Source organism: Macrosteles quadrilineatus, unplaced genomic scaffold (assembly GCF_028750875.1).
Source record: "Macrosteles quadrilineatus isolate MER2022 unplaced genomic scaffold, UCM_ALF_1.0 Scaffold_4__1_contigs__length_99947679, whole genome shotgun sequence".
Lineage (NCBI taxonomy): Eukaryota > Metazoa > Arthropoda > Insecta > Hemiptera > Cicadellidae > Macrosteles > Macrosteles quadrilineatus.
In genome coordinates this window covers 88,874,288-88,946,376 of record NW_026542597.1, presented here as the reverse complement: position 1 = coordinate 88,946,376, position 72,089 = coordinate 88,874,288, and the positions used below count along the sequence as shown (strand labels likewise).

Genomic DNA, 72,089 nt, shown 5'->3' with positions numbered 1-72,089 from the left:
ATTGATACATGTTAGTAGCGCTAGCGTAGTCGTCGAGCGCAGTACGTTGTCGATGTTTAAGCGAAGCGGCTCGCAGACTACTGAACTGAACTAACTTATTCATAAAATTACAGGAATGTTATCTGTATAGAGGTAATTGAATTTCACATTAAAAAGTTACTTGGTATATTTTCTCCATAACATAAAAATCCTCCAATTGAATCGTTCAGCTCTAAAGATTTAGTAATAAGAGGTTTTTTATCAAGAGGTGAGCTGTATTGATACTGAATGTATTTCCTTATATGAAATGATCAAGTTAACGTTGTTTGTCAACAGTTTTGGAAAGTTGCTGGAAATCATATATAAAAATGTATACATAGTTTACGTGATGATCTTCTTGTAGGTTTCTAACACAAACTTTTTATTACAATTTTCTTGACTTGATTATTTTGGAATTTAACTCTTTTACATTTATAAGAATGATTTGATTTTATACCATATTGGCTGCCTAAATATATCTTCATCTTGGCTTCCTTCATTTTGTTTTATCTTCAGTTTCACACCCGTGTTCAAACAGTTCATTGTTGTACAAATTGTTTTGGGTTTTTAGTTTAAAAAAAGTTTACTTTAATGAAACTGCTCCCACTCACGGTATTGCCAATATTAACAATGAAACATTTTTAAATTAGATATTTTATTTAATGAAAATTGATTCAACAACACAATATATGGACATTGTGCTGTAATTTATACTTGAATTAAACAGAAACATTTTTTATTGATTAAACATGAACTTTGGTCGATTTAGTAACTGAATTAAATAGTGATGATTAATAGTGACCTCAAATATGTTTGCTAACACGTAATAGATAGAAAATATTTTAATACAGAACGACAAAAAGGTGAATATTGCTTTAAAATAGACACATAAAACAATTCAGTTCTGATACACATTAGTGTCAAAATCCTTTTACCGCGACAAAGTCTCCACCAGAAACAGGGAACTTCTTTCATCGAGAAGTTCTCAGAGAATTATGTAATACTCTAAAAGATACCATAAGTCCACAACTACATCCACGAGTATAAAGCTGAAAGTTAAATTAACATTGTTATATTTTATTATAACAATTAAAAGTTGTGTTATAATGTTCGTGACATCCGGGATTTTTATGCTTGTGAGGAGGAATTTCTTCGGGAGCTGTGTGGCAACACTGAACATTTAAGTGTAGTTAGTTTAGTAATGTGAAATTGATGGATTATCACAATCTTGTATACAAACTGGATTTAGATACGGTCTAATCACCAAATGCGAGTGCAGGCTGCATATTAACAGAGTTATTTGAGTTGAGTCATTGTGTATACTCATTATTGGTTGAGTTTAAGCATTGACTATATTTACCAATGTTATAAGCCAATCATCGGTCTCAGGTAAGAGACACGACTCTCGGCTTTTCAAACAAAATGTGATTACATCCTAAGCATGGTGTCAGAATATGAACTATAACTAAAGTTCTTTACGAGGTGTAGTCAAATAGCTACTCAAAGATCGCTGCGAGTATCAATAGATACAGAGTATTCATAGTAAACAACCCTGGCTTTAAATCGTGACAATTTCCATATAATTATCATTTATGAATCGTTGTTTCTTTTAGTTTAAACTAAATTGATTTTTTGCACATTTATAATTTGAGTTTATTGATTAATAAATACACTTCTATAGATCTAGGCTCGGCGTCACCAGGTGGTGGCTAGACGAACTGTGGCGCGCTTTAGTTAGGGTGTTACATGTTAGTAGCGCTAGCGTAGTCGTCAAACACAGTACGTTGTCGATGTGAACGCGAACACCGAATGGCCCGTAGTTGACAACAGAACCTAATATGTCAGTAGTTTAAATTTTATAGAGGTAATTAAATTTGAAATAAACATTACGTGGTATATATTCTTCATAAAATAACAACCCTCAGCCCTGAAATTGAATCGCTTAAGTTTTACTGGAATTTCAATGTATTATTATGGAAATTTTAACCTGGCAATCGAAGCATTCGTAAAAGTGGTCCAAATATAAATTAAAAGAAATAATTCCTTACACGAACTAAGAATAGAGTGAGAGTGCATAATTGTCTTTAAAGTGTTCAATATTTTAATTCATAAACATGTATCTGCTGATGTGGAATGACGTTTCACGCCATCCTATGGTCTCTTTCTTCAAGTGTTTCATTGTTTAGTCTTTTCCGTATCAGACCTAAGCGGTGCTCTCTGTCTTCTATTGACTCATTATCTAGCTTTGTCTTATTAGACCAAGGCGATTAGCTCTTTCTTGTGGCGATTCATTTTACAGACTTGCCTAGTTATGCTATTCTTTTTGCTACATTCTTTTTTTTCTATAGGGTGTCATTTTTCTTCTCATACTTTTCTCTGGTTTTAATTTCAAGCAACTTTTTTTCTTCACTCGTTGCTATTTCGCAAATTTCAAATTTAGTACCTAAATTATTTTTTAACCGAATCGTTCTTTCTATCTCTGTTTAATTTTTACGGTAATTTTTTATTTCTACTGATCCTTTTGTATCCCTCTCCATGACTGCTATACTGAATCAATGCATTTTGTTTGAAGTTGGAATGAGGTATAAACTTGGATGAGTTCTCGAACCAGCGTGATCGGGCCTTGGGAACAGGGTTTTATAGGGTAAAATACATTTTTCACATGTTCGACCATCAAAACATAAATATTCCCAATTTATATCTAGACCTCTCTGGAGAGCTTGAAAGAACAAATAATTCAGTATATCAAAGTGGTTTTATACGCTTATTATTTACGAACAAAATTTTAAAAATTGCAATTTTAAAAATCCCATGTAATTTATATTGAAAATGTAAAAGGTTTTCGTTTCCTTATTTATGGATATACTTTGATCAAAATAGGCAAATTTATTTATTTGACACTAAGCTAATAATATTTTACTAATAAACACACTTCATTAGTTTATCTGTAGCAGCAAACCTAGGGACTCGTTGTACTAATGTTATTTAAATATATTTAATTAAAAATCAATTCACGCAAATGGAAATTCGCTTAGGCGACAGGTGTGCTGCGGCGGAGGTATTTTAAATCATGAAACAAACTGTTGTAAATTTTGATACACATGTGAAGAGATAGTTATGTAATACTCTAAGATACGAAAACACCATAACTGCATCCACGAATATTAAAAATATTAAAAGTTATGTTTTAATATTCGTGACATCCAACGTTTTTATCCTTATGAGGAGGGATTCTTTTCGGAGCTGTGTGACAACACTAGTCGGTTCAGTAATGTGTACGTAATAGATCATAATTTTAATATTTTGTTTAATATGATAATCTTGCATATCAACTTATAAACATAAGTTAATCAATTTTAGGCAGGGTGAATCTTATGAAATGACTGGTTAGGTTACGATTTAGATTTAATCAGCGTCAACGAGTGATTAAAAATTAGATGACTATAATTTATAACGAATAAGCCAATCATCGGTCTCAGGTAAGAGGCACGACTTTCGGCTTTTAAAAGAATATTTATATTGTGGAATTAATCCTCTCTCAGTCATAGTTTATCCACTCACCGTGACGAAAAGGGGTGTAGTCATGTACATACTCAAAACTTCCTGCGAGTGTCAACTAATACAGACGACTCATAGGAAACAACCCCGGCTTTAAATCGCGAAACATTCCATTAGTTTATCATTTATAAATGATACTTTCCTTTAATTAAAAGCTGAATTTGATTTTTATTCATTGTTGGTTTGATATTAATGATTAATAAATACACCTCTCTAGATTCAGGAGCAAAGACACCTAGTGGTGACTAGACGAACTGTTGCGCGCCTTAGTTAGAGTGATACATGCTAGTAGCGCTAGTGTAGTCGACGAGCACAGTACGTTGGCAAAACTTGGCAAAAAGGCTCGTAGACTACTGAACTGTTATTAATAAAATTAAAAAAATTAAATTGTAAACAGGTAATTGAATTTGACATTTGAATATTACTTGGTATATTTTCTCCATAACATAAAAATCCTCCAATTGAATAGTTGAGCTTTAAATATTTAGTTATGAAATACAGGTACCATAGTAAAACACAATTAATCAATCGTTTATTAATAACATTTATGTTAAAAAAAACTGTAATATTATTTTATAAGTATTACTAGCAGAGTACCCGTCCTTCGTACGGGGTTGGCATATAAGTATAAAATACTTATTGCAGTTATACTGAAGCCTTGCGTTCGCAATGAGGGTGGACAAAGTTTGATAAAATTTGCTTCTTTAAATTTACAGTATTCTATAGTATTACACATCTACCTTGGCCAAAATGTTCTACCACTTCACCTAAACAATGTATTAAAATAAATTATAAAAAATAGAAAAAAATCCAAATTATTCATAAAATTAACAACAGAAATATAACTGTAAACAATCCTACTTTGAAAGTTAGTTCTCATTGCATATAGCAGTTTTTTTGTTGCTGCTTAGTTCAAATTAGCTGTTTTCATAAATGCATTAAAATATAGTGCTGCACCCTGTTGGTAAATCTTATAACTTTTTAATGCTTTTGCATATCATAGAACCAACTTTTTAAGTTGAAACAGCTGACTAAATGATTTAATTCTCTTTAAAAATATGAATACTCATAAGGTTAACATGGGTAACTACAGAGCCACTGGGGCGGAGCCCGAAAAGATTTTTGTGATAAGAATATGCCTATATGTTAATCGGGAATGTGAGCTATCATCATGCCAAATTTCAGCCCAATCCGTCCAGTAGTAAAGGCGTGATTGAACAAACAAACAAACAAACAAACAAACAAACAAACAAACACACAAACTTTCACATTTATAATATTAGTAAGATTACCATTAATTTTGAACTAAACAAATAATGATATTCTTAATAAAAACTAGCTGTTGTACCCGTGCTTTGCAACGGGGGAAGGACACGAAATACAAACATTTTGATCTGTAGATCTGTTAAAATAGTTACACATCTGCCAACACTTTTGGAACCAAAATTAAATTTTTATGGCCTTTATAGAAATGTGTATGGTTTTTAATCTGGTAATTAGTGGAATCCACCTATTTAAATGTTTTTATCTTGTGTAGGCTGATATGTGAAAATCTAAGCAAATAACATTTGCACATATATGATTTGCCACTAACTCCCTTATTTACATAACTTTTACTTTATTGTTGACATATTTTAAATTTCAATATTGAAGTTGCAAAACTACTAATTATAAAATTTAAATGAACAATTTCTTAGACAATTTTCTTTCTAATAAATCACAAAATACAAATCCTTCAATCTTCACTACAATAAATCATTAGCAAAACTAACATCAGGTGTTATAAACTTCAGAAATATTGCTGTGCCTTATTAATTATAGTTTAAAATATTAAAGAAACATTTTCTATACTATAGAAAGTTTTAAATTATTAATTTAGCATTAAATAAGGCAGGCAAAACTTATATATGATTATCAAAACATCAAGGACTTTAACATGTAATAGTAAATACAGTATATCTATTTCTACTCTACTAAAATATTAGTCTAATCAGCGTCAGCAGTGCTTAAGATTTATTTGATTATAAGCCAATTATCGGTCTCAGGTAAGAGACACGACTCTCGGCTTTTTAAACAATACTTTGAAGAACAAATAATTATCAATCCTATTCGTACCAATTAACGAAAGGTGTGTAGTCACCTTCTAGCTACTCAAAACTCCCTGCGAGTACCAACGGATACAGACGACTCATAGTAAACAACCCTAGCTTTGAATCGCGAAACATTCCATTAGTTTATCATTTATAAAAGATACTATCCTTTAACTAAAGCTAAATTTGATTTTGTACTTTGATAATTTGAGATTATTGATTAATATAAATACACCCTCTAAATTTAGGCTCAGAGACACCTAGTGGTGACTAGCCGAACTGCTGCGTGACTTAGTTAGTGCGATACATGCTAGTAGCGCTAGCGTAGTCGTCAAACACAGTACGTTGTCAATGTTTACGCGAAAACCGAATGGCCTGTAGTATACAACGGATCATCTAGCTTTTACAGTTAATTAAATTTTATAGAGTAACTGAATTTGACATAAACATTACGTGGTATACTGTAATTTCCTCATAACATAACAATCCTCCAATTGAAACGCTGAGCTCAAAATATTAAAAATAAAATAGTAAAACATTATTTTTTATCGTTAACGTCTAATGTTACTAAGAATTTATTTATTTTGTTAATAGTATTATCAATATTTCCTAAGGAACCGAGCCATGGCTCGATATACGTAGTTTATTTCTATTGTATGAGCAATATAAAGGAAACTCACGTTTTATTTAGAACAAACTAATTTTGGCTTTTATTATCTAGATTTTACCGGAATTTTAATTTATTATGATGGAAATTGTAACCTGACAATCTAAAACATTAATTTATTTTACATTACTTGTGATGTAAATAATTAAGGCAAGAATTTAAAAAATAAAAAACAAGTGTTCTTTGGTTTTAGTTCCAGTAGGAAATTAATATACAAACACAGGTCATTTAGTAGCATTAATACAGCATATGTAAGGGGTGTGATTTATTCCTTGGTACAAAAACTTAATCTTTCTTTAAATCAAAGTAAAGCTTTAGAATGAATATTGGGCTTACTCTCTAAACACTCTCGAACGATGGATTAGTTGTACTGGCATTGTTTACTATAAAGATTATCGTAATACACCAACTTTAGCACTAATTCAACTGAATACAACTGTCTCAATAATTTAACTATACAGGGTGAATAAAAAGTCAAGACCCCCCCCCCTCTAATATTTTTCCAAGTAAATATACAGAGATATCCTTTTGGTGGTCGAGCAATCTTAGCAGAAAGTTTCATTTTATCATTTTGAAATTTTTGAGTGTCCCCCCAAAAGGGGGGATTTGGGGGGCAACTCAAATATTTTAAATGTAAACCCCCTTCAAGTGACACCTCATTTTGAAGTGTTTACAAAACCTTAAAGAATAGTGAAAATTAGAGGTCGCTATCTCTTCTCTATCCAAAATGGTAGCCCGTCAAATGTTGTGGAAAATCAATGGTAAAATTATTAATATTGGCTGCCATTTTGGATAGAGAAGAGATAGCGAGTTCTGGTTTTCACCATTCTTTAAGTTTTTTTAAACACTTCAAAATGAGGTATCACTTGATAGGGGTTTCTATTAAAACATTTTTAGTTGTCCCCCGAATCCCCCCTTGGGGACACTCAAAAGTCAAGTAAGTAATCAAAAGTAATCAAAAGACAAGTACTTCTTTCATGGAGAATTATGTAATACTCTAAAGAGACGAAAACCCCATGACTACATCCACGAATATTAAAAAGAAAGTTGGATTCAAATTATTATCTTATTAAAATACTTTTGAAAAAATTATGACTCTATCCTTACCATACTACTTGACTGAATTACACGCGGGTTGTACTAAAAGAAAGGTTATCGGTGCTATATGTGCCGGTTTTATTTCTATTTTGAGAATATTTTTGTTAATTGGTGCATAAATGGAAATTCAACTTTCCCATGGGGATTTGACATAGGGCTAATTCTATGTATTAATAGACAAGCATATCTATTGAAAATCTTTTTTCTCAGCTCGTGTGCAACGCAAGGAAATCTACACAGAAAGACATTTAGGTACCTGTAGATGTGCAGAATCCCTTTATAAATTAAACTAGGCTAAAGAATAAGCACAAAGAATTGATGTTAAATAAAAACAATTACGGGCTTTTCTCAACTCCGCGCAGTGGTCACTTCTGATCCCTCGTGGCTCATAATACAAAAAATACATTGGCCTTATGGTTTAACATGTTGGCGAAAAAATAACAAGAAAATATAAACAAAAATCAAAACAATAAAAAGAAAACCCAATCACATATTTGATTTATTTAGGGTCCATAAATAGAGAAGTTTGCACAATACATATTTTTATTCTAGTTTTCGAACACGGGGCTAAATTAGTATTCTATTAAAACAATTAAAAGTATTTTTTTTTTATTCGTGACATCATCCGTGAATTTTATTTTTATTTGTATGCATTTGAAAAATTTTTTCTTGGGCTGTGTGGCAACATTATAACAATATAAGTCTAGTCGGTTCAGTTATGTGTTATCACAAACTTGTATATAAACAGACACCATTCGATTTTAGGCAGTGTAAACCTATAGAATGACTGGTTACGGTATAATCCTAATCAGCGACAGCCAGCGAGTGTTAATTAGTAGTAATTTGATTTTAAGCCAATTATCGGCCTCAGGTAAGTGACACGACTTTCGGCATTTTAAACAATGTTGTGTTTGAATACGAAAGAGTAGTAGATGTGTAATTTTAAACTGTGACGAGGTGTAGTCATGTAGCTACTCACAACTCCCTGCGAGTATCAACAGATACAGACGACTCTTAGTAAACAACCCCGGCTTTGAATCGCAAAACCTTCCATTATATTATCATTCATAAATTATTATTTCTTTTAACTAAAGCTAAATTTGTTTTTTATTCCTTGATAGTTTGATATTAATGATTAATAAACACACCTCTCTAGATTTAGGAGCAGAGACACCTAGTGGTGACTAGACGAACTGTTGCGAGCCTTAGTTAGGGTGATACATGTTAGTAGCGCTAGTGTAGTTGTGGAGCACAGTACGTTGTCGATGTTTAAGCGAAACGGCTCGAAGACTACTGAACTGACTTATTAATAAAATTAAAGAAATTTGAATTGCATACAGGTAATTGAATTTGACATTTGAAGATTACTTGGTATATTTTCTCCATAACATAAAAATCCTCCAATTGAATCGTTCAGCTCTATCGAAGAGGTTTTTTATTAAGGTGTGAGCTGTATTAATACTGAATGTATTTCCTTATATGAAATGATCAAGTTGACGTTGTTTGTCAACAGTTTTGGAAAGTTGCTGGAAATCATATATATAAAAATGTACACATAGTTCACGTGACGATCTTCTTGCAAGTTTCTAACACAAACATTTTATTATAATTTTCTTGACTTGATTATTTCGGGATTTAACTTTTATACATTAATAAGAATGATTTGATTTTATACCACATTAGCTGCCTAGTGTATCTTCATCTTGGCTTACTCCATTTTGTTTTATCTTCAGTTTCACACCTGTGTTCAAACAGTTCATTGTTGTACAAATTGTTTTGGGTTTTTAGTTTAAAAAAAAGTTTACTTTAATGAAACTGCTCCCACTCACGGTATTGCCAATATTAACAATGAAACGTTTTTAAATTAGACATTTTATTTAATGAAAATTGATTCAACAACACAATATATGGACAATGTGCTGTAATTTATACTTGAATTAAACATAAACATTTTATTGATTAAACATGAATTTTGGTCGATTTAGTAACTGAATTAAATAGTGATGATTAATAGTGACCTAAAATATGTTTGCTAACACGTATAGATAGCAAATATTTTAATACTGAACGACAACAAGGTGTAACATTGCGTTAAGATGGACAAATAAAACAATTGGGTTTTCATTGACATTTTGATTTTAGTCAAAAAGCCCTGTTCCCACAACAATCTCTCCACCAGAAACAGAGAGAGAGAACTTCTTTCATCAAGAAGTAATATGTAACTTCTCGATGAAAGAAGTTCCCTGTTATTTCTGTTATTTTTTTTATAAGCCAATCATCGGTCTCAGGAAAGAGACACAACTCTCGGCTTTTCAAATAATATCACATGGTGTGAATACATAAAACATAAAAATAAATGTACTGCTTATAAGTCTTATAGTCAAGTAGCTTCTCAAAAATCCCTGCGAGTATCAACGAATACAGATGACTCATGGTAAACAACCCCGGCTTTAATCCCAACAATATTCATTAACTTATCATTTATAAATGGTAGTTTCTTTTAGTTTAAGTTGAGTTGATTTTTTGCACCTTTATAATTTGACTTTATTGATTAATAAACACACTTCTATAGATTTAGGCCCAGAGACTCCTAGTGGTGACTAGACGAACTGTTGCGCACTTTAGTTAGGGTGATACATGTTAGTAGAGCTAGCGTAGTTGTCAAACACAGTACGTTGTCGATGTGAACGCAAACACCGAATTACCTGTAGTTGACAACGGAACTGACCTAATATTTCAGTATTTAAATTTTATAGAGGTAATTAAATTTGAAATAAAGATTACGTGGCATATATTCTTTATAACATAACAACCCTCAGCCCTGAAATTGAATCGCTTAAATTTTACTGGAATTTCAATGTATTATTATGGAAATTTTAGCCTGGCAATCGAAGCATTCGTAAAAGGGGTCCAAATATAAATTAAAAGAAATAATTCCTTACACGAACTAAGAATAAAGCGAGAGTGCATAATTGTCTCTTTTTTCAAGTGTTTCATTGTTTAGTCTTTTCCATATCAGACCTAAAGCGGCGTTCTCTGTCTTCTATTGACTCATTATCTAGCCTTTGTCTTATTAGACCAAGGCGATTAGCTCTTTCTTGTGGCGATTCATTTTGCAGACTTGCATAGTTATGCTATTCTTTTTGCTACATTTTTTTTTTCTATAGGGTGTCATTTTTTTCTCATACTTTCTCTGGTTTTAATTTCAAGCAACTTTTTTTCTTCACTCGTTGCTATTTCGCAAATTTCAAATTTACGACCTGAATTATTTTTAACCGAATCGTTCTTTCTATCTCTGTTTAATTTTTACGGTAATTTTTTATTTCTACTGATCCTTTTGTATCCCTCTCCATGACTGCTATACTGAATCAATGCATTTTGTTTGAATTTGGAATGAGGTATAAACTTGGATGAGTTCTCGAACCAGCGTGATCGGGCCTTGGGAACAGGGTTTTATAGGGTAAAATACATTTTTCACATGTTCGACCATCAAAACATAAATATTCCCAATTTATATCTAGACCTCTCTGGAGAGCTTGAAAGAACAAATAATTCAGTATATCAAAGTGGTTTTATAAGCTTATTATTTACGAACGAAATTTTAAAAATTGCAATTTTAAAAATCCCATGTAATTTATATTGAAAATGTAAAAGGTTTTCGTTTCCTTATTTATGGATATATTTTGATCAAAATAGGCAAATTTATTTATTTGACACTAAGCTAATAATATTTTACTAATAAACACGCTTCATTAGTTTCCCTATAGCAGCAAACCTAGGGACTCGTTGTACGTAATGTTATTTAGATATATTTAATTAAAAACCAATTTAGGCAAATGGAAATTCGCTTAGACGACAGGTGTGCTGCGGTGGAGGTATTTTAATTCATGAAGCAAAGTGTTGTAAATTTTGATACACATGTGAAGAGATAATTATGTTATACTCTAAGATACGAAAACACCATAACTGCATCCATGAATATTAAAAATATTAAAAGTTATGTCTTAATATCCGTGACATCCAACGTTTTTATCCTTTTGAGGAGGGATTCTTTCGGAGCTGTGTGACAACACTAGTCGGTTCAGTAATGTGTACGTAAAGAACATAATTTTAATATTTTGTTTAATATCATAATCTTGTATATCAACTTATAAACATACGCTATAAACGCTAATCAATTTTAGGCAGGGTGAATCTTATGAAATGACTGGTTACGATCTAATGCCAGGGCCAGTGCCAGCGAGTGTTTAAGAGTTAATTGATTATAATCTACTTATAAGCCAATCATCGGTCTCTCTCAGGTAAGAGACACGACTCTCGGCTTTTTAAATAATATTTATTCAAATTTCAACAAAACTTTAACTTTTTCATCGTGACGAAATGAGCTGTAGTCCTGTAGCTACCCAAAAATCACTGCGAGTGTCAACGGATACAGACGACTCATAGTAAACAACCCCGCCTTTGAATCGCCAAAACCTTCCATTAGTTTATCATTCATAAATGATACTTTCCTTCAACTTAAGCTAAATTTATTTTTTAATCCTTGATAGTTTGATATTAATGATTAATAAACACACTTCTATAGATTTAGGAGCAGAGACACCTAGTGGTGACTAGACGAACTGTTGCGAGCCTTAGTTAGGGTGATACATGCTAGTAGCGCTAGTGTAGTCGACGAGCACAGTACGTTGTCGATGTTTACGCGAAACGGCTCGTAGATACTAAACTGACTTATTAATAAATTCATTATTTAGATAGAAAATATTTTAATACTGAACGACAACAAGGTGTAATATTGCTTTAAAATGGACGAATAAAACAAATGAGTTCTGATAAATATTAGTCTCAAAGCTATTTTACCGCGACAAAGTCTCCACCAGAAACGGGGAACTTCTTTCTTCGAGAAGTTCTCAGAGAATTATGTAATACCATAGATAAAAGGAGTATAGACACAGATACCCCACGCAATGCTAATATGTGTTAACAATTTTTCGCCCAAAAACCGACTAGATCCTAGGCGGCGCTAGTCTCGAAACCGACTAAGCGCGGTTGCCATGTCGTGCAACTCAGTCGGTCGACCGGCCAACTCAGCCGGCTGGGAGAGATTCCCTGCCCTCGCACCCGTCACAGGCTATACGCTACAGTATACAGTGCACGAACACTTCACTCTGCGTCCTAGAGCTTAAATGAAATGAGTTTTCTCTTCATAGCTAAATAATTTATAAACATTTAGCCATTGTGTGACAATCATGAGATTATGAAGGGAATTATTTTACGCTTACAATAATTAGTTTAACATTGTAGCCTATATGCTTTAGAAAATATGCAGAATAATTACTTTATATAACAAGTTATAGGAAATGTTATATATTTATGAACTGGAATGTCCTGTGGAAATCAAAATTAGCATCTACTCAAATTATGTAAATTTACCGTTAAATTTGCAGTATAGTTAAAGCTATACACCAAATTACATTAAGGGTGGTAATTTGTGTTATAGCTGACATTACTAGTGCACATGCCAAATAGAATTTGGTAAAAATACTGAAAAACAAACATTGCTAACTTCCTAAAAATGTATTGGGATTTTCTTGGTAGAAACGAGTGTTTATCGCCACAGTCTTGCCGACAAGCTCCAACTCTACCCTTAGACAAAAAATGTTTATTGGCACGACCACCGCCGCGCTGCTGTACACTTTCTTCGTCAGTTGTGCCATTCATTCAGTAATTCAGTTAACGTCGACATGGAGAGAACGACTACGACAGTTTGTAGTTACAGAAAGTGCAAGAATTCGTATAAGAAGAAAAAGGACTTGCGAATGTTCAGATTTCCTAAACACCTCTCTCAAGAGTGGGTAAGAAGTTTCGGTAAGTAAATTATTTTAGCCAAATAAATAATTAAGCAAATCATAGTTTGGATATAGTTTACGAACTCAAAGCATAATTATTGGGTATCAATTTTCTTTGTCCTACATGTTCTTTTCTTTTTGATACCTTCTGTATTTGGTTTTATGTTTTAATTATATAGTTTGCAAGGCTATTTCGTAATATCAATAGTTTTGTATTTAAAATACTTCTATTGATATTATCCGTAAACATGTTTGAGTGAATGTAATAAGGGATTTATCTACTTTCAATTAAGATAGTATAGTTTGTATATAGGTTAATAATGTTATTTTCATCACTGCGAAAACACTCACCGCAATAAGTCACTTTCAAGACTAGTAATGAAAACCACTATTGTTATATATCCAACAGCTTAACCTAATATTACATGTTGGGTAATATAATATTGTATGTTTAGTTTAATATATGCATTTTGCTTTCAAACGTAAACTGCTCTGTGTTTGTCATCCATCCCTACCCTCCAAGTAGGGTCATAACACTCCTAACCTGGTGATAGAGCTATTGCAGTTGTTAATTATCTTTGGTATGAATGAAGACGCATGAAGGGACACCCTTATGTAGGTGGGCATGAATGATGAAAGCGAAAGCATAATAGTATAGTGGTGAGGCTAGTGACTCAAGGTCAGGTGAAATGACAGTACAATTAATCTATTTTATTTAGCAAAGTACAGTAGTCGCAGCTAGTCTGGGCGCGCGGCCGCGCTATGGCGGGGGGTGTAGAGGGGTGTTTATTGCTCATTTCCAAAAACATCTGGCCCACACGGCTCTCTGGGGTTGTTCAGCGCCTCAGCGCTGTCTCATGGCTTTGGCGTAAGGGACGGTTTAGTACACAAGGGTCAGCGCGCCCAGACTAACTGCGACAACTGTATATCAGTCCCTGGACACCCGGTCAGTCACCCCCTTCACGCACACTTACCCTTATGAGCTGAGAGGTGCGAGAACGAGACCGCCGTTGGAAAATGTCCAATAGTAGTTCTTCATCGGTTCTTTTATATACCAACTATAATCAAACTATAATTTTCAAATTTGTAATTTTTATCCATACGGTTCATAAATCTAAATTGTACTTAAAATTACATAAAAAAAACTAGACAAAACCACGCACGATTTCTTTAAGCAAGTTTTCAATAAACATTTGTGTACCTTTGGTTGTTAGCATTATTTTTTAAATTATTTTATTGCTACTCTTGTCTATAAATATTAAATATTAACAAATTTATCTTATTACAATACCTATGGTACATTCTATCACTTTTCTATTGTTCCCACGTGAATATTTGTTGTATTTATTGTTTTTTATATCAATGTTGACTCTACTTTAAAAGCGTGACTGTTGTTGTCTATATAAAAATATATGTTGTTGTTCTGATGAAACAATCGAATGTTGGCGAACGGATGAATGGTTTGGCAACACATAAAGGAGAGACTTGCATACATTTATTTATAGGTGTAAAAGGTAAACAAGTTCACAATAACAGGAGAAAGTGTATAAACTAAAATAGTTTTATTATAAAAAAATCGCCAACAAATTTAGATTGCTTATTACAGTGTAACAATAAATATAATCAGTAAATAAACAATAATACAATAATAACTTTCATATTTAATTTACACTCTGGATGTTAGCGCGTCTTAGTGGTCATATATATTGTACAAATATTGTATTTATTTTCAGGAAATATAAATCTTATCGGACTGTCACCTTCTAGATTGTATAAAAACAAAAAAATATGTGAGGAACATTTTCGAAAAGAAGACATTTTGCCTAGTGGTAGATTAGTGAGAAACGCAATTCCATTGCAGTACTCTGCTTCAGAATGCTCAACGCCATCATGTGCAAGCACAAGAGAAAACACTGGTGACAGTGTCCAAGAACCAAATGAATCAGTCAATAGATTAGTGCACAGAGGGAGAATGCAGACGTATGAGAATCGGAGGGCAATCGAGCCACGTGCTTCACCTGATGTTAGCACATCTTCTTCCAAATTTACAGTGCAGCAATCTCCATCCGTAAGAAACTGGATTGATCAGGCGTCGCCAACTAATCGGCCGGATCGCACCAGATTGGTACGGCTAAAGAGAAGTCTATTTTCAAATTTGACTCCGACTCGAAAATTTGAAAGTAAATATAAACAATGTAGACGTAAGTTAGCTTCAAAAACATCAGAACTATCTAGACTTAAAAAAAGATTTATTGATTCAAGAAAAAGAACATGGCTATTGAAAACTAATATGTTCAAAACTAGAGATGCTGCTGTGCTGTGTAATATGCAACTACACAAAAACAGGCAATCGTGGAGCAAAGAAGAAAGAAAACTAAGCACAGCTCTTTATTTAAAGTCCCCGTCCACTTATAAATTCTTAAGACAAAGAATAGTCCTTCCAGGACAATCCACAATTCAACGTTGGCTTGGTAGCAACGAACTATTTCGGCCGGGATTCAACTCGACTGTTCTTGGCCAAATACAGATAAAGGCTTCCACTATGACTAGTATGGAACGAGACGTAGTTTTAATGTTCGATGAGATGTACATCAAAAAGGGCTTAGAGTATTCCCGAAAATATGACTTCATTGAAGGTTTTCAAGACACAGGGCGTTTAAATCGTGGGCCAGAAATCGCAAAACAGGCAGCTGTTTTTATGGTGCGAGGACTGTACTATCACTGGAAATTGCCCGTTGCGTACTTCGTCACCGAACGAGGGCTGGCAGCTGGAGAGATAAAGGGCCTGATTTTACAATCAGTTGACTATTTACAGAAAGCAGATTTAAATGTTAAGGCCGTTGTATGTGACCAATGTTCTTCAAACGTATCCGCCTATCAAAAATTACATATAACAGAAAACAAGCCGTTTTTCCTCAACAGTAAAGGTGAAAAGATTTTTGCACTCTATGACTCTCCTCATTTATTAAAATCACTCCGGAACAACCTCATCACTCATGACTTCATTTTAGATGGCAAGCAGATATCATTTTCAGACATCAGAGAACTATACAAGATCGAGACATCAAGCGGAACTACTAGAGCTGCTCACCAACTATCCGCTGCTCACATTTGGCCAAACAGTTTTCAAAAACTATCAGTTTCCCTGGCAGCACAAGTTTTCAGCCACACGACAAGCGCCGCTCTGAAAACTGCTGTTGCCACCGGAGAAATAAGATCATCAACAGCTTCGAACACTGCAGACTTTATTTCAGATATGAACAATTTGTTTGATGCATTGAACAGCAAAAAACGCAAAACTCCAAATCCCGCTACATGTGCTTTGAACAAAAATGACCCATATATAAGAGACGTCTTAGAAGGAGGGATGAAAATCTTCAAGAGCCTAAAGAAGATTAAATCAACTCATCCTGAACCTCCTTGCTTTCGAGGATTTAGATTAACAATACAAGCTATTTTGCAACTTTTTGAGTACGAGGATTGTCAGTTCCTCCTGACATCAAGACTAAATCAGGATCCTCTGGAGAACTTGTTTTCAAGTATCAGGCAGAGGGGGGGATTCAATAAAAACCCCACCGTTAGAGTTTTCAGAGGGTCAATAAGAATATCGACACTCAAACAACTGATGGAACCACCAAAAAGCACATCTTACGACCCCGATCTTGACGAGCTACTTGAAATTGGCAATGCAGTTGTAAATGAAGGTAAGACCATTTTTAGAAATATTATTATAATTAGAAACCATAAATAGACCCTATATTAAACGTTGTAAAAATTTAGAAAATTGTTTGTAATTTTTAATCTCTGAGGATTAAGTTACTACCTTAAAGCATTTAGACCATTTAACTGCTTTTCGATTATGGGTTTTAAATAAAAAATTAAAATTTAAAAACGTGCGTACTGAATTCACACTAATAATATAATAACATGAGAATTACTTAAAAGGCTCATCTAGCTTCGGGAACTTAACTTTTTTGTATTTCATGTCAATCACTTCCAGTTCTATGTTTGTTATTTAAGATGAATTGCAATGTGTTTGGTCCACTTATTGTAACCTTTATTAAAAAGCAGAAGAGCAGAGAAAATTAAATTAGTTGTGGTGAGCTTTGAACCAAGACCTTGCAAAGCCATGTTGAAACTACACCTTAAATACCACTTTGCTTTCCCACGTTGCGTTATAAGCACGTAAAAAATAGCAACTTTATAAGCTACTTATAGGCAATAGAGAATTTTGTTCAGAATCTTCCATTAAACAATCATAAAACTATTTGTGGACAGTTCTGGAACAACCTGTATTTAAAGTTGATACATAGTAATACAGGTTTTAAAGTTGAAAGCCTAGTGAGTACCAAGGATAATTACACACTATTTTAACGACTGTTTAACGATTATGAAGTAGTATTAACGACTGATTTTAAGCATAAATTTAAAAATGTGTCTATTTCAGGTGAAGCAGTTCAAGGAAACCCCTCCATTATGTCCGAGGAAAGCAACATCGATGCAAGTTCGGCAGATTCATTTGATTCAAGAGATGAGGGTCCAGCATTGATTGAAAACAACATAGTTACTTTGGAAAAGTGCTCTCAAGTATATTTCACCGGTTATCTCGCTCACTGTTACTACAAAAAGTTCAAGTGCAACGATTGTCTTAAGAAAATGTGCGACGTAGATTCGGAATTAAAAAATAAAAGAGAACTGTTGTTGCTGAACCGTTCATTTTCTAATGTGAAAATTGACATTTCCAGCGGCCTCTTTAACATAAACTCTTTGACATAAACTCTTTGAAACTCTTTGACATAAACTCCCCTGGTACTTAAAGTAACAAAGTCATATTTCTCGTATGCAGGTTGAAATATAAATTAAACAATGAACTTAATCGATTTCATATTAATATTCGGAGTGAGTAGTTGTGTTGCTATGGACATAAGTCGTATCAGGTGTAGTGTCAACTGTAGAGAGGGCCGCTGTGGCCGCTACGTACGATGCGCCGCCACATTCATTCTGTCTCTCTCACTCCGTGGGAATCTGGGAGTTTCCGCCGTCCCTGCGCTGCACGAATTGGCAACGCTGCGGGCCTGAAGCGCCGAAACAGCGACTGCACTTGCTCAAATACGGCGTACGCGACTTCCCTATCTCGTGGGGTATCTGTGTCTATACTCCTTTTATCTATGATGCTAGTAGCGCTGTAGTCGTCAAACACAGTACGTTGTCGATCTTTACGCGACAACGGCTTGTAGAAGACGAAACAGTACTGTGATATGAAATACAGGTACAGTAGATATCAGTTAAACACTATTATTCCATCGTTTTTGCATCTTATGTAAAAAAAGACCAAAATACCTTTGTTCCTAGTATTATTACTGTAATTTTTAACCAAACAAACTAGGATTGCTTTCATATCAGTGAAAGTCAGCTGAGCGGAGCAATCATGTTTCATTGTTTTTAATAAATCAATAGAAAAAAAAATTATAGATATAATAGAAAATACAAATATTCCCAAACTCCGCACTGCTAGAGTTTACTACATACTTCCTACGTCGTGGAACATAAAATAAATATCTTAAAACGGAAAGTTTATAGTATGTTATTGGAAACATTATTACAATCCACTAATTTCATATTGCTTATAAGACATACAGTATACAACAAACATTTATTGGATGTTAAACGTTTCGTTCCTGACCATTCCAATTCCACTCCTACTTTACAAAACCATTAAAATGTTCATTTGTATAAACATTGATTATGTAACCAGAACAAAAGATAGATAAAAAATAAAATAAAAGATAAGGAATGTATTTAAGAAATCAAGAAAAAAACATAGCTGGATAACATAAATACAGTATAGGCCTATACGTAATGTTATTTAAATATATTTCATTAAAACTCACTTTACGCAAATGGAAATTCGCTTAGGCGACAGGTGTGCTGCGGCGGAGGTATTTTAAATCATGAAACAAACTGTTGTAAATTTTGATACACATGTGAAGAGATAGTTATGTAATACTCTAAGATACGAAAACACCATAACTGCATCCACGAATATTAAAAATATTAAAAGTTATGTTTTAATATTCGTGACATCCAACGTTTTTATCCTTATGAGGAGGGATTCTTTTCGGAGCTGTGTGACAACACTAGTCGGTTCAGTAATGTGTACGTAATAGATCATAATTTTAATATTTTGTTTAATATCATAATCTTGTATATAAACTTATAAACAGACGCTAATTAATTTTAGGCAGGGTGAATCTTATGAAATGACTGGTTAGGTTACGATTTAATCAGCGTCAACGACTAACGAGTGATTAGAAATTAGATGACTATAATTTATAAGCGGATAAGCCAATCATCGGTCTCAGGTAAGAGACACGACTCTCGGCTTTTCAAACAATAAAATAGATTTTTCGACAATGTCTAATGTCGACCATGGAATAATTTCTACGACATGGAGTCGAGCGGTTAGAGGCTAGTGTTGTTTTTACTTCTCAAAACTCCCTGCGAGTGTCAACTGATACATAGGACTAATAGTAAACAAACTCGGCTTTGAATCGCAAAACCTTCCATTAGTTTATCATTCATAAATTATACTTTCCTTTACCTAAAGTTGAATTTTTTTTATTTTCCTTGATAGTTTAATATTAATGATTAATAAACACACTTCTATAGATTTAGGAGCAGACACACCTAGTGGTGACTAGACGAACTGTTGTGGGCCTTAGTTAGAGTGATACATGTTAGTAGCGCTAGTGTAGTCGTCGAGCACAGTACGTTGTCGATGTTTAAGCGAAACTGCTCGTAGACTACTTAAACTGACTTTTTAATAAATTTATTATTTAGATAGAAAATATTTTAATACTGAACGACAACAAGGTGTAATATTGCTTTAAAATAGACGAATAAAACAAATGAGTTCTGATGCACATTAGTCTCAAAGCCCTTTTACCGCGACAAAATCTCCACCAGAAACAGGGATCTTCTTTCGTCGAGAAGTTCTCAGAGAATTATGCAATACTCTAAGTAAGATACTACATCCACGAATATTAAGCTGAAACCTCCGGACAACAGGGTTGCTATAGGACCAGGTCCTCATCAGCCAGTGAAAATATTTATGTGATGTGTTCGGGTTTGAACCCGTTGTATAGGCGAGCAAGTGACACACAAATAATGTTTACGTTCTTCGTTCTTCGTGACGTTCCAATCCAGAGAGCGGATTCTGTACCTTGATGATTTGATATTATAGTACAGGACAGTTATAAAAAACACCCTAACCTAGAACAAACTAATTTAAGGGTAAACTCCTCTGTGTGTGTTTGGGACATAGGTACTCCTTAAAATTTCCTGAGAATTCCCCAAACATTCCACGTCAGTGAAATCCGCCATCTTGGAAAATGGCGGCAATACAAATCAAACTTGCAAGGTTTTATGGAAAATGTTATAACTACAAATTATTCGACTTAGTCGTGTAGACTAAAGCTTTAAATTTAAAACAATATACAAACGTTTGATTTTTTGTTTGAGATTTTGTTTGTTATCTCCATAGTAATGTTTGCTGTATTATTTTTAAGTAAAGAAAAACAATGTAATTATGTACATTACTTATGGGGGAAAATATTATTTAATTTCATATGACTTATGCAATACCAAGCCGACAATCACGCCAATGATAAGAGTTTGAATGCACCAGTATGCGAGGCTACGAAATGCATAGTACAGTACCGTATCAGTAATGTGTACGTAATAGTGATCACAAACGTGTATATAAACAGACACTATTGGATTTTTATGGTGACCCGTATAGAATGACCCTACTAGGAGGTGGTGTAGTCAAGTAGCTTCATACACTGCCAGTATCAAAGGATACTGAGTATTTTCATCGTAAACAATTACGGCTTTAATTAGCAAGGTTATTTGATTGTAAGCCAATCATCGGTCTCAAGTAAGAGACACGACTCTCGGCTTTTTAAATAATGTTATAAATTTTTATTTTGTGTAAAGTAGATTATTTCTTCTAAGTGTAGTAGTCCTGTAAATACTCAAAAATCACTGCGAGTATCAACAGGTACACAATTTTCATAGTAAACGACCCCTTGCTTTAAACCACAACAATTTACATTAACTTGTCACTTATAAATCGTAGTTTCTTTTAGTTTAAGCAACATTTGTTTTTTGTGTCTTGATAATTTGTTATTATTGTTTAATAAACACACTTCTATAGATTTAAGTTCAGAGACACCTAGTGGTGACTAGACGAACTGTTGCGCGCTTTAGTTACTGGGATACATGCTAGTAGCGCTGTAGTCGTCAAACACAGTACGTTGTCGATCTTTACGCGACAACGGCTTGTAGAAGACGAAACAGTACTGTGATATGAAATACAGGTACAGTAGATATCAGTTAAACACTAGTATTCCATCGTTTTTGCATCTTATGTAAAAAAAGACCAAAATACCTTTGTTCCTAGTATTATTACTGTAATTTTTAACCAAACAAACTAGGATTGCTTTCATATCAGTGAAAGTCAGCTGAGCGGAGCAACTATGTTTCATTGTTTTTAATAAATCAATAGGAAAAATAATATAGATATAATAGAAAATACAAATATTCCCAAACTCCGCACTGCTAGAGTTTACTACATACTTCCTACGTCGTGGAACATAAAATAAATATCTTAAAACGGAAAGTTTATAGTATGTTATTGGAAACATTATTACAATCCACTAATTTCAAATTGCTTATAAGACATACAGTTTTTATACAACAAACATTTATTGAATGTTAAACGTTTCGTTTCTGACCATTCCAATTCCACCCCTACTTTACAAAAACGTTAAAATGCTCATTTTTATAAACATTGATTATGTAACCTGAACAAAAGATGGATAAAAGATAAAATAAAAGATAAGGAATGTATTTAAAAAATCAAGAAAAAACACAGCTGGATAATATAAATATATAAATACCTCCGCCGCAGCTAACCTGGAGAGTAAGCGAATTTCAACTTGTCTGATTAAATTTTTACTAAATTATTTCTATAACTAAGACAGAGTTATTCCCAATTTAACATTAGATTTAACGAGTGCTTAGGTTTGATGCTTCTCGAAAAAATAGTTCGGTTCATAAAATAAAATTATAAATGCCTCAAATTCAATTTTACAATTTCTTAATTATAAAATTAAACTGTCATAACCTAACCAAACTTACTGATAATGAAAATATCTAATGAACGTTTGCTAATCGAAAAAAATAATTGTTGTAAAACTATAATAGCTCAAATTCAATTTCGTAAGGTTTTAATTAAAAAATGTAACTCTCATAACCTAACCAAACTTGTTGATAATGCAAACATTTAAACAAAAAGTTAGTGCCACCGATAGGATTCGAATCTGGTAAGCTAGTACTTTCAGGTCTTAACCCGGCACGCTATCGATTAGATCACCTAGGCCAACGGCTGCATTCCGTACCGTTGCGGTAATGTTGTGTTCCCTCAGCCAATAGAATCCTCTCATTTTGTCCGTCTTATATAACTGCAGCTGAATTAAAAATTGAGCTTCCCCCACTCCGCAGTCAGGGGACAACATCGTGAATATATAGCGAAGCTTTATACTCCAAGTATCGAAAACAAAACAGCTCAACTTATACTCATAGTAGTGTGGTAATAAAGCTATTTGATTATAAGCCAATCATCGGTCTCAGGTAAGAGACACAACTCTCGGCTTTTCAAACAATGTATGTAATTGGATGTATCGTTCGTAGGACGAAGAGCGTTCGTGATGTTGGTAGCTAGTCATGTTCTAGTTACTCAAAATTCCCTGCGAGTGTCAACTGATGCAGGGGACTTATAGTAAACAACCCCGGCTTTGAATCGCGAAACTTTCCATTAGTTTATCATTTATAAATGATACGTTCCTTCAACTAAAGCTGAATTTGTTTTTGTACCTTGATAATTTGAGATTATTAATTATTAACAACACTTCTATAGATTTAGGTTCAGTGATACCTAGTGGTGACTAGATGAACTGTGCGCAGCTTAGTTAGGGTGATACATGTTAATAGCGCTAGTGTAGTCGTCAAACACAGCACGTTGTCGATGTTCGCGAGAACACCAAATATTACAGTATAAACTAATTTTATAGGTGTATTTGAATTTGAAAACCAGGTGGTAGTGAAATACTACTATAACAAAGAGACCGGGGACCGGTGTAAATATTATCATGACATTTTTTCAGTGAATCTTTGAATGAACTATCTTAATGTCTAAAATAGATAAGGACGAAACAGTTTTAATTTGATTAATTAGTGGACAGAATTTTTACTGAATGTATTTACTACTTTTACATGAAAAGGTGAAGTTGACATTGTCCAGTCGGTTCAGTAATGTCATTGACTATTATATATGGTAATGTTTATGTGATAGATACATACTTACTTGATACAGTACTTGGTTTTGGTTTTATCCCACTGGTATCCAAGCCGTGGTCGTCAAGTAGGTATTTTTGGATTTTTATGTTTCAAGGAATTTGTAATGATAGTTATATTTTTGTCTACACCAGGTAGATCTTTAAATTTTCTTGAGGACATTTTTATCCTCATTTTAGCGAATGTCCCTAGGAAAGTAGCTATTACCGTATGTGGCACGGTAAGACCTTGGCCCGGGAACGATTCACTTATTCATTTTGATGTCCCCAGAGGCCATATGTATATATGGCTTTCCGAAGAGCTTATAAAGCAAATAATTCGGTATCTCAAAGTGTTTTTATGCGCTTATTAATTACAAAAAAAATTCTAACATTTGTAATTAAAAATTCCTATGTTATTTATATCGAGAATATTGTAAAATGTTGCAGTTTGCTTGTTTATGGATATTTTAAAGTTCCTCTCATTTCACAAATGGTTCTCACTACTTGTTTTTGTAATATGAAAATGAAAATTCTTTGTGCTTGATAAAATGATTATCGAGTGTAAAACAGTTAATTTGATCATGAGCCAATCATCGGTCTCGGGTAACTGTTACTAACTAATACCATTGACTAAGGAAACAAAAGTTTGTTTCCCTTGTCTGTGCTAATACTGTATATTTTTTATTATTCGTATTATAACTATTCTTTTTTAACTAAATTGTATTCTTAATAAAAATTGCAGCATAACAGAGGACTAGTGTAAATGTTTCCTGATTTGCATTGATAGAAAATATTTAACGACAACAAGATGTAATATATTGCTGTGAGACATACAAGAAAAATATATGAGTGCCAATGGACATAAAGCCCTTTTACCGCGACAACGTTTACACCAAAAACAGGGTCCTTCATGGATTATTAATGTAATACAGTAGTTAGGCAGCAGATGGCACAAAACAAATAACTGCCCGCTCCAAATTGTTCTCGAAGTAATCGGTTACTCTGTAGTAAGGTATCTTAATAATCTTCTTTCTCAGCAGTCTTTAAATATAACCATAGATAAAAGGAGTATAGACACAGATACCCCACGAGATAGGGAAGTCGCGTACGCCGTATTTGAGCAAGTGCAGTCGCTGTTTCGGCGCTTCAGGCCCGCAGCGTTGCCAATTCGTGCAGCGCAGGGACGGCGGAAACTCCCAGATTCCCACGGAGTGAGAGAGACAGAATGAATGTGGCGGCGCATCGTACGTAGCGGCCACAGCGGCCCTCTCTACAGTTGACACTACACCTGATACGACTTATGTCCATAGCAACACAACTACTCACTCCGAATATTAATATGAAATCGATTAAGTTCATTGTTTAATTTATATTTCAACCTGCATACGAGAAATATGACTTTGTTACTTTAAGTACCAGGGGAGTTTATGTCAAAGAGTTTCAAAGAGTTTATGTCAAAGAGTTTATGTTAAAGAGGCCGCTGGAAATGTCAATTTTCACATTAGAAAATGAACGGTTCAGCAACAACAGTTCTCTTTTATTTTTTAATTCCGAATCTACGTCGCACATTTTCTTAAGACAATCGTTGCACTTGAACTTTTTGTAGTAACAGTGAGCGAGATAACCGGTGAAATATACTTGAGAGCACTTTTCCAAAGTAACTATGTTGTTTTCAATCAATGCTGGACCCTCATCTCTTGAATCAAATGAATCTGCCGAACTTGCATCGATGTTGCTTTCCTCGGACATAATGGAGGGGTTTCCTTGAACTGCTTCACCTGAAATAGACACATTTTTAAATTTATGCTTAAAATCAGTCGTTAATACTACTTCATAATCGTTAAACAGTCGTTAAAATAGTGTGTAATTATCCTTGGTACTCACTAGGCTTTCAACTTTAAAACCTGTATTACTATGTATCAACTTTAAATACAGGTTGTTCCAGAACTGTCCACAAATAGTTTTATGATTGTTTAATGGAAGATTCTGAACAAAATTCTCTATTGCCTATAAGTAGCTTATAAAGTTGCTATTTTTTACGTGCTTATAACGCAACGTGGGAAAGCAAAGTGGTATTTAAGGTGTAGTTTCAACATGGCTTTGCAAGGTCTTGGTTCAAAGCTCACCACAACTAATTTAATTTTCTCTGCTCTTCTGCTTTTTAATAAAGGTTACAATAAGTGGACCAAACACATTGCAATTCATCTTAAATAACAAACATAGAACTGGAAGTGATTGACATGAAATACAAAAAAGTTAAGTTCCCGAAGCTAGATGAGCCTTTTAAGTAATTCTCATGTTATTATATTATTAGTGTGAATTCAGTACGCACGTTTTTAAATTTTAATTTTTTATTTAAAACCCATAATCGAAAAGCAGTTAAATGGTCTAAATGCTTTAAGGTAGTAACTTAATCCTCAGAGATTAAAAATTACAAACAATTTTCTAAATTTTTACAACGTTTAATATAGGGTCTATTTATGGTTTCTAATTATAATAATATTTCTAAAAATGGTCTTACCTTCATTTACAACTGCATTGCCAATTTCAAGTAGCTCGTCAAGATCGGGGTCGTAAGATGTGCTTTTTGGTGGTTCCATCAGTTGTTTGAGTGTCGATATTCTTATTGACCCTCTGAAAACTCTAACGGTGGGGTTTTTATTGAATCCCCCCCTCTGCCTGATACTTGAAAACAAGTTCTCCAGAGGATCCTGATTTAGTCTTGATGTCAGGAGGAACTGACAATCCTCGTACTCAAAAAGTTGCAAAATAGCTTGTATTGTTAATCTAAATCCTCGAAAGCAAGGAGGTTCAGGATGAGTTGATTTAATCTTCTTTAGGCTCTTGAAGATTTTCATCCCTCCTTCTAAGACGTCTCTTATATATGGGTCATTTTTGTTCAAAGCACATGTAGCGGGATTTGGAGTTTTGCGTTTTTTGCTGTTCAATGCATCAAACAAATTGTTCATATCTGAAATAAAGTCTGCAGTGTTCGAAGCTGTTGATGATCTTATTTCTCCGGTGGCAACAGCAGTTTTCAGAGCGGCGCTTGTCGTGTGGCTGAAAACTTGTGCTGCCAGGGAAACTGATAGTTTTTGAAAACTGTTTGGCCAAATGTGAGCAGCGGATAGTTGGTGAGCAGCTCTAGTAGTTCCGCTTGATGTCTCGATCTTGTATAGTTCTCTGATGTCTGAAAATGATATCTGCTTGCCATCTAAAATGAAGTCATGAGTGATGAGGTTGTTCCGGAGTGATTTTAATAAATGAGGAGAGTCATAGAGTGCAAAAATCTTTTCACCTTTACTGTTGAGGAAAAACGGCTTGTTTTCTGTTATATGTAATTTTTGATAGGCGGATACGTTTGAAGAACATTGGTCACATACAACGGCCTTAACATTTAAATCTGCTTTCTGTAAATAGTCAACTGATTGTAAAATCAGGTCCTTTATCTCTCCAGCTGCCAGCCCTCGTTCGGTGACGAAGTACGCAACGGGCAATTTCCAGTGATAGTACAGTCCTCGCACCATAAAAACAGCTGCCTGTTTTGCGATTTCTGGCCCACGATTTAAACGCCCTGTGTCTTGAAAACCTTCAATGAAGTCATATTTTCGGGAATACTCTAAGCCCTTTTTGATGTACATCTCATCGAACATTAAAACTACGTCTCGTTCCATACTAGTCATAGTGGAAGCCTTTATCTGTATTTGGCCAAGAACAGTCGAGTTGAATCCCGGCCGAAATAGTTCGTTGCTACCAAGCCAACGTTGAATTGTGGATTGTCCTGGAAGGACTATTCTTTGTCTTAAGAATTTATAAGTGGACGGGGACTTTAAATAAAGAGCTGTGCTTAGTTTTCTTTCTTCTTTGCTCCACGATTGCCTGTTTTTGTGTAGTTGCATATTACACAGCACAGCAGCATCTCTAGTTTTGAACATATTAGTTTTCAATAGCCATGTTCTTTTTCTTGAATCAATAAATCTTTTTTTAAGTCTAGATAGTTCTGATGTTTTTGAAGCTAACTTACGTCTACATTGTTTATATTTACTTTCAAATTTTCGAGTCGGAGTCAAATTTGAAAATAGACTTCTCTTTAGCCGTACCAATCTGGTGCGATCCGGCCGATTAGTTGGCGACGCCTGATCAATCCAGTTTCTTACGGATGGAGATTGCTGCACTGTAAATTTGGAAGAAGATGTGCTAACATCAGGTGAAGCACGTGGCTCGATTGCCCTCCGATTCTCATACGTCTGCATTCTCCCTCTGTGCACTAATCTATTGACTGATTCATTTGGTTCTTGGACACTGTCACCAGTGTTTTCTCTTGTGCTTGCACATGATGGCGTTGAGCATTCTGAAGCAGAGTACTGCAATGGAATTGCGTTTCTCACTAATCTACCACTAGGCAAAATGTCTTCTTTTCGAAAATGTTCCTCACATATTTTTTTGTTTTTATACAATCTAGAAGGTGACAGTCCGATAAGATTTATATTTCCTGAAAATAAATACAATATTTGTACAATATATATGACCACTAAGACGCGCTAACATCCAGAGTGTAAATTAAATATGAAAGTTATTATTGTATTATTGTTTATTTACTGATTATATTTATTGTTACACTGTAATAAGCAATCTAAATTTGTTGGCGATTTTTTTATAATAAAACTATTTTAGTTTATACACTTTCTCCTGTTATTGTGAACTTGTTTACCTTTTACACCTATAAATAAATGTATGCAAGTCTCTCCTTTATGTGTTGCCAAACCATTCATCCGTTCGCCAACATTCGATTGTTTCATCAGAACAACAACATATATTTTTATATAGACAACAACAGTCACGCTTTTAAAGTAGAGTCAACATTGATATAAAAAACAATAAATACAACAAATATTCACGTGGGAACAATAGAAAAGTGATAGAATGTACCATAGGTATTGTAATAAGATAAATTTGTTAATATTTAATATTTATAGACAAGAGTAGCAATAAAATAATTTAAAAAATAATGCTAACAACCAAAGGTACACAAATGTTTATTGAAAACTTGCTTAAAGAAATCGTGCGTGGTTTTGTCTAGTTTTTTTTTATGTAATTTTAAGTACAATTTAGATTTATGAACCGTATGGATAAAAATTACAAATTTGAAAATTATAGTTTGATTATAGTTGGTATATAAAAGAACCGATGAAGAACTACTATTGGACATTTTCCAACGGCGGTCTCGTTCTCGCACCTCTCAGCTCATAAGGGTAAGTGTGCGTGAAGGGGGTGACTGACCGGGTGTCCAGGGACTGATATACAGTTGTCGCAGTTAGTCTGGGCGCGCTGACCCTTGTGTACTAAACCGTCCCTTACGCCAAAGCCATGAGACAGCGCTGAGGCGCTGAACAACCCCAGAGAGCCGTGTGGGCCAGATGTTTTTGGAAATGAGCAATAAACACCCCTCTACACCCCCCGCCATAGCGCGGCCGCGCGCCCAGACTAGCTGCGACTACTGTACTTTGCTAAATAAAATAGATTAATTGTACTGTCATTTCACCTGACCTTGAGTCACTAGCCTCACCACTATACTATTATGCTTTCGCTTTCATCATTCATGCCCACCTACATAAGGGTGTCCCTTCATGCGTCTTCATTCATACCAAAGATAATTAACAACTGCAATAGCTCTATCACCAGGTTAGGAGTGTTATGACCCTACTTGGAGGGTAGGGATGGATGACAAACACAGAGCAGTTTACGTTTGAAAGCAAAATGCATATATTAAACTAAACATACAATATTATATTACCCAACATGTAATATTAGGTTAAGCTGTTGGATATATAACAATAGTGGTTTTCATTACTAGTCTTGAAAGTGACTTATTGCGGTGAGTGTTTTCGCAGTGATGAAAATAACATTATTAACCTATATACAAACTATACTATCTTAATTGAAAGTAGATAAATCCCTTATTACATTCACTCAAACATGTTTACGGATAATATCAATAGAAGTATTTTAAATACAAAACTATTGATATTACGAAATAGCCTTGCAAACTATATAATTAAAACATAAAACCAAATACAGAAGGTATCAAAAAGAAAAGAACATGTAGGACAAAGAAAATTGATACCCAATAATTATGCTTTGAGTTCGTAAACTATATCCAAACTATGATTTGCTTAATTATTTATTTGGCTAAAATAATTTACTTACCGAAACTTCTTACCCACTCTTGAGAGAGGTGTTTAGGAAATCTGAACATTCGCAAGTCCTTTTTCTTCTTATACGAATTCTTGCACTTTCTGTAACTACAAACTGTCGTAGTCGTTCTCTCCATGTCGACGTTAACTGAATTACTGAATGAATGGCACAACTGACGAAGAAAGTGTACAGCAGCGCGGCGGTGGTCGTGCCAATAAACATTTTTTGTCTAAGGGTAGAGTTGGAGCTTGTCGGCAAGACTGTGGCGATAAACACTCGTTTCTACCAAGAAAATCCCAATACATTTTTAGGAAGTTAGCAATGTTTGTTTTTCAGTATTTTTACCAAATTCTATTTGGCATGTGCACTAGTAATGTCAGCTATAACACAAATTACCACCCTTAATGTAATTTGGTGTATAGCTTTAACTATACTGCAAATTTAACGGTAAATTTACATAATTTGAGTAGATGCTAATTTTGATTTCCACAGGACATTCCAGTTCATAAATATATAACATTTCCTATAACTTGTTATATAAAGTAATTATTCTGCATATTTTCTAAAGCATATAGGCTACAATGTTAAACTAATTATTGTAAGCGTAAAATAATTCCCTTCATAATCTCATGATTATCACACAATGGCTAAATGTTTATAAATTATTTAGCTATGAAGAGAAAACTCATTTCATTTAAGCTCTAGGACGCAGAGTGAAGTGTTCGTGCACTGTATACTGTAGCGTATAGCCTGTGACGGGTGCGAGGGCAGGGAATCTCTCCCAGCCGGCTGAGTTGGCCGGTCGACCGACTGAGTTGCACGACATGGCAACCGCGCTTAGTCGGTTTCGAGACTAGCGCCGCCTAGGATCTAGTCGGTTTTTGGGCGAAAAATTGTTAACACATATTAGCATTGCGTGGGGTATCTGTGTCTATACTCCTTTTATCTATGATATAACCTCAAATGATGAAAAGTACCTATGGATTATGGAAAACTCAGGAAATTAAAAACATGATAAATTTTATATTAGCTAATGGAATTTTTAAGGGAACGGTCCATTAACTCTAGATGCCACCATAGATAAGTAAGGTATGCTGCAATTATTAATCTTAGTAATAAGTATTAATCTATGGTATATCCAACGGGTTCGAGCTAAAGTAATCGAAATCGAAAGACTTAGCGATTTGGTTTTCTTCCCTACGTTAAAGCTACTGAAAGCAGACGGTTGGTTCTTGCTTCTTCTTCTTGTCAGTTTAGTTGAGTCAGTTCAGTGTTCAGTTGTCATTTTTGTGACTGTGGATTGAGGTTAGACTGTGGAAATAAATTAACAAAGTTGTAGTAAATTTAATGACTGTTTTTTTAATTATTGCATAAATTTAAAGTAAGTAATTTCAACGTTGTTGGAATAAATAGGCTTACCAGTTTGTTCTTAAATTGCAGTTAAAAACTTTGAGCCCCATGTAACTAGGCCCTAACTGTTAGTCAAGCTTATAGCTTACACTAGTGTCATGAAGAAACAAAAACATATTTTTTCACAAACATATTGTTTTTTTAAGTGAACTCACTTTAAAGCTGTTAATATTTTGATGTAGGCCTATCTAAATCATTTCTCAGTTCAATAAGAAGTATGTAGTATGTTTTATGCTAATAAACATAACATCTGGTAAGGCCATGTTTCTTCAAAGTTAAATATCTTGGAAGCAGGACCTTTTCAATTCTTACATTTTTCTTTTAGCTAGTGAGAAAATCTTCCGGTATTATCCAAATAATAATCTATCAAACAAAAAATACTAAAATTAATTTCTCTCTTTGGCTTGTTTCTGTCAATGCAAATGATTAAGTTGTTGTGATAATAGAATTGAATTTTGAAAACAATATGAAATGCTTATAGGCCTATCAACAATTAATTTTAGGCCTAGTTGCCTTGTTAACCGTAATAAAATAGTAGGTAGTGGACCTGTTGCTCGAATTCCGAAGTATCTTGAGCCATTGGGAAATATTATAGGCATTAGGCCTACTTTAAAAAGGATTAGCCGTCATAAGTAATTTCCGATGGTTTTAAAAGAGTCGACTCAAAGATTATGGAAGTACACACGATGTACGTAACAGTTTGATATAGATCAACATTTCTTGTAAATATGTTATTAATTTTCAAAAGCTTGTTTTTTAGTGTTTTCTACAAATGTTTCCCACTGAAATGGATAGCGTGATGGGCCTTATAAGGTTGTCCATTTTAACTACAATTATAAATTGTACAAAAACCATTACTGTATTACTATTTCTTCTACTTCGTGGTGTTCTATGACTTTCCTATGTTTTGGCTCTTTCCATGATTGCTCAAGAAATGCAGCACAGTTTTAATTCAGTTTTTTTTTCCGTATATCAAACTGTCCAAGCTTTCTTACTTTTTTCCATTGTAATATTTACGCCTACTCAATTTCAAATACACTAGACTCCCTCGGACATTGGTTTAACCGGACTAGATCGGCAGGAAGTGAGCGGTATTGAAACAACTGTTCTCGTGGGAAAGATTTGAGACCAGTGATCACGTGTCTGAATACAAAGCTCTCCTAAATTTAAGTAGAAGTAACAGTAAACGGTTTGTTTTGGAGATGTCGTTTAACCGGAAAACCCCTTATCCGGACTGGCCTCAGTCCCGAGGAGTCCGGGTTAGAGGGAGTCTGCTGTGTAATATTTCATTTCAATCAAGTCAGTAAATGTTTGTAGCCCACTTTTCCTTATCTTGCAACCAAAATCCCTAACAGCAATTAAACTATCCATCTGATCCTAATGTAAAAAAAATATGTTCTTCACAAGGATAACATGGGAACTTTAAAAGCTACTGGGGCAGAGCCCAAGGGGCTTTTTCAAACATGTATGGTCAGTTTGTAAATCTACACCTAGACAAACATTTTGGTATAGCCTATGTGTAGGGTTAAATCACAAAACAAAAAAGCCTTATTGTTTACAAAGTTTCATGTAGCATATTAATAATATAGCCTAGATAACTTATAGCATCGGCCAATGGGTACAAAGACAGATATCTTTTTAACAAAACCATTCCGGAAAAAGTTGTATTCTTTGTTTTCTTTTCATTTTGACCTATAAAACCATTTCCTGGAGTTAGTCCTAGTGGAAGCTGGACACTCTGGATAAGAAATCCTTAAAAAAGATATGTTAGTTAACAGTTTGAGATTTGTCTATTGCTTTGTTTACAGGTAATTTAAATGGATGTGTTTAACAAGTTTTATTCTACTGTGTCAACGACTGTCTCCCAACTCCAGGGAGTGTTGCCTGGCAACCCGGTCACCAGAGAGTATGAGGTGATTGCTCACATCGCCAGCGCTGGCTCAGGTTAGACGTAGTTATAATATAAGACCCTTAGTTTAGACTTTTGGTATCCATTTTTTAACGTATGCTTCTCTGGTTCCTACTGAATCAACTTCTGTTGCAGTATTATGATTGAACTGCATAGGTACAATTGAACTACAAATATATGATTGAAAGTAATCAATATTTTTCAAATATTAACTAGGTAGTTGTATTGCCTAACTTTATTAACGAATTCCTTAGGTAGCTTATATGTGGTTGGTTTGAAGTTATCCTCTATTAGGCCTATTTAGGCTATCATTAAATTTTTGGAAGAAAAATAACTGAAATTTTTTCTTTTAACAGTTCAGGCTAGTCCTTTTCTTGGGGATATCATTGATTATAAGTATAGATTTAGTATGGCTATCAATGCAATATTTGATATTTGCTAGTGAATTTCCATTAGCAAAATTCGGTTCAACTATATTTTTCAGTTGATTTGACCACAAGAAACAGTAATTTTTTGCATTTATTCCATTATCGTAATAATTTATAAAAGAAAAAATATCTATCTAGAGTTTACAGCAGGAATTGGTTACCCGTTGGTTCCTAGACTGAAGAAAACGCTACGCTTGCGTGTATTATTTGGTAATTTGAACAGTCAACTTTGATTCCCTTAGGCCTTCACTGGAAGATTTACAGCGGATACAAAAAGTCTACGAGACAAGAAGCGAGCATATTTGTTTTTGAGAAGCGACAGTTGGACCGATGGACCAAGCAGGATAGAGAAGACATCCTTAGTTCTCTGAAGAGAGGAGCATCACAACTGACCAGGCTTAGACATCCGCAGATTCTGGTTGTACACCATCCTTGCGAAGAGTCCAGGTAAGAGTTTGTTTGAGGGTTTGACATTTAATATAAAAAAATCAAAACTATTGGCATAATATAATTGAAAACACAATTCTTGGAGCAGTCCAAACCTCAAGTTTTACAAATAACTCTGCAAGTCCAAAACACCAACCCCTCTTTGCTTGGTTATTAGAGGTTGATGGTTTTATTAGGCCTATATTTGTTTTTAAGTATGTGATGATTGATGCGGTTACCAATTAACACTATTTGTGCCGTGGATTTCATGTAATAACTATAATAGCTATAATGGGCTAATTTGCCTCCATCCAAAATAAAGCAAGATGTCTCTAAAATATTTCCTCTTGTTTGTAGTTCATCATTGGTGATAGTAAGTTAATGTTGTTTAAAGGATTATTCTGCAAGGACCTTAAAGGTTTAAGGAAAATGTCCGCAATAAACCTGTATACCCCCTGTGTTGTAAGTCCTCTTGCATAAAAATATTAAGAAGGTTTGAAAATGTGAGAATAAAAAAAGAATATTCCAAAGAAATGTTTTTGGAGTTGAACCTTGATAGTTAAAAGAGGCGAAGAAAAAACCTAGAACTGTGGATTAGAGAAGATGGAGAGGCTTGGTTTAAATGGCCTGACAAAAATAACTAGAATGAAAGCGGATGTTTTAGTTGTACATATCAGCCAGAATATTAGCCTACTCAATGTTATTTGATGTATGTAGCAATTGTTTACTTATTCTTTAGTGAAAATTTATTTGGTTTTCCTTTTTCAGAGACAGTTTAGCTTTTGCTACGGAGCCAGTCTTTGCCAGCTTGGCAAACATCCTCGGCAAACTGGAGAATACTCCGACACCGCCAAGTCCGCAGTTGAAAAACTACAAACTGTTTGAAGTGGAAATCAAGTACGGACTGTTGCAAGTGAGTATAACAGTACGGACACAACCAATGTCATGGTCGAGCATCTTTGGGTTTATCTGGTCCAGCTGTTTTTTGGAGTTGTAATAAATTATGCTGTCTTATGAATGTCTTTTTCAGTCTATACATAGCATCGATACAAAGTCGGTAGTGCCATGGACTTAATGCCCAAGGCAGCGTTTTCATGGGTTTGGATTCTGGTACTGGGGGGTGCAAAAAAACGGAAACCCAAAAATAAATGATAAAATATTATTCAACACACTCAACACAATTTTGAATACTGTGCTGCGGCTATCGTAGTCCTAGCCTTGGTGAAAACTGTTAAAATGTAAAAAAAAACACTATACTTTCAACAATTTTTGACGATCAGCTGATCGATCATTGTTGCAATATTCATGAAACACTGTTAGCGTTTGGGTTTCCTTGTTTTTGCTTCACCCCGTTCGTACATGCCACTACTTTTTATCGGTATAACCCATGTACTGTACCGGCTAAGCCCTTGCTTTGCTGAATATGTTCCATGCACAGGCCTCAGTGGCCCATGTGGACGGGCACATACAAGGCAACAGAGGCTGCCAACGTAAAAAAAATTAAAAATAAGGAAAGCTCTCGACTTCATTTTCTAAAATCATACAGCATTTCGCTCACTATATTAATGAAATGATACAGTTTAATGCCAAAAGTATTGTAGTAGGGCCTAACCAAACTATAACATTTCTAGGTAGGAGAGGGGCTTGCATTTTTGCACAACGATGCGAAAATTCTGCACCACAACCTGACGCCGGAAAACATTGTTGTGAACCAACAAGGCGCCTGGAAAATCTTTGGTTTCGATTTTTGCATTTTGAATTCTCAACCTGCTGCGGCTACTGTGAGTATTTTCTTGGTTATTACTTATTATTGTCAATACCTTGGTAGTCTTTGGGTAGTTTTATACTCCGATATCAAAATGTAGGTTCCAAGGGTTCTATCACCTCCATTTGACCTACCTTTATTACAATAGCTCAACAGCTGATATTAAAGCAAACATTTATCCATCCCGTCAATCAGCTGTAAGATACATTAAGCAAAAAAAGTTACGAGAAAACATTCCCTCAAACCACCTAATTTTTGTGAATGGATCATAGTTAGAAGGCAGATTAATTATACACTTGGGTTTAAATGTTCAGTATTAAATCATTGTAATAACTACAGTACGGTCCACAAGAGTCTGCAGTTGAGGGAGGTGCCTATTTACCACGCGACTTCGAAGGAGCCAATGATGACAGTTACAGTGTTGTCAAATCTAATAATACCAGCTGATTTGAACATATTGTTTAGTAGGCCTATATTTTAATTAAATTGTCGAAAAGTAGTGAACAGTGATGTTGCTGGTCCATTCTTTATATTGGCTGCTACCAACTGCAGACTCTCGTGACCCCTAGTATAGTTTAGCCTATTTATTTTTGACAATGATCAATATTGATCAATATTTAATAGTTTTTTCCTACAGTCGCCCGACAAAGTTGGCTTCCTTGTTCTGTTTATAGTACAGAAAGCTGCTAATTGCTGCATATTTATACTTTGCTGTACGGTTTATACTTTGTCGTACGGTTTATACTTTGCCGCACATCAGGATTCCAACGAAACAACTTATAACAGCGTAGTTCTATTATGCACGTAATCTGTGTACGCTTGGAAATAGGTTGGCAACACTTAAAGATAACAATACTATGAGCAGCTAGCTGATTGACTATTATAACTACGATTTAACCTGTCATTTCGTGTTTATAGTTTCGGTATTTATGAACTTTCTGGACTTTTCTTTTAAACGTTTTTAAAACATTCTTACGATCTTAATAAACAAGAAAATACCTTTAAAGCATTTTTTAGGCACGGAAACCACTTCAAATTACAAAAACATACGGAACTATATTCTGAAAACGCGGAGCACATTTCTTGCCGAGGAAAAATAGCGGAATGATACGGACTGGGTACTACTTTCTCTAGGGCACCTATTTGTGTTGCCAGCTGAACCTAAAAACGTGCTGTACAGTGATTGAAAGACTAATTATTTATATGCTTTATAGTGACTGTAGGAAAAATATAGTGTGTAACACGAGTGCAAAAGGCCTTTGCTGCACTCGAGATCATTCCACACTCGCCTGCGGCTCGTGCGTAAACATTGCTCTCGTGTGCAGCAAAGTGCCACTTTACCCACTAGTTACACAAATAACTATTTATCTGTGCCAAAAACTTTTCTTGGTGTTTCTCCAATAGTGTTTCAATCCTGTAATCTATAAGAAATGTTTATTATGAAACTATAACTGTTGTTTCTCAGTCCGTCATCAAATATTGTTATCAAACCTTTTATTTACACTCACTGATAAAGAAACGAAACGTCTAGTATCAATTCTCATGACTGCATCTCTCTTTGGTTGTATTCTTGGACAAATATTATTTTGTTACTTAACTGCTTGAACAGTTTATGACTTATTGCAGTCTAAACTCTAAATGTATTGCACAGAAAAAGATAATAGTTAAGTTACTTATCAATTTGGCATTTTACTCACTATATCTTCACAAGCAGAAAAATATAGCTAAGTGAAATTCTATTGCTAAAGCTAAATATAAGTACTTTAAACAATTGCAACAATGATATGTTGTAGGGAAAGAAAAAATGTGGTAACTACTACTATTGTTTCTAACTGATAACGGCTGGCACTGAAGGGAGTTTTGTTTTTGAAAGCAACAGCTGACTTTTCCATTTCACAATGCAGTCAATTTCACATCAGTTCGTTTTGTTTTATTGTTGTTATCTGTTTTAATTACCTTGGTTCTTGGTTTGTGAACCGTAATCTAAGGTACCTCCAAGTGTTTTTTATTTTTGTGAAAGTCGATTTTTCCATAATCCAATAAAATCGGATTTCTACAAAAACAAAACAGCTCAAACAATTTTGATTTTTTTATTTACTAGCCTAATAGGCCTATGGCAATTTCACTCATTCAATTAAATTCAATTAAAAAGCTATTAATTTTTTTATTCCACCCAAAAAATAACATAGTTACTCCCACCCCTTACCCAGCAGAATGGCTATTGACAAACTAATAGGATGTATATGTCAGTTTGCTAATTTTTTAGTTTACTGCTGGTCCATATACGTTGTTGTCTTCAGTATTCAAAGTCAATGGTATAATCTGGTTATTTTTCAGCCTGTTTGGCTGTGGCAGCAGTACAAGCCAGATGTTCATCCATTGGCGCAGCCAGAACTGGACTATCTCGCCCCAGAGGTGGGTCTACTAACTGTAAAATACTGCAATAATTCAGCTACTAGGAGGTCACAAACTGTGGATATTTATAGGCATGCACTGTGGATGCGATACTCCCTGGTGTGGAGTAAAGTCTGCAGTACTCCTGATAATTAGACCAATTTGTAAATTACAAGGCGAAAATGTTTCGGATTCCACTATAAACTGTGTAGGTCCCTTAGTTGCCATCGTATGGGCTATTAATTAACAGCTGTGCCTAAGGAAAGTGTCGGCCTTAGTGACTAACAAGACTACAAGATCTGGGTACTCATCATACACTCACCTCCATTTATACTAACATTGTATGTTCACTCCCAGGATAATAGTACCGTACCCCCCTCGGTGCTATGCGATGATATATCGTTGTGCATCTTTTCCCTGAAAAGTGCTATGGAACAATATATCGTTCGCGTTTCATCGGAAAAGTGCTAATCGACGATATATCGTGCTGGTGCCACTTTCGTGTGAGTTTTTAAATAGACATATTGGTTGACTCGATTTTTGTTTTGAAACATCGATGGATCATTTCGATTCCTCATACGATTGAGGCCCAACATATCGTTCCTTAGCACTTTTGAGGTTAAAAATTTTGTTTACCGAATGTTTTTTCTTACACTAGACTTTGCCCCCGTGGCAATCCTAGCACTTTTAGGACAAAATAAGTTAGAGGACCCATATGCTGTTTCAAATATATTAAATAATAATTTTGCTGATATGGTGGAACATCATGTTTTACCAAATCTGAATAAAACCCAAACTAGTTCTGAAAATTTTGCTTCAAACACTAAGTTTAAGTGCAAAACAATTGATGAACCAATTTTAATATCCATAATAGACCAGTTAAAACCTAAATGGTCATCAGGTTATGATGAAATTCCGATTAGAATAATAAAAGAATCTAAATCTGTTTTATTAAAGCCACTTTTACACGTCATTAATACTTCGCTTATAACAGGTGTTTATCCTGATAAGCTGAAAATTTCAAAAATTATCCCGGTATATAAAAAAGGAGACAAAAAAGATCCAAATAACTATCGACCATTGGCAATTCAACCAGCTCTTTCAAAATTATTTGAAAAATGCTTTCTTTTTCAGCTAGTAGATTATTTTGAAATTAATAACTTATTAGATAAAGAGCAGCATGGTTATAGAAAAAACAAATCCACCACTACAGCACTTATATCTTATATTGAAAATGTGTTGGAAAAGTTGGATGAGGACAACAAAGTAATTGGTGCCTTTTTGGATATGTCCAAGGCATTTGACAGCGTGCACCATTTAAAGTTACTAAATAAACTTAAAATGTATGGAATTGGTGGCAAAGAGTTAAGCTGGATTGAATCTTATCTGGAGGGACGCCAACAGTTTGTTAACATTGTTCATTTAAGTGGGAATAAAATGTACCATATTAAATCTGAGGTTAGGACAGTAAAATACTCAGTGCCACAAGGATCAGTGTTGGGCCCATTCTTGTTCTTGTGCTACTTGGGAGGGATGCCAAAACATTTATTTGAACATGTAGAAAATAATACTCTGTGCTTGTATGCAGATGACATAAGTATGTCGATACATGATAAGAATATGGAGCTTCTTATAAATAAAACTAATGATTCACTCACAATAATTAAAGATTACTTGAATGAAAAAAATCTTTTACTAAATGAAAATAAAACAACGTTCATTGAGTTTGAATCTAAAAAATCTAGAAAAGAACTGTTTAACAATTTTGTTTATGAAACTAAATTTTTAGGCCTAACCTTAAATAGCACACTTAATTGGACCTCACATGTTGACAACTTATGTAATAAAATCAGCTCAAGTATTTTTGCTATTAGACGCTTATATCCATTATGCAACAGAGAAATCTTAAGAAAGGTTTACTTTGCTACTATTCACTCACATATTTCTTACGGTATAGAAATTTATGGAGGAACAAGTAAATTAAATTTAAACAAAATTTTACATTTACAAAAAGAAGCCATTAGGTGTATCCTTAATCTCGATATAAACGAATCCTGTAAAAATCATTTTAAAGAATTAGAGTTCTTTACCGTTTTCAGTCTCTATATTTATAAGACGATAATGTATGTTAAAAATCATGAATCAGAACTTCAAAGACAGAAAGACGTACATAATTATAACACTAGAAACAAACTTAACTTCATAACTAAAAAACATAAAAAAGAAAAATTTAAGGAGAGTCCTAATTATATTGGAATCAAATTCATGCATTCCCTCCCCAGCAGTATTAGAAACGAAAGTAGCGTAAATAAATTCAAAAATAAACTTAAGGGGTTTTTAATTTATAGCGAATTTTATAGTTTGGAAAGTTTTGAACACTGTAACAAAAAAACTGTATGACTAAGCAAGTAGGGAAGTAGGTGAAATCATGTGAAGTAGTTTTAGGTTGATGACACATTCATGTACACTTGTTGTATGTATTGAATAAAGATTTATTGATTGATTGATTGATTGATTAAGTAAATAACTCTAGCATATTTTGGAAAATTACAACAACAAAATTCCAGCATCGAAAGGGTTAAATTTGATACAAGAGGAGAGCGGACCCTGTGCTCTGCTTCTGTATCTAGGAAAATCAGCTTATAGGGAGAGAAGTAAAATTTAATATTTGGCCTTAGCATAATTTCCATTCTTTGTTTGAAGTTCGCTATTGGTTATGGTAACTATGTTATTTGAGGTATGTAAGGACCAATGCACCTTTTCATCACGTTTTGTGCAATACCAATAAGATACTTACAAGTCAAAGTTGTCTCGGATGTACCTCAACTACTCAAAGTTTTTGATTCTTGTTGAGACGTGATTGACGTGAAAATCAATTTTTTTGTGATGTAGGTAGCCCTGACGGAAAGTAACGGAGCAGCGAGTGACATGTTCAGCCTGGGAGCTGTCATCACAGCGTTGTACAACGACGGCCAACCTCTGCTGACTGCCAACAAAGACTGGATGTCTTATAAGCGAAACATCAATGAGGTCAGCGTCTGTGCTTTTACAGTAGTCGCAAAGTATTTGTGGACGAAATGCATACACTGTAATATCAAAGGACTATGTATACTTCTTCCTTGGATAAGGTCTATATGTGTATATTTTTGTGTATATTTTTGTGTATATCTACGCTGTTGGCATTTTTAAAAGTTTTTGTAAGCGAAGAGTCTAAACCCTGGTTTTGCCACTATCTGGTCCAACATTGATACTTTTAATACTTTTCAATGAAATGGCAACCATTATTACTACCTACCTGGAGTTTTTCTGAAATGCCAAAATTCTGTAGTTTTTATTCCGGTAGACTTTCTTTAAACCGACTTTGGATCATCTGACGCTCAGATTAATCGAATCTTCCCAGACGAAAGTACAGATCGGTTTATCCGCCATAAATTTTATAAAAGTTGGTTTCACCAAACTTTTGTAGGGATCTAGTGACTTTTTCTTATCTTGTTGCGGTAAAAGAAATTAGTCAGTCTTGTAGTGAGGCGGGAATTTGTGGGAACCACTCAGTTTTTTCCAAAGAACTTGTATAATGGTAAGGAACCAGTATTTTTCCAAAAATTTTGTGAGCGTTCCCACACTAAAAAATGTATACCTACACCACTCAGCAGTCTGTAAACTAAGTCTCCAAAATGGCAGTGTTATACCATTACTTTATCCAAAACTAGCTGTACCCGCGGACTTTGCCCCGTTTAACTTCTTAATTTTCTAGATAAGCTCGTTCGCATGGTTCAATCACGTCCTGGTTGAAGTTCGTTCGCTACACTCACTCACTTTTAGGTTGGAGCTCGTTCGCTGTGCTCACTTGCCTTCAGGTTAGCTCGTTCGCTACGCTAACTCGCCTCCAGGTTGAAGTTCGTTCGCTACGCTCACTCACCTTTTGGTTGCAAATTAGCTGTCATAATTTAAAAAAAATAATAGTGCTGCACCCTGTTGGTAATCCTCGTAACTTTAATGCTATTGCACATCATAGAACAGAACCAACTTGTTTAATTGAAACAGCTGTTAAGATTCATTAATTCCATTTAAATATGAGTACTCATAAGGTTAACATGGGAAACTCCAGAGCCACTGGGGCGGAGCCCGAGAGTCCGATCAGAATAAAAACTACTTAGTTTTCCTATTTAATGCCTAAAGAATCAGTGTACCAAATTTCAGCCTCCTAGGTAAATGGGAAGTGGGAGAATTAGTGATGAGTGAGTGAGTGAGTGAGTCAGTCAGTCAGTGAGGGCTTTGCCTTTTATATATATAGATTAGTGTGACAAATTATTGTACGCAATTTGTAAGCACCACTGTATTACATGCAGTAAAAAAATATATGTATATGTATGCCCAAGGGGGGCAGGTCTCCCCCCTTCGCCCCCTCTCTGGATCTGCCATTGCCACTGAGGTCATGAAGATATAAGTTTTATGAACTACAAAGAAAAATGAAAGTGATGAAAAAAATCACTGACCTTTACATGTAAAGTGTGATTAAACATAGTGAATTTTATTTTAATGAGTGATTAAGGCCTTTTATAAATATCACGTAGTAAAAATTAAAATCATAATTTGTGTGTGTTTTTCTAACAAAGTATTATAATTTTCAAAAATGTTTCCCAGGCTGCAACACATTTCAAATGCAGAGTTCAGCTTTTTTTCTTGAGCTCTACCTGCAAAGGTAGTTGAAGGTGTATTTTTAATTAAGTTACTCTTGTAATTAATGTCTGAATTTTGACAATCCAGCAGTTGACCTATCTTGAAGATTTTAAAGTGAAATGAAATGAAATAAACTTTATTCATACTTTGTTAACATGTGCACGAATGGCGTCATTACATTGGATCAAAATCATAATGCTTAATCCTAAAAAAGTATGTGTTGTCTGTTACAGCTGAAGCAGCTACCATTGTCCAAACTGATGTGTGTAGCTGAAGGTTTGAGAGACATGGTGAGACTAATGCTTAATGTCAAGCCCGAGTTGAGACCAGACGAACACGAGTTTCTTAAGGTCAGTGTCTTCTTTCTTATAACTCTCAAGTCTAAAAAAAAAAAAACATTGAACCTAATACAGTAAAACTCTATCCACCCAAATCAATTGAAATATCAATTTTACCACATTCCGATTTATCAAAAAATTTGGGTAGTTTGATTTTTACCTTGTGGTATTTTATTATTTTACTTGTCCTCAAAGAGTTTGGGATTGAAAAATTTACACTTTTATCACGATAGGGAAGATGTTTTTGTGACCGCAGGACATGATGATGATGTTCACAAGACCGTGAAGATGTGGAAGATTTTGCCATGATTGTGGAAGACAATGAAGATGTCTATACATAAAAAAGAATGATGATAAAGTATTATTTTGTAACCGCAGGAGACTGATAATAATTTCCTGTGACCACAAGAGACGATGTCTATAAAACTGTGAAAAATATTAAAGATTTTGCAGCAATCGGGAAAGACAATTATGATGTCTACTTATTTGTGGTTGTTTTTTAATACTTTGCTGTTTGCTGCGATCTCGGAAAATGATGATGAGGTACGACCACGAGAGGTATTTAAGATTTTGTCACGATCATGGTAGACGATGATGTTTCCATGAACGCAGAAGACGATGATGTCTACACTACCGTGGGAGATATTCAGGATTTTACTGTGATCACGGCTTCTGCCTCATTTCACTGATCCTTATCACTGGTTATAGTTTTTTTTATTCTTTCCTAAGTGATTCGAATAGTTGTTGGAGTTCTGCATACAAGTTCACTGTTAAATCTTACTTAACATCTCTTTATTTAACTTTTTTACCAAAACGTATTCAAATTGTTTCTCATTGTTTACAGATAGACTTCTTCAATGACGTGGGGGTAAAAACTCTGAACTACTTGGACTCTTTGTTCCAGTGGGATAACCTGCAAAAGTCTCAGTTTTATAAGGGACTTCCCGAAATAATTGAGAAACTACCACATAGAGTGTGTCTGTTCAGGTAACTTGGTACATTTACACCTAACGTAGTTACTAGTAATGTTATTTAAAGTTAGTTCTATAGAGTAACTGTTAAGACTACAAAGCTATACCATTGGACTGTCCCCTTGAAAAATACTTCTTGACGTAAATTAAAGTCTTGTAACAATATAAATATGCTACCAAATTTGAAACAAAGAAAGTGTACTGTTTTGTAATTCACTTAATTAAATCACAATCGTGGATGAAGACGTGACAAGTAACACCTAGTAATTGTATTTTACACATAGAGTTTTCATGAAAATTGCCAGGTAAGAGACCCCTGATATTTGTATGGCAGTTGCTCTAATCACCCTGTTTGACGAACACAATATTAAAAAAATGATTGCAAAATATTTGTAATTATTGGCTTGATGTTTCAGAGTTATTCCTTGTTTGGTGAAGGAATTTGTGAACCCAACGATGGTTCCGTTCGTTCTGCCCAATGTTTTGCTCATCTCGGAGAATTGTTCCAAAGAGGAGTTTTCTCAACTTATTCTTCCCCACCTTAAGCCTGTCATGAAAATGACAGATCCGATTCAGGTATGTATCATAATTATTTAATATTTATCATAATATAATTGTAGGTAGACAAAAAGAATATTCCTTTTTCGTTTACTTTCTAGAACATTACTAATGGGATGATGCTCCTTTAGGAAATTTGTTTGAACTGTGATGATTTACTGGGAAGGTAAATTCTAAGCGATATGATGCAATGTACAGTAGACCCCCTCTTAACCGACCCTAATGGGACCGGACCTAGGTCGGATAACTCAAAAGGTCGGATAAAACGGGCAATCTCTAAAATCATAACATAATGAAGTGCTATTCATTTGGAATTATATAATCATTATTTTGAAATCATACTTGCATTATTTATCAGATAAACTACTCTTATCTCCTTTTTCATATTGATAGAAAAGTCTCAAATAAAGCCAAAACACGGTTAAGTCTAATAGGCCTACTTTCAGTGGAATATATTATAATACTAGGCAAGAGTCAATAAAATTCCTATTTTAATAACTTTAGTAGGCCTACTCCGCCTACTGTAATGTATTAATTGATGCTTTCCAAATAACATCGTAATACAGTACAGAACCTTTTGTCGACATTGAAGATACAAGCGACAATTTTGTTACAAGACAGGACGTTTATTTATAGCCTCTCACTGGAGGCTTAGGCACAAAAACTATCTTGACCTTGGAGTTGTTAACCCCCCTTCCCTGCCTTCCCTACAAGTTGCGTTGTTTGTTTACTCCGGTGATAAGATAATCAGTTCTCAAAATCGTAACGCACTTTATGATGTTATAAATTTGCCACCCAGATAACAAATCAGATCAGATGTGCTCGAGCTACGAACGATGATGACAAACTGACAATAGGCTATGCTATATTTGTTGTGATCAACACAAAATAACTTATTGTTAGTCATATCCTGTGGAGATAAGCGTATGGTTCAGTTCTCATCGCCCAGCGTGGGAGCGGAAATGCCGAGATTCCTAGACAGCGGCGGTTAAACCGAGCTGCTCTCAAAGCAAGGTCGGTTAAAACAAACTGTATTATTTTACGATCGAAAGCGGATAATCCGATTATCGGTTAATACGAGGTCGGTTAAGAGGGGGTCTACTGTATTATGTATGCGCTTAAAGATTGAAGCAGTCTTAAAAACATAACCTCTAAGTTTTGGACACAATGACACTTTGGATCCAATTTTTAAAAAACTAGCTAGATTAGATTACATTTAGGTTAGATTTTTACACACTAGGGTGTGTATAAAATAAATTTAAAAAATGAGTGTTGTACGAATGTGATGATAGCTTTGTTTCTGACTAAGATCGGCTGGTTATTTTAGCCAGGTACGTTGATAAAAAGTTTACTGATCAAGGACAGATGGGTCATGATTCTGACCATCAAAAACATCTTCTTCTATTCCACAGTTCTTCTTCCTCCACCATCTGCCATTTCTCGTCTCCATTTTTCCAACTCGCCCATCTCGTTTTCCACCTTTTCTATGTCTTCTACTCTGTCTATGGAAAGCATTTCAAACTCTTCAAAATACTCATGCCCTCAACACTTATCACAGCCATGTTCCATTACCTTGACAGCCATCTGTTTCCGCAGATCCTGCTGATCTTCATGCAGAAGATGGAGTTGCTTCTGAAGCTATGTCCACCAGAAGAGGTGAAGTCTGATGTATTGCCGATGTTGTATCGAGCGCTGGAAGCGGATGCTCAGCAAATTCAAGAACTCTGCCTGTCTGTGCTACCCAACTACGCGACACTCATCGAGTACCCGTCGATGAAGAACGCGCTGCTGCCCAGAATCAAGCGGCTTTGCATATCAACTTCTTTCATATCGGTGAGTCTCTGATTTACGTGTGTTTAGATGCCGTAACCATATCCCAAGAAGAATCATAGACTAAACATATACCCGCATAAGTTTTAAGGATTTTTGTTAATTTAGTGCAGGTGGAAAACTTAATTAATTTGTAGAAACAATTTACAAGACGGAAACGGAAATGGTCTTCCAGAATCCAAAGAAAGGTAGTAAGGTACAGAGGAAACATTCAATGGTATACTTAAGTGGTGTCTAGCTCTAATGGCTGTGTCTAGGGAAATGTCTGACACCCCTCCTTTGCGCTCACGGTAAAGGAAACCCTGTCGATAGGAATTTTTTCAGAGCGCTCGTCGTTCAGACTCCTCCTTGCTCATTACAAATCCGGCACAACATCCCAGAGATAAAAATCGCGAAGTAGTCATACAAGCAAGTTTCCTCTGTACCTTACTTCTTTGTGCAGATTTTTTTTTTCATTGATTTTACTTCTACCATCAACAATTTTGAACTTTAAGTCTTAATTCTTGTGCACTCTGTTGTTGACTCTTGTATTGAGCTGTGGTATTGTGTTGTAGGTTAGGGTCAACTGTCTCGTGTGTGTTGGTAAGCTGTTGGAACACCTGGACAAGTGGCTTGTACTGGACGAAGTGTTACCGTTCCTGCCTCAGATACCCTCTCGAGAACCAGCCGTCCTCATGGGAATACTTGGTAAACCTTGGACTACTTTTTGACAAAAAGCACAGCAAAGTTTTGGGGTTGGAAGTAAGAGGGTTATTCCACATTATGTCCAAAATAAGAACTAGAATTAAAAGAATAATCCTCTGCATCTGTCCACAGAATAAGAATAAAGAGTCTGTCCACAGAATTTGGACCATCCAGGGGGTTATGTAAGATAATTTTGACAATTTTCAAATTTTTCTCAATATTTTCTGTTGAATTTTGTTAACATCTTTATCTCCAGTAATGTGTGGTATATGACAATTCTTTTGGATAACTTCATTAGTTATAATTCAGTGATTCCTGATTTTTTTAGGTATATTTTATACTCAATGGCAATTTTTAAACAAAACTTGTCATATTTTATATTCATATCCTAACCTAGAAGCTAGGCTACCACAAGTAAATTGTCCAATCTTGGTCTTCTATGAGATGACTATTGTTGGGAAAGAAAAAATACTGGACGACATCTCAGGGGATTAATAGTCCCAAAGATGATTGGGTTGCGTCAATCCATCTTGGCAGGATACAATGTAATTCAATCACGTCTAAAGACCAAAATTTGACAAATCTTTGAAGAACTGATGTCTCTGCAACAAGCCCTACATACATAAGTATTCCAGTGTCTATTAATATCTTTATTCCATCCTAGGTATTTACAAACTGGTCTTGAACCACAAGAAGTTTGTAATGACCAAAGAGGTGATGGCAACCAAGGTGATTCCGTTCCTGATGCCGCTCAGTATAGAGAACGCCCTCACGCTGAACCAGTTCAACGCTATCATCGCAGTCATCAAGGAGATGGTCAACCGTGTGGAGGCCGAGCAGAAGGTCAAACTGGAACAGCTCAATTCTATACAGAACGAGCAAAAGTGAGTTTGAAATTGTGTGCTTGAAGATTTCTTTAGGAATGCTGTTAAGAAAGATTTTTTTAGAATTAAATTTTGCTTTATCCAGTTGTGACGCTAGATGGCTAGAGAACAATTCACTTAGTAAATGGAAGGCTTGAAGGATCGTACTTTGGCAAGATTTGTGGACACATGATACTTGTCAGGTTACATAGAGAGCATACCAATAGTTTTTAGTTTTTCCTTGCTAATGTCCTTGTTTACGGAAGTGGAAACCTTTGCAAGACTGATGTGGCATCTACGGCTACAGACATTTCATTTCCAAGTCAAAGCTTTAGTCGAACCAAATAAAATAAGTCTTAAGTATTATATTGAGTCGCTAATAGTGTAATGCTGTGATATACGGTTTTCTTATATAATATCTCGTTAGGGAACTTCTTATCAGCATTGCACGTGTTATTAAATTTACGGAAAGTAAATAAAAGATTTTCGTTAACCATACCTAACTATAGCAACAACTTATTTTAAGCTAGTAACTATATCTGTATCAAACTATAAGAGAAATTATAATATCAATAATTGTACACTACGTAATTCATTCTGCTATGTACTCATTGAATAAAAAACTCGCTGGTAGCCTACATTTCGATGAATGTCTTCTCCAATATCCTATATTATTGCCATTGCAGGGACATGGATATGAACATGAAGACCTTCAACTCAGCCCCTCCCACACAGTCAGAGTTTGAGGAGATTCTCGGCATGAAGCCGAGCATACCTAAACCAACTCCCACTCTCAATTCAGATCTGTCCACCTTAACTCAGCCCAAAGGTTTGACTCTGCAGGATAAACAGGGGTAAGTTGAATTAGATTTGTTGATTTTTTTTTCAATTTACTGTGATTTTGAATAAGTTTAAAATATAACCTACACAGATACCTAACAGATTCCAAAGACAGTGTACGTGCTATGTAAAAGTTTTAGGTCGCTCTTACGTGGCATTTAAGATTAAAACGCATCTATTTATCTGTACAGTTTGATCTAAAGATTACTCAAGTGTCTGAAGTGCAAGGTTGGGAAAGTCTGGTAGGAAGTCCTGCTTACATCCCCACTTTCAACTCTTTACTTCCAGAAATATCTGGGAAGATATTTGGTCCCACCAAACACGTCCCACAATGTATTTTATTTTCTTGTCAACCCCATTAGCATTTTTTAGAAGAGATAAAAGAGAATGTCAATCAAAAATTTTTTGGGAAAGCGGTTCAAACTCATGTTTTGTGGGCGTGACGGGAATTGAACCCGTCTGTCCTGCACTGAAGTTAGAGACGTTAACTACTAGGCTAGCAACACACTTTGTCCTGAATCTTCCTCAGTTAATCCTTTCTCTCTATATCATCATCACTTGCCACAATCATTTCAACCTCATCATCCTCTCGGTCTTCTTCCAAGGAACCCTGAACATCTTACTTGTTGAAGATAGATGACTCTCTTTTCAAAATATGGCCAGCTCATCTAATTCTTCTATATTTCACCATTAAATCTGGATGCTTATAAAGTTTTCTTGGGTCTCTGTTGTGTCTTTTCCGCGTTGGTTCCTCCTAGAATCCTATTTTCAAATGCAACCCTTTTCTCCATTTATCCTGTCCTTGTTTTAATGTTTGTTGATTTAGTCAATCTTTCAATATGGTAAAGAAAGAGAACGGTATAATTAATCTAACAACTGTTGTCTATAGGTACGTTGAGAGACAAGAGGTAGCCAGAAGGTTACAACAGGAGCCAGTGCTGAACCCAACCTCCGTCACACCCCGTGCTCCACCCCCCGTCAAGGATCTCACCATGTCACTCATGGAGAACAACTTGAAGCAGATCTCACTGGCGCCTGCCCCCACCAACCCCGCTCAGGGGTGGTCTATGCCAGTCGCCCCCGCTGTAGCACCTGTTGCCCCCGCTGCACCTGTACCACCTGCCAACGCATGGACCAATCAGAGTTGGAACCCCCCGGCAGCCGCCCCCGCGTGGCAGGCTCCCCCCGCTCTACAAGCTCCCCCTCGACAAGCTCCCCCCGCTCAGTTTCGCCCCACCTTCCCTGCTCCACAGTTCCAACTGGCCAACAAGGTTCCGATGAACAGCATGGCCCCGCAGTCTTTTCCGATGATGAACGGAATGAAACCCGCTCAACCTACCAAGCAACTCTCTGCTACAGAAATCAACGATTTCCTCAGTTAATATTTTATAAAAAATTATAAACACTGGTTTTGTTCGATTACGTGGAGTGTCGTGTTATGATGGATGCTAGTAACGGATTGGTTCGTGTTGTGTAACATTTCATTCCTGTTAACCAAAATGTTGATACATAGTGTTTTTGTATGTATATAAGAGCTAGTCTTTTTCTGGTCACTGTGCTTTTGTAGAGCATAAATGCTGCTTTTGCACTGAGACATGTCGCTGTATAATTTTTGAACTTTGCCATAGTAATATTTTGCTGAATTAAACATTTACCTAGATATTTTAGCACATTCTATAGGTTTGAAATTGGCAATTACAACTTAAAAAGCACAAATTATTTATTTTAAAATATTTAAGCTTTTAGCATTTTTAATTTATATATTTTATTTTAATTATTTACATATACACAGTTTATTGTACATCTTAGTTTTATTTTTCATGGCTTAGTCACATTATAAGTTTAAGTCTTCTGAGACAATTCCTAGGAATTTATGAGATAAAAATTTGAGATTACAATTAATAAAGAATAGGTACTTAACAGTACCTATCATTTATACCGTATGACTAAATTGATGTTGTATTTAGTTTAATTTAAATGTTGTACATAAAATATTATGAAACTTTCATTGTTGTTTGCTAGAATAAATATAATGACATGAGTTTAGGCCCAGATAGCTTTTTGTATGGAAAATTTGCTATAAATGTTAAGTGATATCCAAAATTGAATGTCAAACTGTATTTTTGGTCACTCAGTAGAGTCTTGGTCATACAACCTAAACCAGTTATTGCAAGATCGGATTAGTCGAATGATTAGATAACTTGGAAAATTAAAATCCACTGCATCAATTTTAATATTTTATGATTCTTCATACCAATTTTTGATACGTCAGTAATCTATGCCAATACCTAAACCCAACACATCTGATAAAGATAACAAATTTCACGCTTTTGCAACAATTGCGGTTGACGACAATTAACCGTTCCGAGACTAGAGGAAACGATGATGATGTCTAAAAAATACTGTGGTAGATAAGAATTTCGCCGTGATCAAGGGTGACGATGGTTTCTACAAGGCTGCGGGAGATATTTTTGATTTTGCCACAAACATGGTAGACAGTGATAATGTTTCCGGTTTAAATTTGATTTGCCTAGTTTTTTTCTTTATAATTTGATTTACTTAAAGAACAATCTAATTTACCCTGATCAATCTAATTTACTTTGTGTAAGGAAATAATGGCAGGAGTTGATGTAGTATAATCAATCCATATTGTTTGGTAAGATTAAAAAAAAAAATATATAGATATCAAATTTGATTTGTCAGGTGTTGTGTTGGTATCGAAAATCAATAAATTTTGTTATCTATCGACACAAACTATATTTAACCATCAAAAACTTTCACACTACACCTAGCACACATTGGTACTTGACGGTCAAAAGGAAACGTCCAATAGCCAAAGATTAGGTTATCGAGACTCTACTGTATTATACAAAATATTGAGAGTGTTCTGACTGTTGTGTGTCTTAAACAATATCAATATCATATTTATAGTGTTTATATCAGCCTTTTCACACGTTGTCACATCACTTTGTCATTTTAGTACTGTAAGCAAATAAATCTCATCAACTAGTTTCAAATTGTGAAAATGCTCTTTTGAAAAACAAGCAGTTTAAGTAAGGCTTCGCTCTTCAACCATATCAAAATCTGTAAATGTGCAATGATGAAACTTAATGTAGATCTTTAAGTATTTACACAATATTAAAGATTGCGCAATAAAGTGTTAGAATACATTGTCACAAGGTACTGAAATTTAAAACATAAGTTATATTCAGTTTAAAACTTCATAAAAGATAAGAAATGTGTTTAAAATTTTCAATCTACTAATAATAAATAATATTCATATTTCATAACCTACCAAAGGAGAAGACTCATTACTTTACATATTATTTTACCTCATAGAAGAGTTAGAGCGGAGCCTTGAGTTAAATTTTAATTTTAAAATTACAAATAGGTTTTTAAAATCATACACATTCCTTATTGCATGCTTAAAGTTGTGATACCAGCTTTTTATAGAAAACCTAACAGTATTAGTCTTCAGCTAGTGAATGTAATTAAGCATTGACGTATGTTGTGAAACCTTCCGCCCATTAATATAACTTATTTTATATTATCAATTTTATTGTTTGTAAATTACTATTTTATCTATTCTCAGTGTATTTTTGTAGTACCCATAGCGGTATGTCAATATTTTTTTGTAAAAAAAACAGTTTGACTTCATTTAAAGAGGCTTTTTTTATTTCGGGAAGTATGAAATAACCACGAAAATTGGGTTGCTTAGCTATTATCTTTAAATTTAAACACAACCACAAAGTACCGGGGAAACTTGTTTATGGGACCGTCTGTTGTTTCAGCTCTGAGTGCGAGTTGTAGTACATGCACCTCTTAAATTTAATGATTCTAGTTAATGCTAAATTACCAAACCGTTTATGTTGACTCATTTATTTACTACCCCTTAAAATAAAGACAGGTGGCGTCGTCCTGTAATCCAGCTACTAGGAGGTCACGAATTGTGGATATTTATAGGAATGCACTGTGGATGAGGTGCTCCCTGGTGTGGATTAACGTCTGCACTAGTGAGTACTACGACTATCCGCAGTACTATCCTGATAATTAGACCAATTTGTTACAAGGAAAAATTGTGGTTCAGATTCCACTATAAACTGTAGGTCCCTTAGTTGCCATTAGCTATGGGCTATTAATTAACAGCTGTGTCTAAGGAACATGTCGGCGTTGGTCACTAACAAGACAACAAGATCGCGCCACTCATCCTACACTCATTCTTCACTCATTTTTGGGTTAAAATACAGGGATTTCATCAAATAATTGTAGGTTTAAATTGTCTGAATATCCTCTACCACTAAACTTTTTAGGCAATGTCAGATTTTAATTACAAAATGTTAGTTAAAAATACAAACAAATCTTCTTAGTATCAGTACTTCTACTAATTGGTATCATAAAATCTGTTTAACATACTATTTAGTTACTTAGAAGCCTTTGAAGGTCGTGTATAAAAATATTTGTTATCATTGTGTTGTGCAGATGTAAAATATAAAACCTCTACACTAATTAAGTGATAAGAATATTTTGTAAATATATATCATTGTTAAATTATTAATAAACTTGAATATTGACATTTTGAATGTTTCGTCTGAGGTAAGCCCCTTACTTATTTCTTGGAGGCAAAAAAGCCATTTTCAAGAAAAATACATCTTGACAAAACATAAACACATTTTAGGGTACTCGATTTCACCTCAGTTGTGAATTTAAAAAATGAATCTTGAACATGTGCCGGAAAAAATCAACTTTTGGAAAGCAATGAAAATTCCTGTCATTCCCAATAGAAACTAAAAATTGTGTAACAGCTGATGTAAAAAATCACCATCTTTAAAGCTCTTTTTTCATCAGCTGATTTATTCATCTAAATTTACTTCCAGTTTCCCTTAATTTATTATTTGTGACCATAGCGACAAGATCTAGTGCAAGCCACCCAGTCTTGAACTAGCCTAATAATGTTAAGAGTGAAAATTTAAAAACGTACGTTTTCAGGAAAAGCACTTTGCAAATTTTTTTCCCCTTTTTTCAAAACTTTTATTATTTTTTTTATTTCATTAACATTTGAAGTTTCATAAAATGTCCATGGTGACGCAATATCTTTGGTAGTTTTTTTTTTAAAGAGCATCTTTAGTGGAAAAACACAAAATCCTGTCACGACCATAACGGACGTTTAAATGAATATTAAAAATAGTTAATATTATTTTTATAACTATGTTTTGCTATAAACTAATTTACTTTTATGACCATTATACAATAAAAAGGTCACTGAGCTTTTGGTATATTTGGTCTTTCTAGAAAAAAATCAAAAAACTCAAAAAATTGAAAAAAAAGCCGATAAAATCTTTTTAAGTTTGTATAACTCCGAAAAAACTTACCTGAGACCCGAAAAATCGTTATGTTTGTATAGAGGTGTGCTTCTTTTGTGTATAAAACATTGAAATATAACGATATTTTAATTTTTGAAATTTGTATGATAGAAATCATAAACGTGATGGTCAGGGACAAGCGGTACGGTCGTGAATTGTCTGGAATAATCTAAATCTTTCTAAACAATCCTTCAATTATACTGTTAGTTATAATAAAACTATGTGTTTCAATTGAACTAAACTGTTCAATTTGCAATTATATTAAAGTTATTGTCACGACCAAACACACTATAATCCATAAGCCTGGATTGGTCGTGAAAAAACCCGCGATGGTCGTGAAACTTTGGTCGTGAAATTATGTGTTATTTGGCTCTGTTCTGGCGGTAGCCCTGCACCTCATGTTCGAGGATACAAAGTGGACTTCTAGGTTAATCTAGCAATTGAAATATCTTATAAACAAAAATTAACACCATGTCTACTTCATCGAATGACTATGTACGGTCATGGACACACCAAAATTACAAAAAACACAATCTTTCCTTTATTAATCTTGTAATTCCTCCTTTCAACTCGAAACGACTGGCACTATAATCCTGACTTACACCCCGAACTAGTCTCTAAAACAAACTGACTCCATCGACACCAGGCTTGCCACTGTCGTGCTCCAAAGTTAAAAATTTTTCCCAAATGGTCGTGACGCCAAATCGAGGGACAGACTTATTTTGTCATGGTAGTCTGTTTGCAATGACAATAAAATTGTAATATGCTCCTTTTTTGTAAGTTTAATAACCATTGATGACATAAAAATATGGCTTTATATATTTCGGCATGAATAATTAGTCTAAAAACAGCGTGAAAGTTGGAAAATGTACCCTAGGGACACGTCATGGTCGTGAATTTTGAGACTTTAAAAATACGGAAAAAATACCTAGAACCTATTTAAACCCAAATAAATGTGTGTAACATGTTGCCCCCGTCCCAAAAAATATTAAAACACATAATAATAAACTACAAATCCAGTATCTACAAAATAAAAGGCCAGGGACATGGAAACGTACGTTTTTAAATTTTCACTCTTAAATTTATATTAATCCGTCCAAGACACTTAAAAAAAAAAAATATTCCTCTAGGTCCTAGCCCAGAATTGATCTAGGTGTTGCGGCAATATCATTTGTATAAATTCCATTGCTGGGCAAGATTTGAACCTTTGGTATCTTTGTTAAACAAAGTTCCACACTTTACCACAAGACCAGCTTGACACTGTTTTATATTTTTTTGTCCTAGGACGCTAGGCACGAGCCCGGGATGGTTTTGCACATTACTTCAGGCTAGACCTAGGGGTTGCGGCATTATCACTTAGATAAAATCCATTGGTGATTTGGCGGGATTGTAACCCTGGACCTCTTGGACCGAAGTCCCGCGCTCTAACCACTAGACCAGCTCGCTCCCTTCCCAAGACACTAACACTGAGCTATGTACTAATTCAACCCTAACTAGAAATAAACAGACGTGAGTTGTATAATTTTAATACAAACTCTTGACACAAGAGGTTCTGCTCCAGTTACGAGTGGTAGGCTTGCTGCGGATGTCTTCTTTGAACTGCTGCACTCTGCGTAATGTCTGCCGCAGCTGCACTGACGTAGTGCTTCGGTACGCTTCCAGACTAGCGCCTCTCCCATACTCTGCCCTAGATTTCTCCCCCAGTTCCTTCACCTATGGATAACAATACAATATTGATATAATTAGTTGTCTACAAAGTGGCTTCACTTTAACTAATTTTCAACTCACTCAAACTTATTTATATTATTAAATTAATCTCAAAGAAATTTATTGATTTATTTTGTTCACCTAAATGAACTTACAAAACTGCTTATTTCACAACAATTGACTTAGTGTGTAATATGTCCTGAATGACAAATGAATTAACAAAATTTAGATAGGAAATTTATCTGAATTCAATTTCAATCCACAGGAAATGTTCTGTATGTAGATTATCAATTCGAGAATGTACATGTAATTAAACAATTAAACATTAGCTAGACCTAAAGAATATTTGGATAAATATTATTGATCGAAAACTGCTTGTTAATACAATAGCAAGATATAATAATAATGGATATCACAAAAAGATAAGGGGGATACAAATAAATTACTGTTCTCAAATTTAGGGAGGTGCTTCATCATTAAGTCCACAGTTGTTCCACCCTATAAATCAATTTTACAATGTGTCCCTATCATTTGAATCTTGCTTTATGATTTATGAGACTAATCAAGTTGAATTATGAACCAGCAGAAGTTACGCTGTGAAGATATGTACCGGTAATGTGTTGTTAACTTTGAACAAAATATAGTTTCAGAGTGAAGCTGAAACCAACGTAAAAACACTTGCTTTTACAACACTAGATCATCCTGAATAATTTATACAAAAACCTAATTTTTTAGAAATGATCCAACAAATTAACATTAGTATTCTTAATTGATTTAAAAACCCAACCTCATTAATCCTTGCTATTATTTTTCTGATCTCCTCCTCTTTAGTTTCCAGATACGCCTCCAGTCGTTGCAGTTCTTCTTTTGAAGACTCAGGATCTGATAGTAACCTGTCATACTTGCTGAAACATTCGATCACAAATTATTATTTGAATCCTAATCCTAGCATATGGTGGTATTTAAACATCAACAGACCGTTTGTCACCAGACAGATTAAGTACAAGCTCATATCGTAAGATGTTATTATTCAGTTTTGAGTTTAGGTTACCAAGAAGGTGTTTATTTGTGTTTTGAATCGGTTTGTGGTAGATATCCTTTGAGGGACTGTAGTTGTGGGCTTCTGGGATCGATATTAAACTATAGGTTTATTTCCTAGGGTTTCGAAAACAACCAAATTCCCCAGTAGGGACTGCGGATTGATGGCTATAGCCCAAACCTTTAGAGCAAAATGCAAAATGTAAAGGAAGTAAATTGAGAAAGTTTCTACGAGCACTGAAAACCTAAATTTTACCTGAGACCTGAAAATGGGGAGGTTCCCTATTAATCTGCCTAGCTCTCTGTCAGCTGTTGACTTTTTTTGTTCTATTCATAAAACACAACAAGCTTTGTTTCTTGTGTTGTAGATTACTACACTAAGGTTTAGTAATCATATCAATGTTGAACAGGCTAACTGCAATCACTCCTCCAAACAATACAGTAACTGAGAACATTCACTCACTTGTTTAAATCTTCAAACTCCTGGGTGAACGCGATGAGGGCTTTCCTCAGCTCACCAGTGTACGACTCTCCTTGATCCACTGGGTCAGTCGGTCCCTCCGTCGCGTCTTCCCCCAGGAAGATCTGCTGCAGCACTTTCTTGTAGCTGAGAGTTCCCTGGGGAACACAAGAACATCTGGGTCGACAAAAGTTCGGATCCAAGTTAGCCTGGACGCAATCCGGATGGTCTTCCCACCTAGCGCCATCTTCCGTTTCCCGACTCGTCTCCGGAATATCATAAAGACCGTCATGCATCAAAGCCGGACACTGATGCGGCTTTTTACTTTTCGTCGAAAACTTGGACAAAACTGTCAACGGCCGTTCGCTATCCTTATCGCTCTCTTTGCATAGATTTTGGATCTCAATAGTTTGCGGGATGTTGTTTTTGATCAGTGACAACGCCTCTTGAATATTTACCCAGAGGTTGTGACTCTTGTTCGTTGACTGACCGATGACGAAAGGAAGATAAGTGTGTTGATAATGGCCGTTTAGAAACCTGTCCACCTCTTTAGATTTGGAAGAGTGGGTCGGAAGAGTGTAATGGAACTGGTTCGGGTGTTCCAGTTCGTTTCCGTAATCACTCATATCGTTGTATTCTGATTTGTAACTTTGGTGAACATCGTTCTTCAGTGTAACTGGTTTGTTTAGATTTTTTTCTTCTGATACTTTTTTTGTTATATTTTGATCTTTTCCCACATCAGCAATTTTTGATGGTTTGTTCAATGATGTGCTTTGTTTTTCACCTTGTGTTTCTGAAGGGAGATCAGAAGTTTTAGCTACAAATTCAATTGCATCTGGAATCGCATGGAGGATGGTAAAGTCTTCCTTTTTGCTAACCTCTACATCGTTAACATTCAAAGTTTTATGACTGTTTATGTTGTCCCTTGGATTATGATAAGAATGTTTTAGGTTCTTGTTTTTCAATAGACCATTTTGACTGTCCTTATAGGTCTTAACATTATTCTTCTGAGTTTCATAACTTTTATTCCTGTAAGAAGACAGATTTTTGCTCGGTTTCAAATTTTCCTCATCAATTTGTTTATTTGCAAATTTTCTTTTCAAACTTGGGTTTTTTATTGGTTTTACACTGTTAATTTTCTGTTTATTCTTTCTTTTTGTACTTAGTCTACTCGATTTCTCTATTGGTACTGAATCCCCCTCACTGAAATTCATGTCTAAATCATTTGTGATTTTGTATTTGATTTTTGATTTTCTCGACATAGCTACACTACTTGCTTTGCTCAAAATTTTATTGACACTAGATTGTTTTCTTGATACAATTTTACTCATTGACTTTGAGCCAATAGTTGAATCGGATTTTAGTTTCTTCATCTTGTCCCCACATCCATAGATATTCATTAATTCTTTCATTTTATTGTCCGTATGCGTAATTTCTTGCTTGGCCGATTTTCTTTTTCCTGTTTCTACTTTCTTTTCTTTTAGTTTTAACTGTTTTGGTTTTTTGTCCCTCTTCATTTCTTTTGGTTTTGCGTTTTCGTTTGTATTGATGTTTTGGTAAATGACTCGAGGCGTTACATTGGGACTGTAATTTATTCCTAGATCTTGACTAAAAATGTTCAGTATCTCTTCCGGCGACGGTTCAACATGTTTTGGGGATGAAGACATCTGTTGAGGGGATTGAGAGAATTGTTGATTCGCCGATTGAATCCGTGGAGAAAACTTTTCAGTTTTCGTATTTAAAACTCTTTGCATCTCTTCAAATGTGCTTTTAACCGGATCTTGTAGAAAACAACGATCAATAGACTCCTTCGACATTTTGGTATCAGTGAAGGGAAGAGCATCGTAAAACTGTTGGTTTTCATCTTGATTCAAGTGACTCCTTGGCGTGTACATATTTTTAACTTCTTTTGATTTACGAGAATTTGAAGTTTCAAGGTGTTTTTCCGGATCCTCATTTTTTGGGTCCTATAAATTACAAATTAAGCAATAATTTTTTATGAATGGCATTGTTTAACATCATAATGATGACTACAACAATGTTAACATTGGAATTTTAATTTACTGTATTTTTCTTTTTGGGTGTAAATAATTTTGGAAATACTAAAACAACTTTGTAAGTCATTAACTAATAGATACAGAAGATTTTAAAATCGTAAACACATAAACAACAAATTAGTATTCAATTAATAATTGTTGTTCCTATAATTTTGTCTTTAAATCACAAACTTTTGGCTATCGGTTTAACAGATTTAGGCAAACACACCACATACCATTCACATACTTGCTAAACTGATTTTTTCTTGGAATTTAAAAGAAAGATAAACAAATCAATAGTTTAATAATTTCAGTTCTCTGTAAAATTGTAGAGGCTATTTAACACAGTATTTTATTCCTATATTACATATTATGGGTACATATTATGGATATTATGGGTACATATTATGGGTATTATGGGTACATATTATGGGTATTGTCTTACATGGAGGGAGACTATGGGGTCATCGATGACGTAGGGTTGGTCGATTCCCAAATCAAGATCTTTAGTGTTGAATAACGCCAGGGCATTCTGAATTGATCGCTCAATGTCTGCAACAAAAAATAATCAATGAATATCATTTATATACCTATCCATCAGTTCTTAGCATAAATACAAGGGGGAGCCCTAAATTTGAAAATTAACTTTTTAAGATTCTAGACAATTTAACTGATTGAAATAAAACATCTTAAATTAATTTAAAGTTCACGGTACTCACTCGTAAACAAAAAAGAAGCAAGAATACCCAAATATTGAAAACCCCATCACAAGACTAAAAGTGCAAGTAACCAGTGAAAAGGTGTAAGTGTATCTAATACTTTAGGTAGACTCACAATGGAAAAGTGCTCTATTGTTAGCAAAGAAGGGGAGATTTTGCTTTTGTAGTTCAAAACTTTTCCTTTTCACTTACTGAACTGAAGGTGTAAGTAATATTGGCAGTTTCGGTGTACAAGGAATGGATAAAATGCAGCGAATAATTTGTAAACTTGTACCACAAAAGTTATGATAGTCAAAGCTTTTTTTTTGCCTAGGACGCTAGGCACAAGCCTGGGATTGTTTTTCACATTACTTCTGCACTATCACTTAGATAAAATCCATTGGTGATTTGGCAGGATTAGAACCCGGGAACCGAAGTCCCACGTTCTAACCACTAGACCAGTTCGTTCCCTGATATGTTGAAATTGCTAGTAGTGCTGATGAATATGTACAAAATTGTGTTACAAAATATTTAGACACTTTTTAAACTATAAAAAGGTTATTCAATAAATGAAAATTGTTATATATTATGTAACAGTACAAATTTCTTGAGTAAGATTGCATTTTAAAAACTTAGATTAACAGAATAATAAGCGAGAAATTTAGTTATGTCTATCATCAATGCCCTTTTCCTTCTTATTAATTAACTAGCAGAGTACCCGTCCTTCGTACGGGGTTGGCATATAAGTTTAAATTGCATATTGCAGTTACAGTAAACTCAAGCTTTGCGTTTGCAATGGGGGAGGACAAAGTTTGATAAAACTTGCTTCTTTAAATTGACGGTATACTATGGTATTACACATCTACCATAGCCATAATGTTCTACTTCTTCAACTAAACAATAAAGAAAAAAAAGTATTACAAATTAATAAGTAACTAACTGTAAACAATCCTACTTTGACAGTTCTCATTGCGTATCACAGTTGTTTGTTGCTGCTTAGTTCAAATTAGCTGTTTTCATAAATGCAAAAGAAAATATAGTGCTGCACCCTGTTGGTAAATCGTATAACTTTTTAATGCTTTTGTATATCATAGAACCAACTTTTTAGTTGAAACAGCTGACTAAATTCTTTAATTCCCTTTAAATATGAATACTCATAAGGTTAACATGGGGAACTACAGAGCCACTGGGGCGGAGCCCGAAGGGATTTTTGAGATAAGAATATGCCTATATGTTAATCGGGAATGTGAGCTATCATCATGCCAAATTTCAGCCCAATCCATCCAGTGGTTTATGCGTGATTGACCTTCAAACAAACAAACAAACAAACAAACACACAAACTTTCACATTTATAATATTAGTAAGATTATTTTACTGACTGAATACTGAACTGTATTTAGTTTATTATTATGGTTTATATTTTTTGTCAATCAATTTAATTATTTTAAAGATCCCATGTACAGTGTGCACTGTTGATGCTTCTGGTAGTATTAAAATCATCTTTGCAGACGTATAGACTAATTATCCAAAGAAGAAACGTTAGTTTTCTCTACGCTTTAATATCATTGACTTTATATCTATAAAGAAGATAGTGTAGATATAACGTCAATGATATTATGAAGCAGTATCTCAGAATTTAACAAGTGTATAAATAAATTTGAAATTAGCATTTGTGGTGAGCTTTAGATTTTTTTGTATATAGTATTTGCTAATTATTTCTCTTTAAAATGAATTTTCATATGATTTTTAATTTCTGTTGAATTACCGTACTTTACCTCTTAAGACTTTATTTTTGTTCTAAAAAAGGCATTAGAATTTGTTTATGTATTTATGTAAGTAATGATCATGTTAACCAATCTTTTGTTACATAGAATCAAATCAATTGCCTAATGAATGAATAATTACATCTCTGCTTGTAATCAAACAGCAACCTCCATATTTGAAGGCAAACACTATAATTAAATTAATAATTACAACCTCTGTTCACACATATCACAAGCATCAAAAAACTGCAATGCTATCGAATAACAACCCCTTAATCACCCAACCACAAAACAGCTAATCAAGATCAAAAGGGGTACAAATTTCAAAATTAGTCACAATTAGGCTCAAGAGTGTGAACAACCCCAATGTTTTGATTGCGGGGGGGGGGTGACCGCAATTGGAACAGCGGTGCTGGACCGGATACAGATCCGTACTCGCGATATCCGGTGCGCCGTTGGGAGACAGGGTGGTTGCCATGGCAACGGACAGGTAGGAGCAACAATTTATGACCCCAAGATAACGCGGGGTCGCCCCTAAGCAGATTGGGAACGAATTTCCATTCTTTCCCGAATGAAAACACCTCGGGAATGTTTTCGTCTTTGAATTGTAAATTTTCGGTTCCTCGGAAAACACGGGTAAAACTTGCAACCACAAAGACTTTGTTTTGACAAAAGTCGTAGGATGTTACTGTAGGACTAGGATTTGGACAGTTGCCAAAAATAAAAACCTTTTTTAATGTATTGTGGCGATTAATGTAGTTGAAAACGTACTAATAAAATCGTTGATTTTTCTAAGTTGTTTTAGATTACGTTTTGGTAGAAAATTCGTTCAATGAGATCATGACAAAACGAGTAAATAAAAATGAGCAATTGTAAATGTTTAAAACATGTTTTAAACTATAAAACGTGTTGGCCTGTTTCTTTATTTTCCCATGCCGAGTCTGTATTGAAATTGCAATCTTATTACGTGGTTAACAAAAGAAAAAAACATTTCAGCTATAATTTGAACAATGAACTTAAACCGATGTAAAAAACTCCCTCCAAAACAGTGTTCTTGCATTTTAACAGATTAATTTCAGCAGTGAACGAAGCATGGTAATAAACTATTTAACTTACAGTTCGGTTGTGCAAAGCTAACATAAGGAATAGTATATTTAAATAAACAATTGTCCAATTATTTCACCACTTTTAAGTAACAAATCTTAAATAGTTCCAAGCAATGATCTTAAACATATTTCTTGTCCATAAAATTAATTACTTACAAAATAGTAAAACTGTTAAATACAGTACTAGCAGAGTATCCGTCTTTCGTACTGGGTTGGCATAGGCCTATAAGTATAAAAGGCTTATTGCAGTTATGGGAGAGGACACGATTTAAGAAAATTTGGTTCTTTTAATTCATACGCTATGCTATGGTATTCCAAATCTACCATAGCCATAATGTTCTACCACTGCACCTAAACCATGGAAAAAAGTAAAGTTCTCATTGTGTACCACAGCATTTGTTGCTGGTTGGTTCAAATTAGCGGTTGTCATAAATGTAGTAAATGGTATCAGCAATCTGACACATACTTTCTCCCATAAGCTCACCATCAACATTTATCATGAGTAAGCGGTGGGATCATCTATGTTACACCCGCCACAGCAAACCTGCAGACTAAGCGAATTGCCATTTGTCTGGTAGATTTCCACTCAAAGATTGTAACATTAATTTCCTATAACATAAATTTGAACGAGGACTTATGTTTGATTCTACAGAGAAGGTAACAAGGTGTGTTTTTATTAACACTGTATGTTAATTAGTTTAGTATGAAATAAAGAAATTTGTAATATTCAATCAAAATATATCCATAAGCAAGAAAACTACAACAGTTTTATTATTATCCATTAACATAACGTGGGAATTATATTTACACTTTTAGGAATTTTCTCCGTCACCATCAGGCATACAACAATGCTTCCGTATACTAAACTATTTGTTTTTAAGCTCTACGGTTCAGAATTAAATTGAGAATTTTATGTTTTTAAGATCAAACATGAAAAAACAATTTGTACCCCATAAACCCTACCATAAGCCCCCGTTCCCATTGCCCGATCATGCCGGTTTGCGAACTAGTTTGAATAAACGTAGGTTTACACGTTTGTGACAAATTTCATCAAAATCGGATCATTTTTGCTCGAGTTATCAACGGTGTACGGCCAACGGGCCGTGAATTTGAACGATTGGTATTTTTGACGTCTGGGGACCTCAAAACGAAAAAGTAAATCGGTCCCGAGCCCAGATCTTACCATGAGGCCTATTGTAATAGCTTATTTCCTGTGGAAAATTCCCTAAAAGCATTGACTTTATATCTACACGTGTAGATATAAAGTCCGGGGAGCACAACAGTTCGCCTAATCACCGCTAGATGCCACCACCCAAAGTGCGGCGAGTTCGTCTATTCACCGCTAGATGTCAGTGAAACAAAATACATCTTAATCCATTTAAGTTTAATTGTTTATTAATAATATTAAGGTACAAAAACAAATCAAACTTTACCTAAAAGAAAGACTACCATTTATTAATTGTGAAAAAAGGACAATATTGCGTTTTAAAGCCGCGGTAGTTTAGTATGAGTCCTCTGTGTCAGTTGATACTCGCAGGGAGTTTTGAGTAGTTGGAATATGACTAGCTACTATCCTTACAGACTCCTTAATTGAAGGCTTCTCTGTAGGATTTGATCAATTTATATCTTTATTTGAAAAGCCGAGAGTTGTGTCTCTTACCTGAGACCTGCGATTGGCTTATAATTTACATCTACTAGTGTTCTAGTAGTAGATAAATTTCGTGCACCCGCACCCGTTAATTTTGAATAGTCCATACCATCCATCATAAGTGCAATCCATACGGGATACCATGTATCAAAATCGAATGGTGTTGGTCTGGATTTGGATACTGTGTATATCAATCACGTTAAATTTACCAAACTCGAGTAAAAAACTATCCCATTTTATGACATTTAGCACAAACGTGTAAACCTACTATTGCACCAGCATAATGAAAAAAGTAGATTTATTTCGCATTGTACTAAACGTAGTTTTCATCCACTTTAACCATCAAAAAGTTAATTCTGGACCCTTTAAAAAGCAAACTTTACATTTAGGGTATAAGCCATTTCCGTATATTGGTAAGACCTAGACCCCGGACCGATTTACCTTTTCGTTTTCAGGCCCCCAGAGGCCAAAAACACCATCGGATTGAAATCATGACTAAGACAAAAATGGCCCGATTTTGATTGAATTCGCTTAGCGACGAGATTGGCTTTTTAGTTCGAGACGAGACGGGTTTTTCTATTCCTCATAAGATTTCGAGACCGGATTTCCCTTCTATAACGGGAAATGCACGTTTGACATTTTAATCTGATTTTGCAACGTTTAAATACCTACTGATTTATGAAAGATGACTGGATGAATACAAAAATGACAATAATAGGCAAAAATATTTATAATATTTGATTAACAAACATCAATATCAGGATAAAAAACAAATATTAATTTGGCCTATCATATTAAAAATAACTCTTACGCGAAGGAAACATGGTGATAACAGTAAGGAGTTCGAATTTGAAAAAAAATTCTAAAACAGAAATCTTTACTAGTTAAGTACCTATTAATTAATAATTTTCAGTCTTGGGTTATTTTTAGAATCATTTTGAAATGACTTGCTTTTGAAAGTTTACAGTTAGTAAAACATGTCTCAAACTGCTTACTCTTAACAAAACTTCTCATCATTTGCGATGTAAAGTTGAAAAATATATAAAAAAGCAATAGTAAATATAAAGAGTAAATTAAATAAGAACGCCTTCGCAAAAAAACGCAACAACAGCCTGTTCCTGTATTGCACATTGCATTGACTTTCTACAGGCGTTTTTAACAGTTTTTTCATAATCTCGTCTCGAAAAAATCTCGATCAAAATAAAATCTTGTCTTCGTTATAAACGTGTGAACCTAAATTTATTCAAAGGAGTTCGCGAACTAGCGTGATCGGCTTAAGGGATAAAAATTGGGTTTTCTATTTTTTTTTATCCTAAAACATAAACTTTAGTAGTTCATTTCCAAAATATTTTGTAGAGCTTAAAAAACAAATAATTTAATATATAATTTAATTTTTAAAAAAGTACCAACATTTAATATCCCTTGTTATTCTTGTAAAGAATAAGTAAACTTGTTGTTGTTTGCTTGTTTATGAAAATATTTTGATCAAATTTTGAAAATTTATCTATTTCACACTAGACTATCAACATTTCACAAAAAATTAATTACATTCCCTGTAGCAGCAACCATACGTACTAGTTCAATTGATGTTTCTTAAATACGAAATAAATAATATGCTATCTTATAAAAATAATTTGTAGTGACACTTCAACCAGGCAAATGGAATTTCTCTTTGTCTGTAGGTTTGCTGTGGCGGGGGTATAAATTACAACTCGAACTCGCTAGTGTAAATCAGCTTTTAAGATTTACATAAGCTTTTACTGGGGACATAAAAATAAAAAAAAAATAAATCGGCCCCGGGCCTAGGTCTTACCGTGCCACCTACGGTAATAGCAACTTCCTTTTAGGACAATTCGCTAATATTTTATAAGGGAAAATCACAAAAGTTGCAATAAGCAATCCGTAATTGTTACAGCAATAGGGGGTTGCACTATTTTGTTAAGAATTATAAGGACCATAACAAATTACACTAGTTTTTTTTTTTTTATATGAATACTCATAAGGTTAACATGGGAAATGAGCCACTGGGGCAGAGCCGGAAAGGATTTTTGAGATAAGAATATGTCTATATGTTAATCGGGAATGTAAGCTATCATACCAATTTTCAACCCTGTCGGTTTAGTATTTCCCACATTTACTTGTAACAAAAACATCCATCCATCCATCCATACATCCCAACTTACTCACCTATAATATTAGTAGAATATTCCTACCAAATTTTTGTTCGTTTGGTATTTAACAAAAGAAAAAACAAATTTCACAACGCTAAATGTATCAACGATTATTTAAAAATCCCTTCACGAATGCTAAAGTTGTACGAACTGCTCTTTAATGTATTCCAAAAACACATAGGGTTGTAACGGGGGAAACGGTTAATTACAGTGCTACTGATAGAGGCGTTGAATTGATTGAAAAGTAAGCCTGGGGCACCTTGGTGGGGGGAGGCGATAAAATTATCCCCGGGGATGTCAGTTCAAAGGGGAAGATCCCTTGAGCAACCCCATGGGAAAGACATGTGAACCAACATTGAGCATGGACAGATGCCACCACTCCACACTATGTGCATTTATAGGGTACACCCTGCATTTTTAATTCCCCCCCCCATATACATAGTATATGGAGAAGGTTTTTTCCGTCGAAATTTTCGAGTTATATAGTTTTTTGTGGAAATGTCTGTTTTGGGTCCTTCTGAACCCAAAATAAGTGGTTTTCAAAGTGATGTTCTGTGTGTACCTTAAACCTACAGAGATACACACCATACCTGTGGTCTGATTTTGATTAAATTATGTATGTAGGTACTAATCCATGGTAGCTCCAGGTTTTTTCTTTTTTTTGGAAATTTTGATTTTTAATGTTGATTTTCTTATAAAACCCATAAAATAACAGAAAAATCTTATTTTAAAAACCAGCTTGAAATATTTTGATAAACATTTAGTATGTTATAAGCCTTTTAGTTCTCAACAAAATGGTACGGTTATAGTAACTCCATCCATAAAAATGCTAGTAACTCCCACCGCGAATGGGAGAAAGTATGCGTCCGGTTGCTGATACCGTTTATTTATTCGTTCAACGGAATAACCTTGAACCCACATTGTACCCACATCAAGGTACATCAATGATCAATAAGTAGCTAGTACCATTCAACGAGGGAACAAAAGTGAATAACATTCACCTTTAAACGACTAATATATGAGAACAGAAACGGTAAATATAAAGGTAAATAAATTACGTCACTGGCCTGAATGTCTTTAGCCGTATCATCTGGTTCGGACGTATTTTGACAGCCGCATTTAAATAAAGTGACGTCATTTGTTTATTTGTATAACCCATACAGTTTCTTTTCTAATATTCGTGACTCATCCTAAATGAGTGAAGACGTTGCATAGTCTATGTAAAAACAATTAAATTAGACAAACATAAAGTCTAAATATGCTTCGATTTGCCAATGTCATAGGTTTCGGATAACGAAAGTACAATGTCTCATTGTAAAGTCTAGCCTATTTTAATGCATGTTCATGTTTGAGAACTTTTGACTGCGCTGATGTGGTATAAAACATGATTTACTATGAATTTATAATCACAATGCCTTATTGTAGATCATAAAACGGTAACGTTTAGGTTACCTGTGAGTCGTATAGTTGTCAATAATTCGTTTTTCATTATTTATTTATTTTTAAACTATTCTGGCAACTCAAATTATCTCTAATTTATTATAAACCATCTAGTATTATAGCGAAAAGGTTAAGAAAGATGTGTGACACTTATTAATCAACATTGTACGAAATGTGAATAGAAAGACTATAATAACAACAGTTTAAACATTTATCCAAATTAATACTGTTCACTGTAAGTTGGTATGTACACAATTTACATTTTCCCCAACATAAGTAAACAGGAAGTTTGCCAAAAACTTGGCAACAATTTACTAAGGCCACACAGAAACAGGTTTATAATTAAAGGCCACGGCCGTACAGTGTTTTTAATTGAACCCAAGTTCGTAGGTTGCCTTTAATAGCTGGGTGCAATATGGATTCCCGTACAACAGTAGCGTTTTACCCGAATAACAGTTTGTTCGAACGAATAATGTATTAAAATGCCTATAGACTTTGATACCATTTCGTACATGTAGATACAAAAACTACTACTTGTAAAGACCCATACCGGTAATTAATTATTCAGGCATACATATTTAATATTACTTAAAAACTAGATTTCTTCCTTTGTTAAGGTTAAAGGTATATTTTAACATAGCATTTGCCAATCCAATGGGCCAGTGCGTCGAATTAATCAAGAAAAACAGGGTTCAAGTTCAAGCTACAGTACACTATGTGCTGTATGGTACAATACAAGAATTGACTGGTCAATTGTTAGTGCACTAGGAACGAACTCACGACATCGTTGCCCCGGTTCTCGGTTCCGTCGTTCGTGGTGCCATTGGCCGATCCACGAAAAGTTATAATCTTTATTTTAATTATTTATAAAATATCATTAGCCTATATGACATGGTATGTGTATTACGGTGTGTTAAATATACCAGGATTCCATAAAGTAGTACCTTAAATAAACGAAGTTGTAAAAAAGATATATTTACCAGATAAAACTTTGCTTCTTTCTGGGGACATCGGAAGATCCATCACCTCAACAGCGAATTTACTTTTCTCTACAATCCGACAAGTCCTCGAAAAACTCGATTTAAAACACGTATTTCATTTTAAGGGTTCAATAACTAGTTTATAATTTGAAAGTTTCTGGTTGAAAATGGCATAAGTTACACGATTTACTGAAAATTAACCTATTTTTAAAATTGTTAAATGAACATACTAGAAAATAATTATTGAATCAGCTGTTTTGTTTATTTTGTAGATCCTGCTAGGATTATGTTTTATCTGTATGCTATTAGTTGAGATGTTTAGTTTTGCATCGATTTTAGATTAGATTGGGTGATTAAAGATTAACATTGACTTTGGATACTGCTGGTATATTCAATTCTAAATTTATGAACGTAAGTGTGGATCATTCAATGCTTCTTTTATGTTTGGTAAATGTTCGTTGGTGTAAATTAACTATTTTATTTCATGTTTCTGGTTAAGTTTTCTGAATGTGCTTTGCTTTAGCAGGTTTTAATACCTCAAATAGCAGTTTACAAATATAATGTTCCGTGTGATCTTAATTATTTGAAACTAAGTAATTTCACAAACGACGTGGGAGTGAGCTGGCTTGGTGGTAGAGCACAGGACTTTGGAGGCCGAGGTATCGGGTTCAATTCCCACCAATCACCAATAGATTTTGTACCTGATAATGCCGTGACCTCTAGGACTAGCCTGAAGTAATGTGGAAACAGCTCTAGGTTAAAAACTAGCGTCCTAGGATGTGATATAAATTGTAATCAGACTTAAGTGTTCATTTTAACCATAGGTGACAGAACTATAAAGGAATACGTTTGAACTATAGCCTTTGGATTTGGATCTTGCATGTGAGTACAATCTATACACAAATATAGATTCGGTAATAATGTGTTATACTGCTAAAAAAGTGTAAGGTAACTCGGTGGATACAAAATCAAACCTAAAATTAAAATTTTGATTTATACTAGTATTGTGTGTAGGTCTTGTCATGTCTGTGTAAAAAAATAAACACGAATAATTGTTCAGAACATTTGATTTAGAACAATGATTTTTCTGTACTCTGAGAACCATGCATGATTGCATTGCTTTATAATTTTTTTTTTCAACGAAAGTATTTTTACAAAATCCTGCATACCATCCTCATCATAATAACTCAAACACAACCACATATCACCCTGCTTACAAAATTAAAATATCGCACACCTTATTTACTTTCTCTCTTATTGGACTTTATGCGAAAAGTTTGCGGAACTAACACATTGCGGAACATAAACAATAACAGAGACAAACATTGCCGTAGGGAGTGTATGTGTGTGTTAGTGTGTGTGACTATTGACGGGTGCGCGCGCCGTCTACCGGCGCCGTTCCGTTTGCCAGTCGTGTGCCGGTCGGCCAGCCAGCCGTAGACGTACCGCGCGGGTGCGGGTGTGTGTGCGTGCGCGTAAAGTGAAGTGTGTACACATACTGAGGAGATAAGTGAGTATTTTGGATTTTCAATTGCATTTTTGAAATTCGTTAAAAAAACTTAGATAAATAGTCTGAAACTTAGGTGTAGACTTATGTAGGTAAAGGGTGGTCGATTTGTTGTGTCATCTCTTACATTTTGTCAACAATATTTACAGATTTGAAAAATATATTTCTTACATGTTTACAATACTATACGTGTATAATCCTTTTGATACAAACATGGTGAAAATAAGAAGAAACATAATTTAAAAGAAAGGGGTAGGTGCAATGGTTCATGGGTGTCAAATTGTTCGTGTTAAACCTTACGTGACGTTCAATTTTAGTATAAAAAGACGAGAATTTTATATATTAGATTTTAAATTTGTTCAAAATTCTTCTTACATGTTGCTAGATTTAAAAATTTGTCACTGTTCTAAAAACATCACTCAAGCACAAAAACTTAAAGGCACACACATACTATCGTAATTGTTTTTATGAACCAAGAATATTTGTTTTTACCTTTGAGTAAAAAATAAATTGTAGCCTACAGCTTAAATACTGGTAGGGGTTCATATAAATCCTTATTATTATCTCTCAAACTAAGGTATTCTTCAGGGGATCCAAGTTATTTTGGTTAACATTCTATTTGTTTAAGTCTTGTCCTTTTACAGTTTATAGTTGGTTACATTTTCATTGGTTATAACCAATGTTTGTTAATTTTTTTCACAAATATTTAATGTACAATTAAAACATACAATTTTAATGCCGATGTACCTATAAAAATTACAATATTTTACTATACATAATTAGCCTATATTTATACTTTCTCTTTGTTCTTAATGAGTATTTAACTAAGGGCTTGTAGTCTTTTATAGAACCTCAAAAAACGTTTTTTACTCAAGAACCCCTTTATTTGACAAAAATAATATGTACTGACAATTTATATGAAGACCAACGTTAAAATTTTGTAGTCCAGGACTTGTATAGGTACATACATGTAATATTTTATAGTCCAGAATTTCTATTTCTACAAAAATAATATTGCGGCAACAATTAATTTAGAACCAAACCCATAATGTATGTACAGGTGAATTAACGTGCACAGCCTAAATAAATATTCTTTTACGGCAACCAACAATATTTTAAGTCCAGAATTTCTATCTATGCCAACAATTAATATTTATAGTAGCCTAAAGAATTTCTAAGAACAACAAATAATATTTATAGCTC

The 72,089-nt window shown here is 34.5% G+C and overlaps 2 protein-coding genes across 3 annotated transcripts; one reads left to right on the top strand and one right to left on the bottom strand.

Annotated features, from left to right (window-relative positions):
• The first annotated feature begins 31,131 nt into the window (after window positions 1-31,131).
• LOC128993488 (SCY1-like protein 2) lies at window positions 31,132-50,678 on the top strand. Of its 2 annotated transcripts, none has more exons than XM_054417429.1 (15): window positions 31,132-31,180; window positions 33,094-33,229; window positions 33,865-34,069; window positions 34,817-34,961; window positions 35,680-35,829; window positions 38,151-38,228; window positions 41,100-41,237; window positions 43,121-43,237; window positions 44,070-44,212; window positions 44,613-44,772; window positions 46,351-46,587; window positions 47,139-47,271; window positions 47,933-48,152; window positions 48,818-48,985; window positions 49,861-50,678. In XM_054417429.1, exons 2-15 carry the CDS (start codon window positions 33,103-33,105, stop codon window positions 50,351-50,353), a joined length of 2,514 nt encoding a protein of 837 aa, XP_054273404.1. In that variant the 5' UTR covers window positions 31,132-31,180; window positions 33,094-33,102; the 3' UTR covers window positions 50,354-50,678. The 2 variants fall into 2 exon arrangements, with proteins under 2 accessions (XP_054273404.1, XP_054273402.1); XM_054417427.1 differs by having other exon boundaries at window positions 31,146-31,256.
• A 5,162-nt stretch (window positions 50,679-55,840) lies between these two features.
• LOC128993125 (uncharacterized) lies at window positions 55,841-69,595 on the bottom strand. The gene is made up of 6 exons (XM_054416884.1): window positions 69,380-69,595; window positions 60,018-60,124; window positions 59,289-59,503; window positions 57,540-58,460; window positions 56,826-56,943; window positions 55,841-56,044 (listed from the first exon to the last, which is right to left on the bottom strand). Exons 1-6 carry the CDS (start codon window positions 69,420-69,422, stop codon window positions 55,856-55,858), a joined length of 1,593 nt encoding a protein of 530 aa, XP_054272859.1. The 5' UTR covers window positions 69,423-69,595; the 3' UTR covers window positions 55,841-55,855.
• Between the last annotated feature and the right edge of the window lie 2,494 nt (window positions 69,596-72,089).

Bases quoted from the DNA above. Each gene is read 5' to 3' on its own strand.
- LOC128993125 (XM_054416884.1), bottom strand. From the start codon at position 69,422: ATGGATCTTCCGATGTCCCCAGAAAGAAGCAAAGTTTTATCTG. The intron at 56,944-57,539 runs GTGAGTGAATGT...CGAATGTTTCAG, and splicing joins GAGTTTGAAGATTTAAACAA to CAAGTATGACAGGTTACTAT. The intron at 56,045-56,825 runs GTTGGGTTTTTA...TGTTATCCATAG, and splicing joins TAATAGCAAGGATTAATGAG to GTGAAGGAACTGGGGGAGAA.
- LOC128993488 (XM_054417429.1), top strand. From the start codon at position 33,103: ATGGATGTGTTTAACAAGTTTTATTCTACTGTGTCAACGACTGTCTCC. The intron at 34,070-34,816 runs GTAAGAGTTTGT...TTCCTTTTTCAG, and splicing joins CATCCTTGCGAAGAGTCCAG to AGACAGTTTAGCTTTTGCTA. The intron at 44,773-46,350 runs GTATGTATCATA...CTGTTTCCGCAG, and splicing joins AAATGACAGATCCGATTCAG to ATCCTGCTGATCTTCATGCA.